Below are 71186 nucleotides of genomic sequence, written 5' to 3' on the forward strand. Positions count from 1 at the left end.
CCACGTGGGCCCGTGCAGACCACTCCTTAAGCATCGACCCCTGGGGATAACATCTAGGCCTCAGCTGTGTGTCCGCTCCAGGCCCCGAGAAGCAGCAAAACCAGGCAAATGCTGCCATGGCCGACCTCGGGACCAGCTGCAATGACTAATGACCCCCAGGCCTGGCGCCGACCCATCAGTGGAGACCACGATCCTGGAAGGACACACCTGGAAAGCTGATGCATATTCTATTAAGGTCCTCCCCTGGGCCCGCCCCGAAAGCCCCCACCCTTAAAAGCCCTGAGGACAGAGCCCCAGCACACTCTCCCTCCCAGGAGCACACGCAAGCCTTTCCCATCCTCCTCTCCCCCTCTAGGCGTTACCTTTATCCTTCTCCCTCCTGAGCTCTAGGGCCCCTTCTTTTGCCCCTGTAATTTGTTTCCTGAGCCCATGTCTGCTATGGCTCACTGTTTCTACCTCTAACTTTCCCTATAGTTTGAGTCTTGGGTCTGAATTCTTTTCTAGCCAGAACCCAAGCACCAAGGTTTCTGAACCCAGGTCCAGTCTGACCCCACCCATCTAACACCCGGTGCCACTTTGCTGCCAACACCGCTACAGAAAATAACTTCTTTTTGGTTGCTCTGGTCTCTCTGTTTTAGTCGATAACGAACATTGAGCACATGTGCAGTTTGTTTTGGGGACCAGGCACATCCTGTGCTATTCCCCTGAGTGTTCAGAGATATGCCAGGGGCCACAGTGGTAGGCTGTCATTTGCTTTGCCCACTGGTGGGAGATGTTTTGGGCCCGCCACCTTCACTAGCAATTTCCAACAGCACCCTCACCCTCAAGCTGCCTATGGTTGCCAATCACCATATTTCCTGGTGCATAAAACCCTACAGCAGTGATTCCCAAATGAGGGCAATTTGCCTCCCCTCCCCAGGGGACACCTGGCAATGTCTGGAGACATTTTGGGTTGTCACAGTTTTGGGGTGTGTGTGCAACTGGCATCTAGGGGGTGAAGGCCAGAAATGCTGCTAAATATCTGACACGCACGGGACAGCCCACGACAGAGAATTATCTGGCCCAAATGTCAGTTGGGCCAACACTGAGAAATCATAAATTCTACTCAGACATCCAGTTGCAAACTGTAAATCTGTCTCAATGTAGTAATATTATAGTAACTGAAAGAATGATCACAAGAATCACATGGCTAAAAATTAATAAATTGAGCTCAATGAAGATAGGTACCCAGCAGTGTTCTGGTCATAATAGAGTTAAATGTAAAGTAATGAGGAATAACTCACGTTAGCTTCTGTCAGCTCTGTTGGATTTGGCTAAATTGGATGTGAAACGATGTAATCTTTGCTGCAGTATTTTATTGTTCTGTTGTGTGGCCACACACCATCACTAGGAGGCAGTAGCATTACTTGCTCATTCACTCTGGCCACTTGGCCTTCGATGTCCATAAAGCAAAAACATTGGAAGGAGGAAAATTTTTGGATACATATTTCTTGGAGGGGGTGTAGAAATCCATATACACGTCTATATATAAAATACTTCTCGTTCCAGGTTTACTGCTAAAGGTAAAATGAAAATCCATGTGATTATGTACATAGGTCTGATCCCTTAAAAGGATGGCTTGCAAACTTTTGTGGTCAGCAAAATAACCTGAAAGGTTTATAAAATTTAGATTCTGGGTCATGACCTTAGAGATTTAGCAGGTCTAGAATCTGCATTTTCACAAGTATTCCATCTGTACCCTAAACGGTTTCACACACACACACACACACACACACACACACACACACCTTAGGAGTGTAATGTGTGGGACACACCCTCTTCTTCGTTGTGTTCACTGACAACCATACAGTAATCTGTAATAATTATGATTTTCTTGATTTATTCTTTCGTGTTAAACCAAATAATTAACATTTATAAATAAATTCATTTCTATTGTAAAATCATTGCTTAAATTCTGTAAATTAGTTAGTGTTTTCTTGTCTGGGAAGTTCTTTATCTGTCCCTCAGTTCTAAATGATAGCTTTGCTGGGTAGAGTAATCTTGGATGTAGGTCTTGCTTTTCATAACTTTGAATATTTCTTGCCAATCTCTTCAGGCCTGCAAAGTTTCTGTTAGAAATCAGTTGACAGTCCTATGGGAGGTCCCTTGTAGGTAACTAACCACTTTTGCTGCTTTTAAGATTCTCTCTTTGTCATTAACCTTTGGCATTTTAATTGTGTCTTGATGTGGACCTCTTTGGGTTCATCTTGTTTGGGACTCTGCACTTCCTGGACTTGTATGGTCTATTTCCTTCACCAGATTAGGGGAGGTTTTTGTCATTTTTTCATATAGGTTTTCAATTCCTTGTTTTCTCTCTTCTTTTTTTGGTACTCCCATGATGCAATTGTTGGTCTGCTTGAAATTGTCCCAGAAGGTCCTTATACTATCTTCACTTTTTTGGATTTCTTTTTTGCTGTTCTGATTGGATGTTTTCTGTTTCCTTGTCTTCCAAATCTCTGATTTGATCCTCTGTTTCATCTACTCTACTGTAATGTATTTTTCTTTTCAGTTAGTGTATTCTTCATTTCTGACTGGTTCTTTTTATGTTTTCTAGTTCTGTTTCTGTTTCTACCTCTATGTTTTAGTTTTTACAAGTTCATCTACTCTTCCCCTAAGTTCCTTGAGCATCCTTATAACCAGTGTTTTGAACTCTACATCTGGTAGATTCCTTGTCTCCATTTTGTTTAGTTCTTTTTCTGGAGTTTTGTTGTTCTTTTATTTGGGACACATTTCTTTGTCTCCTCATTTTGGCAGCCTTCTTGTGTTTGTTTCTATGTATTAGGTAGAGCTGCTATGTCTGCTGGGCTTGGTAAAGTGGTCTTATATAGTGGGTGTTCTGTAGGGTCCAGTGACATAGCTTCCCTGATCACCTGAGCTGGGCACTCCGTGTGTGCCGCTACCCCATGTGGGCCCTCCTGTTGTAGTTGAGCCTTGATTGCTGTTGGCACCTCAATGGGAGGGATTTATCAGGGGGCAGAACAGCCTCTGTCCCATCCCTCTTCAATGATGTTCTTTGAAAATAAAACTAACCAGTAAATAACTCCTGATACCTGTCTATGCACCTTTGGATGAGTCAGCATATTGAAGGTCACACCTGAAGAGCTAATGAATATTCTGCTAAGACCTCCTCTGAAACCTTCCCTAGGATTCCCACTGGCCAGAGAAAGATATAAAGCCTCAAGACAAAGGATCCATGGCATGCTCTTGCTAGAGCACCTCCACACCTTGTAGCTCTGCTTTCTTTTTCCTAAACTCTATGGGTCCTCACAAGACTTGCCACCAGGGGAGCAGCAGGCAGCGGCAGCTCATCCCAGGCTTATCTCTGAACCTGTCTCCAAGACCCCCATTTTCTCTGACTTTCCCAGTGAGCTCACTTCATTTACTGTGACCCATTTCTCAGGGAGCCAAAGCAGCCCCACCTCAGCTCTCTCCTTGCTCCTTCTACCCTAAGCCCTTCCTTTGTTCCACTGTCCCCAGCTTGAATAAACGTGCTCTCAAAATCACCTGGACTTGCCCTAACCAGTTTGGCTCAGTGGATAGAGCGTCGGCCTGCGGACTGAAGAGTCCCAGGTTCGATTCCAGTCAAGGGCATGTACCTTGGTTGCGGGCACATCCCCAGTAGGGGGTGTGCAGGAGGCAGCTGATTGATGTTTCTCTCTCATTGATGTTTCCAACTCTCTATCCCTCTTCCTTCCTCTCTGTAAAAAATCAGTAAAATATATTTTTAAAAACCTGGACTTGTGTTGCACAATCCTTCCTGCACAAAGTCAACAACCTACACACTACTGGTCAGGCCTAGACAGACCCCCTCTGGGCCCAGACCCCACCCAGTAACAAAACTAGTACAAAATAATACTGAATGTAAGCCGTACTGAAAAAAAGAAAAAGGAAGAGAAAGGATTGGCTACATATTTTGTGGAAACCATTGCAAAATGAGAATGTGGGGCTGTTTGCTGAAATATCATTACGAAGTATAAGATGGTGTTAGCAGATCGTTAACCCAGTATGAATCCTTCTGGAAGCCCAGGTCCTGGGCAGTTGCGGTTGGTTCATCCAGGCAAAGGTGGTGGGAGTCTGTCCTATGACGAACTGTCAGGCACCAACTGCTGGCTGTAAAAACCACACCTTCATCTCGATGAGAAATCTAATGATCCCCTGCCACTCGACATGGCAGCATTTTAACCTAGATGCTGGCACGCATGGGCACATTCGAGGCTGTGGCTCTGGGTGATTTGGTTTTAAACTTTATTTTTCATGTACAGTTTCAGATTATACAAAACATAGAAAATGTACTATTTCAAAGGCACATTAAGGAGAAAGTATCTAACTACCCTAAAATCACATTTGTCCACAAACCAAGGTTCAGACTTAACCTCTAGGCCTTTCCCTGCATTTCCTCATCACCACCGCGCCCCCAATATACAAAACTGCCCAATGCACTGTATTGTAAGTAGCCTTTCAACGATTAGCAAGTTTAGTCATTCCCCACCCAGGCAGATTTTAAATGATGCTACAGCTTCTATCTAAGCTACTATGTTTAGTGTGTTTACATACAGGCTTGGGGGTCCAGGTGTCCTCGGCATCAGTTAATACAGAGCATCCCAGGACCTCAGCCTGTCAATTAGGGATGCACACAGGCCACCAACCTGCCGCAGAGGATGGAGGATTGGGGGGAGGTCTCCAATTCTCCCGCGTTCAGGTATAAATATATACATTCACTCAGAGCTACACATCAGTTTTCCAAACTCACTTGACAGAGACCCAAAGTAATTTTAATGCAAATAACAAAATGAGTTAGTCTGTCTCCATCCATAGCCCCCCCCCCATTGAGAGAATTACAGTACTGTATAAAAATGTCCTAACATGCGCAAACTACAGTTCCTTCAAATACAGTTGTTACCAGTAATATATTTGGTCCTAATTTTTGCTTCCTGGATGTCTGTTAGTTTCCTTTGTTGTTGATGTAACTGATCATAAGCACCGAGTGAGGGCTGATTCTGCCTACAGGTGAGAAATGTGGGTATTTTCTCCCCGACACCATCACCTCGTTCCCACCTCCGCAATGCAGGGCAGGCAGCTCTCATGAGTCACAAAACCTTGGCATCGCGATGGATGTGGATGCTAATGCTGTACAGTAGCGGCGACCAGCCAGGAAAATCCATGGGGTCATTTCAGATTCTCACGCACCCCTCAAGTTTTGGAGAAGGAAATTCGTGCATTGCCCGGGGATGAGGCTTACCAGATTCCTGGTTCTGAGGGCTGCTGGTTTGTTTCCACATGGCCACCAGGAAACTAGAGAAGAGCCACCTGGCTGGGAAGCTGGGGGCACTGTAGACCCACCTTCCTCCACAGGCTCCTGTAGCATCCTCCAAACCCCAAGCATGTGGCTGCTCTGATCCACCCCACGCCTGAGTTTTCCAGGAGTGGCACCCTGTCCTGTCCATGGCCCGATGTCACCCTGCACTGTGCTGGTGGCCTCTCTGTGGGGCGGGTGTCCTGCCTCGGGGAGGATGCCTGGATTTGCTCGCCCCTGTGTTTTCAAAGCCTCACAACCTGCCCGGAACATAGCAGGCACGGAGTACTCGGTGGAAAATGAACAATGATTGAATGAACAGATGGACAGAAAAACCCAATCCTGCACTGAAAAGGAGTCCACGGTGGCCCCAAAGCTACTCAACACAGAACTGGGCTGATGGCAGATCGCTGAAGCATTTAAGCAGCACCAGTGCCGAGACGCGGCCAACAGGTCGCACTGGCCCAGGCATGCTTCCCCAGAAGCACGCTCAGCACCAGAGGAAAAGGACTGAGGCGCGCCAAGAGCTCATTCAACGGGGGCACGCCCCAGGGTCAGGCGCATTGCCGCACACCTCATGGTGCATTTACACCGAAGGACAGACTCCCCAAAGCCGCATTTCTCAGTATAGTCTTGGAATTGTCTGGAACACCCACCCCCCTAGACCCTGACAAGGCAGATTCCCCCGAGTGGCACTTGCGCCCTCTCAAGTCTGAGAACCACCGCAGACTGGGTTCCTGTCACTGCTTCATTGGCTCTCAGGGCCCTGGGGTGCTCCACAGAACTAAACGTCCTCTTGATGGAATCGACAATGCTGCCCAATAAATGCCAGCTGCACAAGTAAGAGAACGATGTTGAGGGTGATCTCCATGCCTCCAGGGGCATTTAAAGACAGGCAGGCACGAAGCAGGTTCCCTCCCACCCACCGGCCTCGCTTTTCAATCCTTGGTTGCCGTCCTCGCAGCCTTCATCACAGTTTTTAATTAGTTTTCCTAATTGGTTTTTAATTCATCTTCTCCTTGGACGATGAGCCCCAGAAGGAGAAATGATCACCCAGCCTTATGCTGATGAATGAATGGATGAATGAATGGGTAAATGAATGGATGGTGGATGGGTCCTCTGAGGCTCCAGAAATGTAATAGAGGCCAACCAGCTTAGAAGGCAGGTCAGGACGAGAAGGGGGAGGCCTTCTGACTTAGGGCTATAAGGAGGCTGTGGCCCCCCGCCTGCAGGGTGGCTGGGGTGTGGGGCCTGGGCCTGGAGGTTGGGTGGTCCAGATGAAAGCAGCTGTGGCAGGGACAGGGAAGAATCAAGAGCTGACGGAGGCCAGGGCTTTGGTCTGCAGTGGGGTCTAGACCCACCTCCCAGCTTGATATGATGAGAGCTTTAACGTTTGTGAGGAGGCAGTTATGCTCCCCGGGTTCTGGGAGGTGGCCCTCAACTTTAAGGCACATAAGCATCACGGAGGAGCTTGATAGCAATGCAGGCTTCTGGGCCCCACTTCTGAAGACAGATTTTGTAGGTCTGGGGGTGGGTACCTGATAGTGTGCATTTTACAGGTGTACTAGGGATCACAAGATGAAAGTCTTTGCCTCAGGGTGAGCCCACATTTGAATTCCCCTCCCCCAGGCAAGCAGGTGACATCGTCTGCAAGTTTAGGTGGCACCTTCGGGACCTAGCCCGTTATAGGCAGTTAGGGCCGTGGTCTGGTACAGGCAGAACACCAGGGTCCATACCTGTTTCTCACATGGAACTTGGCGGAATACCTGAGGAGGTTTCATCCCTCACCTGGCCGCCCCTCACCTCACCTTCCACCACTAAACACCCAGAGACTCGGGAAAGGGAAGCTGAGATGAGGATGACATGGTATGGCCCAAACCTAGGGGGAGATGTCCCCCGAGACCTGGCTTTCTCGGCCTCTTGTCCTCACATCACACCCCCGTGGTAAGGAAACATCCTGCTGGACATTTGAGGATTGGAGCGTGGCTGGATTTTTGGCTTTGTCTTGTTGGGACTTTCCGACGGCGGGAGTTCTGAATTCCAGCCTTCACAGTCCGTTCTCTGATCTCAAGAATGCAAAAACTCTTCTCTTTTTTTTGGCTTTTAAAGGAAACAATATGTTTGCTAGAAAAACCACAAAAAAAACAAAACAAAAAAACGGATTATATACAAAACGGTTATCTGGATGTAGACTCTGCACTGCGCGAGAGCGACCGAGCGCCGGCGTCTATTTGCGCTTCCTCAGGATCAGGTACATGAGGCCGCTGATGAAGGTGAAGGCGAAGGCCACCCACGCCAGGATGAAGGAGTAGCCGTACGTGCCTTCTGCGGTCAGAGTATAGAACTCCCGGTTGTGGTTGTGAATGTCTTGGCGTCGGTCTGTGTAAATGGAAGCTGCAATCATGACACACAGGCCTGGGAGAAGAAAAGTGAAGATACCAGTAAGTCATGGGCCGCAGCGTGTCCCAGGCCCCTGCGGGGACTATTAGAGACCAACTTAAGCTTTTATTGTTACAGGTGTTTGTTTTAGTCTATTGGAACGATGATAACGAATATTTTACTTGACTATCACTGCCTCCCCTGTCACCATTTTGCTGCCCATTCTTGCTAGCTGAACCCAATTTTTATTTTTTTAAATATGTGTTTATTGATTTCAGAGAGGAAGGGAGAGGGAGAGAGAGATAGAAACATCAATGATGAGAGAGAAGCATTGATCAGCTGCCTCCTGCATGACCCCCACTGGGGATCGAGCACACAACCTGGGCTTGTGCCTTGAATGGGAATCAAATTGTGACCTCCTGGTTCATGGGTCGACGCTCAACCACTGAGCCATGGTGGCCAGGCTGAAGACAATTTTATTTGGGCAGCCGTGTGCCCAGCCCAGAAGACAAGACATCATGTATCTAAGCCAGAGTTGAGCTGGACAGTTAATAGTTCAAGCTTTGCAGGCTCTGTACAATGTCTGTCCCCCACTACTCAACTCTGTACTTCCCCTTGCATACTACTTTAGCGGGTTAGGTTGGGAGGGAATGGCCGGAGCTGTGGCAGCCTTTTGGGGGCCATGAGAGGGTTGTCACTGACACTCTGAGGGTGATGGCATAGAAGGAGGAGAGGTGTGGGGGTTGGGGACACTGCTGCTGAGCTGCCGGACCAACTCTGGCACCTTCCACCTCCTATTTGTTATATTAAAAAAGTAAAGGTCTTTGTGGCTGAAGTCATTGTTAATTGGAATTTTCTCTTACTTGCAGCCAAAGGCAACTTGACTGAATCACAGACATGAATGCTAGGATGAGGTTAAGCACCCTGGTTTTCCTGGCGGGACCTATCGCCTCCCCTGGCCAGCTAGGACTGTCCATCAGGGTGCCAGCCCTTCTCTAACTGGGGGTTGAGTGTATGACCATCTCTGCCGATCAGATTGTTGTTCCTGGAGGCTTGAATCGAGGGAAAAGCCACACTGTCTTCTGATTCACACGGATTCTGCCAGCATCTCGCTGAAGTGACTGCCCATCAGTTCCTGCTGCCTGGATCCTCTATCCGAGACCTGGTGTCCAGCTTCTCCTTCGAATCGTGTGAGCTGCCCCGGCATCCGGCTCTTACGTAAGTTATCAGAGCGTCTGCTGCTCACACCTGAACATCACTGACTGATATGGAGTCCAAACCTTGCAGGCTTGGGGCAGAAGAGGGAGGGGCAGGTCCTCGGCCAAAAAATGGTCAAAGGAGTTGTTGTGGACGGCAAAGGGGTGTGTGTGGCTTTTGTATCAAGGTAACCAGTTTTGACTAAATGGCCTTCAGAGACAAACAGACACATGGAGACAATAACAGAAAGGAAACTTGAATGGGAATCTCCCCAACTCCCTCTCTGCGTGTTACGTGTCGAGATTCGATGGCCATTAATGGTGCGAGTAGTGGAGTGTCCATGCCTCTCACTGCGAGATACAAAGAAAGTAAAGGAAGAGGCAGAGCAGACACCCCCTCACGGGTGCCCTTAGGCAAGTTGTATTGCTTCTCTCGGCCTTACTGGGTCTGGGTCTGCGTCTCTGCTCCCAAGTGCTGGGCTCATGGATGAGAACACTCATCCCCAGGTTCTAACCAACAGGTCAAGATGGGCCTTTGGGGTCTGCACTTTAGACAGGTCCCCAGAGGGATCCCGGTGGACTTGGGGCTCAGGGACCAAGGGACCCTCCAGGGTCTTTTATGATCGAAATGCTCTCATCTCTGCCTGCACCCTGGCTTGTCAGGTAAGGTGCCCTGAGGGAAGGATGCTGTCTGTGACCAGCCATCCTGCTATGCCCAGGACTGAGGGGTTTCCTGGGATGCAGGACTCAGTTTTAAAACTGAGACAGCCCAGCCGGAGTGGCTCAGTTGGCTGAGCAGTGTCCTGTGTACTGAAGGGTCGCCGGTTCAATTCCTGATCAGGGTACATGCCTGGGTTGTGGGTTTGATTCCCAGTCAGACAGCATATGGAAGGCAATCGATCAATGTTTCTCTTTCACATCGATGTTCCTCTCTCTCTCTCTCTCTCTCTCTCTCTCTCTCTCTCTCTCTCTCTTCTTCAGCATGTCTTCAGGTGAGAATTAAAAAAACAAAAAGTAAAACTGAAACAGGTGCAGGCACACAGATCACCCTGGTGTGTGGTAATGTGCCTTGGGACTATGTTGAGGGCATGGCAGGCCTGGACTTCACTCTGGGCTGCAGAGAATGAAGTCTGGGAGACAGACAGGTGGCTGGAAGGGGGTGGGAGTTAGCACCAGGCAGCAGGCGGTCTCTGAAGTACAGAGTTCTCATCCTCCGCAAGCCACCCGTTGTCTCCCGACTGGAAAGTACAGTGGAAGGTGTGTGTGTGTGTGGCGGGGGGGAGGGCTTCCAGTTTTTGTCATCAGAAAGCTTTAACTCTCTACTGAGGAACAGTAACGCACCATCATGTGGTGGCAGAGGCTCCTAAAACTCACAAGTAGGGCAAAGTGCTCTGGGACACCTTTTTTCTCTAAGTCCCTTCAGGATTGAGGCCGTGTCTTGTTCATCTCTGTATCTCCAGCAGCCCCCAAGGGCCCAAAGCAGGCACATCTAACGCCAACCAGCCAAAAAAAATGACGAAAAGCCAGTTGGTGGCTTCCCACCAGCTTGGGAAAAAGACCCCCAAATCCTAGCAGGCTTACAACACCTATGAGTCTGGCTCAGCTCACACCAGGCCTCCCACCCCAGTCTCTACACTCCAGCCCCACTGGCCAGCTAAGTCTCTTCTATCACAGGGCTTTGGTCATGCTGTTCCCTCTGCCTGACACACTGTTCCTTCCCCTCTGTACCAACAGAGCACATTCTGCAGCAACTCCTACTCACCCTACAGATTCCAGCTCAGGAAGGATGCCCCCCCCGCCCCCGACTCCCTAACTAAATCCAAACTCCAAAATATGAAATGTCCCACGGAGGCACCGGGGCACAGCTGCCAACCTCTCCTTTCCAAGTCCTCACCTGCCACCCTCCTGGCTGGGAAGTGAGGGGGTGGGGGTGGGGGTGCCGATTCCAGGAAGCCTGTCGTTTCACTTACATGACATGAGCTGGATGATGGAGGTTAAAACAAACCTCTCTCCCTGCTTGAGGCGGAAGAGCTGGAGCAAGAAGATCAGGAAGGCGATGCAGCAGAGAATGGTGGAGAGGATCATGCTGGCCTGGACCGCCTGCATCGTGGAGTAATCTGTGGGAAAGGACAACAGCGCGGGACTGAGGACCGCAGGCGGCCTGGGCCCCGGGCGCAGGGACAGTGCCAGCTCCGGAGTGGGGGGATGAGACCAAAGTGCAGGGAGCATAGTGTGAGCACAGGGCAGTCAAAGAGTCTTTCCTCCCCATCCCCCCGCCTCTAGTGTCCACTTGTGCACTTGACCCGAGTCCCGTGTCCTTGTCTGGAAAACGGAGAACCACCACCTGCTGGGCATTCTTCCTGGCCTGGGTCGCTGCTCCCACATCCGTGGCTCTCGCATGGGGGAGTATTTAAAAGCACAAGTCGCCAGGTTCCAAGCTGGCAGATTCTGATGCAAGAGCTCAGAGGGGACAGGTCAGTCTGCGTGTCCGGACTTTAGCGAGACCTCTGGAGGCATTCTCGGGGACGTGGGGCCCTCAGGACTGAGTGTACATTTAAGAGAGTGAACCTTGCGCTCGCTTCTTAGGAAAAGGAAAGCGAAGTTGTTTCAGATGGGCCTGAGAGTGTGGCTGTGAGCAATCGGGGTACGGGGGAGCTGGAGCGAGACAGGAGCCAGTCTGCGTGAGGGCGCCGCACGGGGAAGGACACAGCTGGAGCCCTGCACCGAAGGTGTACAGAGGGGTCGAGTGCAGGGCCTGGAGCCGCCTGCGTGGACCTCAGTTTCCTCACCTGTGAAATGGGGATAATAATAGCTCCCGCCTCAGCAGGCTGGGGGAGTGGGGTGAGCTCATCCATGGAAGGATTTTAGGGGGTGCCCCCTCAAAGGGAATGCTATGTAAGGGCTGATGTTATCACCAGGACGCAGGTAAGATGGTTGAGGGGACAGTGCCCAGAGCTGCAGAGGAAAATCTAAGGAAAACCTTCCTTTTTTCTTTTTCTTCTTGCAATCTTGCCTAATAAATGACTAGAGGGAGGCACAACGTTAAGCTCTTAACGACATGTTAAGCAACGGCTCTGAGCGTGGTCTGGCTGCGCGTGAAGAGCCGCCGGACAGCATGGAGCCCCTCCCCCACTGCTTACAGTGAGGAACGAACCCTCTTCCCCTCCCCCAACCCCACATGATCGCATCCTAGGGAGTCCAAGAACAGGCAGAGGGAAGGACAGTGGCAGAAGAGGTTGCCCTCGGAGCAGGGGGTGGTGGGAACTGAGCTAAGAGGGGCCCGAGGGAGCCCTCTGGGGGACGGAATGTTCTCCTTCTTGCCTCGGCTGGTGGTTACAAGGGTGCACACATAATTGTCAAAGCTCTTTGAACTGAGACCTTAAGGAGTCTACGTGTTATAGCTCCGTTCTGTTCCAAAAACATCTGGGAGGCTACACCGAGAAGAACTCCATCAGAATCTCTGGTGGTGTTGGGACCCGGCCTGGAGGGGGCGCCACCTTCAACGTGACCCTCTCTTTCTGCTCTCTGCCACGTGGGGACATGAGAACCAGGCTGTCTGCAAGCCAGCACGAGTGTCTGTTCTCACCAGACACCTGATCTGCCCGCGCCTGGGAGATATAAATGTCTGTTGTCCAAGCCACGCACCGGCCTATGGTTACACGCTGCCTGGACGTAGGCAGACCGTGGCTGTAGGAGAGGACAGAGGGTTTCTCAGCGTTGGGGGGTGGGTGCAGAAGGCAGCGCTGGTGGCCGATGAGCTCAGTGTAGGTGGAGGCCAAACAGTGCACTGACCAACGACACTCACCGATGAGAGGGGTGCTCACTGAGCTCTTGTTTAAATGTGTCTACGGAGCTCCGGGAGCTCTCCACCTGGCCCGTTAGCACGCGTGTAGCACCGCTAATATCTGGGTTTACTGGTGGTTTTGTTTTTAACAAGGAAAGAACCGGACGCAGTCTCGGGACCTTCAAGAGGCAGATGCATCTGGTGAGGGTTTAATTACATTTGATTTTCAATGTAGCATTTTAAACAGAATTCCCTTCCTTTATGGCAAGTGATTCCAGGTGAGCATTTATGTAGGGACATAAAGTCCCCTTCAAAAGAAATTGATGTAGGAAACCGTGAGCAGGTTTAAAGTAGGGTCGGCAGGCTTTTCTGTGAATACTCTGGGCTTGGTGGCCATATAGTGCCTTGTTACATTTTTGTCTTTGTTTTTTGTCTTAACAACTCTTTAAAAATGTAAAAACCGTTCTTAGCTCATTGGACTGAATGTGGCTGGTAGTTTGCCAACCCCTGTTATTTTAAGGAAAAGTAACAGGGAATTAAATAATTCCACGTAGAGGATGTGGAACGCAAATAATAGAGACTTGGAAACATTGCCATGGAGCACAGCCAGCTCGCCCAGCTGGCCACGCACACGGACAGCCGGGGCTGCAGAGCGCAGGGGAGAATGGCTGTTTCCCGGGTCAGGGGTTAGGGTGGCAGATAAAGGCACCGAGGGGGAGGGGTGTGGCAGGGACCACGTGATGCGGTTTAGAGCTTCAGCGGCGATCACTTCAAGACTGGAATGCTGGCTCCATCATTTAGTCCTGGATGTGTAACCTTGGGTTTCCGCCCTGTGCCTCAGTTTCCCTACCTTAAAACGGGGCCAATGGTCCCTGACGGACAGGGCTATGAAATTGCTGAGGTAAAGGACTTAGCCCTGTGCCTCGCAGTAAGCCTTCAGCAAATGATGCCTTCTACTGGGATTTCTGCTGCTTGTGTTATGAATGTTGATATTGTCACTGACGGAATGGTGAGACTTTAGGAGTCAGTGAGCAGGGTCCCTTGCTCCCTAAATAGGATGGCCAGGTTTGGTAAACAAACACACAAAAACACACACAGGATGCCCATTAAATATGAATGTCAGATAAACAACACATAATTTTTTAGTGTAAGCATGTCCCATGTTAATATTTGGGGCATACTTAAATTATTTATGGTTCCCTGAGATGCCAAATTTAACGGGGCATCCGGTATTTTATCAGGATGCCCTCCTGCATCAGTTCTAGAACAGAACACAGAGCCATCCTCTCCAGAGTGGAGGAGAGTAGCAGCCGGCATGTGTTTAAGTGGGATGCTCTGCATTTGCAAAGCCCTGTGGTACTTCGGCTCATGCACAGAGGCAGGCGGGGCAGGTGCAGCGCTTCTACCTCCATTTACAGCTGAGGATACTGCTGTTCTGAGCACTCAGATGACCTGTCCCAAGGCAAGGTGACACAGCTCACACAGGAGCCAGCTGTTGAGATGCTGGGAAGTGGCACTGATGTCAGATATAATCTCTGAGCCTACGGAGAGGGGAGGCTTGGATAAGTGAGAAGGGGGAAAGATTCTAGATAAGGGCTGAAGCTGAGAAAGTGCGAGGAAGGGAAGCTCTGCTTGGCCAAGACACAGGGATGGGTGGGCCCAATGTAGCGGGGGTTGGTGCGCCCTCCAGCTTCCGGCTTCTCCACCCCCTCCTGTCTCCAGCTGCCATCGTCCCTGCTGAACCCCTGGCCGGACCCCTCCCATCATGCTGGGTGGCGGAGAGGGTGAAGAGTCAGAGGGCGGGGAGGCGGCCTCTTTCTCATCAATGCTTCCCCATCAGCTGCAACTCACAGGCAAAGCTGTCGTCGATGTCTGTACAATTGGTGCTGTTGACTGTGAAGCAGACTTTCCAGACATCTGCAAAAAATCCGTCTCCTACCCACCAGGCCTGTAACACAAAAGGGAAACACAGGGAAAGGCTGATGGGTAATGATGAAAACACGGACTCCTGGTGGGTGGGAGGCACGGGGTGAATGGGCGCAGTGTGCGGTGTGCGTGCGGGTCACCGGGGGAGCTGGTTAACGTGCAGATTCTGATTCAAGAGGCTGGCAGTGGGGCCTGAGATCCAGGCTCAGGTGATGCGCCCAGGTGATGTCCACCTGGTCTGAGTAAAGGACAGGATGGTCCAGGCCCTCCTGAGGTGGAGGAGAGGAGGCCAGGCTCAGTTGGTGGAATAAACAGTGGTAAATTCCACCAGGGCCACAGGGGTGAAGGCAGAAGGGAGTGAGATAATGAAGAAACTGGTCGGGGAAGGGGGAGCCTGTTATGAATGAAATGATCAGGCGAGACTCTCCTGTCTTCAGTCCAAATGCTTTCATTTCTCTCCTGCTTCTGCTGTCTCCACCCCCCAGAAGACAGGACTCTCCCCCACCCGTCCACCCAGTCACAGACATTCACTGAGCACCCACTGCGTGCCCTGCTACAGCGCCAAGCACAATTCCTAACCCATGAGCAACCGGTGACTCACTGACTGGCAAGAATGCCCATCTGTGTCTGCCCCGTGAGCGCCACAGTCGTGTGCATACGCAGGAGCGTTCCATGGGACTGAGCGGCGCTGTGGCCGATGGCTTTTCTGCCCCTCGTGTCTGTCTATTCTGTTCACTAAGTCTGCGACCATTTCAGAACCCCAGAGGACCAGGTGCAAGACACAGAAAAAGGAGATTCTAAAAGAACATTCACTACCATTTATTTCACCAAGTGCGGGCCCTCAGGCTAACGGCAAGTGAAATACTTTTAACTCCCGGCATCACTGTGATCCCTGCCCTACCCACTCACGGCTGTTCTTCAGGAACCTGCAAGAAGCCAAACCCGATCACTGCATTTATCTGCCCTTACAGGATCCAAGGCCAGATCTGTAATGGTTCCAATCCCAGCTCTGCCACTTACTGCAGTGTAAACTCCAGCAGGGACCTTAACTGCCCTGAGTCCCAGTTCCCTCACCATAAAACAGGGCTAGGAGAGGGCCTATCTTGTAAACTTGAGGTCAGGATCAACTGAGATGATGCACATAAAAGGGACTAGCCCAGGACCTGGCCAGTGTGAGCGCACGCTAAGTGACAGGAGGTGTGATGGTCTATGATACTACTGCTATGACGATTAGGCATCAGGCAGAGCTGATGGCCACTTGTAAGGCGCATTTTTTTTAGCTGTGTGAGCAGTGTTTCTGACTTGAAATGTCTCTGCAGTCTGAAATGATCAGGATTGAAGCCAGACCTTTGGATCGAGGTCTGGGCCACAGGGGACCTTTGGCAAAAAGCTTCATTTCCAGCTGGCAGGGATATTAATCTATGCCAATAGATTATTTACCTAATGCATTCCTGCCATATGGCTGAGAGCTGGACACTACAGGACAGGAGTTCAATTTTTCACGGAAGCACGGGCAGAGTCAGAGAGTCCCAACCCTGGGCTCTGCTGGGGAGGGCAAGGCCAGGGGGGCCAGCAACAAGGGCTTCTGTCAGTCAGGAGATGTCAGAAGCGAGAGGGACAGAGATCCCCTGGGATGGGTCACCTGGGAGCTAGGGCAGTGGTCCTCCACCGAGGATGATTTTGGCCCCCTTCAGATATTTGGCAACGTCCGAAGACATTTCTGGTTGTCACAAGTAGGGGTGGGAGTGCTGCTGGCATCTAGTGGGTAGAGACCAGGGACGTGGCTAACCCTCCTACAGCAACAAAGAATGATCCAGCCCAAAATGACTGGCCAACCTAGTGCCAAGGTTGAGTCATTGACCTCAGGAGGGCTGAATTGAAGCCGAGTGCCCAAAGGGCTTCCTACAACCAAAGCTTTTGGGGGAATCAGAGATGAGAGGACCAAGGTCCCGGCCCCACCTAAATGTGGATGCTTCAGACCCCAACACTTAGGCCAGAGCCCTCAGGCCCCAGGCTCAGGAGGTGGGCATGCCCTGGTGGGCAGGACAACCCCAATTGCAATCACCTTGGGGAGTTCTTTAATCCTACTGTTGACGGCAGGACCCAGGGGCTCTGGGATGGTCATAAGGAAAAGGAACTTACATTGTCGATGGTGGCGATGAAAAGCAAGGCCGCGGAGGTGATGTGGAAGATGATGATGAAAGCCAGGAGCACCAACATTTTCACAGGGCACGGTAGGGCAAGGGGTTGCGTTGAAAGCCCAGAGAGAGCAGGAGATGTGCTAAAGAGGGTGTGAGAAATTGGAATTTGTCAACGACAAAATTAAAATGAAAAACAAGCAACTTTTAATGGGGTTTAAGAAAATAAAAAACAGCTCTTCCTGTCTTTCCTTGCCTGCATATTTTATCAGACAAAGTCTAGAGCTTTCTTTTCAAAGCTGTTCTTCGTTGCATCCAGACACTGAATATTCCTTGTGGAGGATTTGGGGTGAGGACCAAATAGAATCCCTACTTAAGAAAAGCATCCCACCTCCTCAGTGGCCTGCCAGGGGCACTGAGGGGGGCAGGAGGGGCTGTGTGGGGGCTTAAATGCTGTCTGAATCTCCCTCCCACCGGGCAATGCTCTGGGGATATCACAGCACCGGAGGAAGCTCACCCTCTGAGTTGAGTATTCATTATCACAGTCTCTGCTGTGTAACAAAGCAAAGGTGGTCATGATACACAAATATTTCCTAGTGATCTGACCGTTTATAAAATTAACCCTCACTCCAACACCCTTCCTCTTTTTTTTTTTTTTTTTTTTTACAGAGAGGAAGGGAGAGGGTAGAGAGTTAGAAACATGGATGAGAGAGAAACATCGACCAGCTGCCTCCTGCACACGCCCTACTGGGGATGTGCCCGCAACCAAGGTACATGCCCTTGACCAGAATCGAACCTGGGACCTTTCAGTCCGCAGGCCGACGCTCTATCCACTGAGCCAAACCAGTTAGGGCCAACACCCTTCCTCTTAATACCTATTCTCATTTGAACAACATCCGACCACTAAATGCAAATACAACATGTAGCAGACAGCTGCCATTCATTTTTTTCTCCCTCGGGGCACTGGAAGACTGAATTTCCCAGACTCCCTTGCAGTTAGGTTGGACCTCGTGACTAATTCTGGCCAATGGGCTGTAAGCAACACTGGTAGGTGTCATTTCCGGTCTGAAGCATTTCCGCATTCAGAAGCAGGTGTGAGTTCTCCATGCTCCCTCCCCCTGATGACATAGCTGGGATGGTGCAGCCACAACACACTGAAATAGAATCGTTAAAAGAGCCTTTTCCTGATACCAACTCTCCCACCCAGAGAGTTGCACTGTGCCAAACCCTCCACCCTTTCTCTGTCAGCTCTCCCCTCGGCGCGTGCTCACTCTCACTCCCTTAGTCCCTGACCAAGGCCGCCCTCTGAGACCCAGGACCTTTAACAATGAGCCAGGAGCTGTGTGGCTGCAGGGCTCAGCCTGGGTGGCCCCAGCTGTGACTCTGCATCATCATTTGGAAGAACCTAGTGAACCAGCTCAGAGATTCTTCCAATTCTTTTAAAAAGGACAAACCCCCTCTTTGTTTAGGCCTGCGTCACTCTTAGTCACTCTTAGCTGCCATCATACGCTGCCTGGAAAGAGATGCATTTCTGATCCTCGCAATAAAGGAAAAGACAAAAAAGGCTCCTGCACCACAGATATTACATCAATGCCAGCTGGAATGCAAAATGCCAGCCTCATCAGGCAGGGCCACAAACTTCAGGGTGATAATGGCTTTACACATTGTCCAGCTCAGATGACACAAATGCCTAAGACTTTCTGGAAAAGGAAAAGAAAGGCTTTAACTCAGTCTTCCCCAAAGTGTGGAATTCATGTTACAAGGCATGATTTTGGATGGTGCATTGATATGGTATCAAATAACAATGAACCATGTAGGGAGAAAGCCCTCATGGGAATGGTCTGAGTCCACCAAGGAGAAAAGACCCAGTTTGGTCCTAGCCTGTCTCTAACATGGGCCATTTTTTTTTAAAGCAACAATAAGCAGAACTTTTGGCAAGCCATAGTGTGTAGCTAGAATTAACAATGTTGCTTTGATATTATAATGTTTATTTTAAGGTTCTCTCTTTTTAATTTTTTTTTCATGTATTGATTGATTTTAAAGAAAGAGGACAGGAGGGAGGGAAGGAGAAAGGGAGGAAGAGAGATTGAGAGTGATGTATTGTTCCACTTATTTATGCATTCGTGTGATGCTTCTTGTATGTGCCCTGACCGGGGATCAAACCCACAAAATTGGTGTATCTGGACGATGCTTTAACCAACTGAGCTACTGGGTCAGGGCTAAAGTTCTCTCTTTTTATAGAAATATCATATATAGTAGAGACATAAAATCTCATTAAAACAACTTTATTGAAATTTTAAAAGAGTGAGTCATTTAAAAAATATATTATGTACATAAAAGGACAGGTGGTCTTCAGTGTTAGCAAAAATCCTGGGGGTGGTTCTCAGAGCCCAGTGTCTGGACGCGTTGCTTTAACACCTGAGAGTGGTTTCAGTTGGAGTCCCAGACATTAGGAATAATCTCCTGCACAGAAAAGGGTAAGTGTATACAAGGGGTTAAGTCAGGTCTTGAGTCCAGTGTAAGGCGAAGGCCTTGGGGAATACAAGGGTGGCTAGAGATTGGTTTGAATTGTTTGACATCCGGGAAAATTGGAAATAGAGAAGTACTCTCCCATGATGACACCTGGAATTCAGATCTAGTGACTCACCAGAGCTTTGGAGGAAATTATTCATAAGTAGAGGAGATCCCTTGAATCTTTAAAAGGGACTAGAAATGACTCTTTACTCCTACATCTTTTTTCTTTTTTAAAAACATATTTTTCCCTGACTGGTTTGGCTCAGTGGATAGAGCGTCGGCCTGCGGACTCAAGGGTCCCGGGTTCGATTCCGGTCAAGGGCATGTACCTTGGTTGCGGGCACATACCCAGTGGGGAGTGTGCAGGAGGCAGCTGATCAATGTTTCTCTCTCATTGATGTTTCTAACTCTCTAGCTCTCTCCCTTCCTCTCTGTAAAAAAATCAATAAAATATATTTTTTAAAATATATTTTCATATCCTTTGACCCAACATCTCTACATTTTTTAAAAAAAATATATATATTTTTTATTGGTTTTTTACAGAGAAGAAGGGAGAGGGATAGAGAGTTAGAAACATCGATGATAGAGAGAAACATGGATCAGCTGGCTCCTGCACACTCCCTACTGGGGATGTGCCCGCAACCAAGGTACATGCCCTTGACCGGAATCAAACCCGGGACCCTTGAGTCCGCAGGCCAACGCTCTATCCACTGAGCCAAACCAGTTAGGGCTACTCCTACATCTTTAAATCAAAATAAGTCTCCCTATTCTATTCCTACTGGCAGCCACTCACCCCAGTTTCCTATGACCCCTTCCGGAGATAGTATCTGTTATGTGGGAACGCTTACTTTCCACTCCTCTTGCTTCCCTGTAGAGCAGCGGTTCTCAACCTGTGGGTCGCGACCCATTTGGGAGTCGAACGACCCTTTCACAGGGGTCACCCAAGACCATCGGAAAATACATATATAATTACATATTGTTTTTGTGATTAATCGCTATGTTTTAATTATGTTCAATTTGTAACAATGAAAATACATCCTGCCTATCAGATATTTACATTACGATTCATAACAGTAGCAAAATTACAGTTATGAAGTAGCAACGAAAATGATTTTATGGTTTGGGGTCACCACAACATGAGGAACTGTATGAAAGGGCCGCGGCATTAGGAAGGTTGAGAACCACTGCGAGGGAGATGCACCAGAGTAACACTTCTGGCCTCATGCCCCACCCCTCACTCACTCCTTCGCTTCTGATTGGAGGAGCCATCCCGTGTTCACTTCCGGGGTTGGTGGCGCTCAGCCATCAAGGGGCCACTGTGTATGGCGATGCTCTTCCCTCCTCTCGCCACTAGGCGTGTCTGAGCTTCCAGAGTCCCAATGCCCCTTGGCTGGAGGGGCTCCGGGGCCAGTGGAGGACAGGGGTGTGGAGCTGAGAGCTACAGCAAGCGCATTTGGCCACCGTCTGAGCGAAGTCAACCCAGCCTTTCTCACCTGCTCATATCCCCCAGAGATCATTCTTTTCCATATGAGTGCACCTGCTTCTTGGATAGACTGCCTGGTGTTCTGTTGTAGGCTATGCCACAATGGACTCCACTAGCTCCCTATCCAGGCCCATTTCATTCATTTCCAGGCTTTTGCTGCTCCAGGCTGCACCGCCAGTGAACATTTCTGAACTTACTTCTTGGGCAGATTCCTAAACCTAGAGATGCTGGGCCAAAGGATATAAACGTTTAATTTATTGCATTTTAATTTTTATTCATTAAAATCTGATTTACTGCAAAGCATACTAGGAACTGTTAGTGCTGTGTCAGCCTTGATCTTCAGAGGGTCTTCAGGAGGTAGAACGTATTGGACCAACTCCTATGCATGGCCTGGGTGGGTGGACAAGCCTTGGTTTCCTACCTTTGACTTATTAACACCCCTATTTCCCCTGGAAGTATAATTCCGCCGCTACAGTCCAGCCTCTGCATGCCCACGGCTCTTCACAGCGGCGCTCAATCCTTCCCACAACACACACCCATGTTTCACTCCTGGGCAGGGACTCGGTGGGCCCTCTCGGGAGATACTGAAGGGCAGACAGCTCCCTGGCCTGGGTATTGGATGAAGGCTGGCCCAGCAAACCCAGGGTGGCATCACATTTATGCTTCCCATGCACAGAAACTTATTTTCCCTTAAAAAAAAGTCATATTGACCCCTTGTCTCCCCCACCTCCCCCATCCTTGCAGGACACAGTGCTCTGCTGAAGCAGAGTTCCCAGAGGGAACTGCCACCCCCACTGGGTTTCCCTCACATTGTCTAGGTCTCAACTCAAGCAGCCCCTCCTCAGAGCAGTGTCCGTGATCATCCACGCCCTCCAGCAATGTCTATCCCCCATCATTATCTATCCCAGTGGTTCTCAACCTTCTGGCCCTTTAAATACAGTTCCTCATGTTGTGACCCAACCATAAAATTATTTTCGTTGCTACTTCATAACTGTAATGTTGCTACCGTTATGAATCATAATGTAAATATCTGATATGCAGGATGGTCTTAGGCGACCCCTGTGAAAGGGTTGTTCGACCGCCAAAGGGGTCGCGACCCACAGGTTGAGAACCGCTGCTCTATCCCATCCCAGCATCACCGATACCATCCCTTGGTTTATTTTCTTCGGAAAACTTTCAGTCTCAACGAATCTTATTTGTTCACTTGTCTATTACCTCTCTCTCCCTCTGTCCCCTGCTGTGCCCGGGCACAGAAGCTGTCATTTTCCCTCTGGGGAAATGGAGAATTGAAAAGGCCCTTGGAAAACCCAGCGCTCTGATTGTCCAGAGACAGGAACTGGGAGGCCATGACTGGCTCCAGTCCCACAGTGAAATGGGAGCAAGGCCAGGACTTAGGGTCTCCTGGCCCCTCTCCAGTTTCCCTTGGGAGACCCCTCGAGGGCGCATGACGATCTTTCAACAGCCAATGACCATTTCCCCAAAGTCTCTGTCACTCTCCAGCACAGCATTCGCCAGGCAGTTCAAACCAGGGCTGTTTTCTTTTGGTGCCGAGCAGGGTGTGGTAAGAGGCCACCTGGGTTTGGGCGTTCACCTATCCAAAGGTGGGAGGCCGCACCAGATGAGCTTCTCCAGTTCCCATCTAGAAATCAGAGTCTTACGATTGGCAGAACTTCTCTTTTTAAAAAAATATGCTTTGATCTACATAGTCCATGGGCTGATTAAGACTAAAAAGGATAATGGAACCAAAAGGCATATGATGAAAAACCACAGCCCTCTGCCCTACCCCAGTCCTGATCCTTTTTGGCTTGAACTTTTTGGCTGTCTTTCCCTCCACAGTTCCATATTTCCAAACAATACTCATGCATTTCTATTTCTAGATTCATCTACTGTAAACATCACTGACTTCCTGCCTCGAGGAGAGTTTCCTCACCCGTCATCCCAATACAGCCTTGCTGGAAGCTAATTCCAGCGGGGCACAATAAGATGCAAGAAGTCCTCAAAAGGTTGATGGGCTTCTCTGTTCAGCAGGGCTGAATCATAGTACCTGCTGCTGGAATAGCCGAAAGCATTTCCCCAAACCTAAAGATGTGTATATATTATTGTCTGCTGCCTGACAGCTGAGGGCAGTTCCCCCAACCTGACAATGCCTACTATATACCAGGCCTTACCTCTGATATGTTTATCTGCTTTGCTTTTGGGCAATTTGTGTTAATAGAGTGAGGGGTCCAGAGATTCAGAGAACTTGGTTACTGAAGCTAGGTCTCCTCTGGCTCCCCAAAATGCCGTCCAAATTTATATGTCTAGTCTCTGTTAATTCACATGCAGCCCCTTCTCCAGATTCCTAAACCCTTCTAGATGCTCAGAAACATGCCGGCACAGTCTTGTCATCCTCACATCAGTAAGTGTCATTTGCATTATGACCATGTCGGCTGTTCGCTGCAGAGCCAAATAGTGTACCATGATTGCATTCTTCTTAAAAAACTTGTCTTTTCTCTAGCTAGTTCCCTGTTCTCTCGCTCTGTGGCTCCATCTATTATCCTCATTTCTTCCTTATTTTTTTATCATCCCAAGTCTCCTATGGCAGAACCCCAGATGCTGGGCAAATGCACGGTTTCACTTGCAAGCCTAGACTCATCTTTCCCAGGGCACTTGACCCCGCCAGGCCCTCTCTAACTCCGTCCTCCGCTGCTCTCCGCCATGTGCAACCTCAGCAGCTGCTGCTGCCACAGAACAAGTAGGACAAGCACTCTCCAGAGAAGACTAGCAGATTCGCCCATAAGTGTGGCTAGGGCACAGGATGCTGGCATAGCCCCAAGAGATAAAGGAGATAAAGCAGGTCCCTGGGGAGGGGATGCCCAAGAGGACTCATCCCACACGAAACGAGGCTGCTTCTGATGAAAGGTCGAGCTACAGTTTACACAGCCTGTCTTGTGCTGGATCTTCACGCCAACTCTGTGAAGCTGGCAGAGTGAGGTATCATTATCCCCATTTTACAGATGACAGACTGAGGCTGACAAAGGCTTCAGGTGACTTGCCAACGTTTGCAAAGCCGGGATGTCAATCTATGGTTTTCCAACTCCAAATCCAGGACACCAGGACACTTTTCTTTCTTTTTAAATATATATTTTATTGATTTTTTTACAGAGAGGAAGGGAGAGGGATAAAGAGTTAGAAACATCAATGAGAGAGAAGCATCGATCAGCTGCTTCCTGCACATCCCCTACTGGGGATGTGCCTGAAACCAACGTACATGCCCTTGATCAGAATCGAACCTGGGACCCTTTAGTCTGCAGGCTGACACTCTATCCACTGGGCCAAACCGGTTAGGGCCAGGACACTTTTCTATGACCCTCTTCCCTGCCCACATGCTTAGGGCCTAATGAAAGTCACATGGTGGCCTAATTAAAATCAGGTGAGAGGACAGGCAGCCTCATTTTTGTTTCTGTTCCTTTGGCTGGATTTACCTCAAGCTTTGCACCAGGCAGGAGAGATCTGGGAGGGCCCATTAGCTAAAATTGGGATATGCCTGGGCTAATTAAGAAAGGGCTTGACGAAGAAGGATGTTTTAGTCTTCATTTGGACTAAAAATAGAGCTTCCTGCCTTTTTAAATCTATTGGTTCACTGGCTAAACTGAAGCATGTGTTGTCTTTATTAATCTACTCTGAGATTGGTTTGAATTTTGGCCCTTTAATCACCGAAAAGATTCACTGTGACATGGGAGAATGGACTACATTCTGCTTTCTAATTACAACACACCTTCTCTCCACCCAGAAACTCAGGTGGATCTGGCGGAGCACTGTACCTGGACTCTCCAACCTTGGTTTAGGTGCATTGTAGGAACCATGGAAAAGGGTCTTCAGATTGAATGCCTACCATTGTATACCCATAAAATATCACAGAAAATAGTACAGAACACAGGGTATTAGAAATTATTATTTAATTTTTTTCTTAAAATGAGAATAGTAATCAGAACAGGAGCAGCAAATGGGCTTCCACCTCCTTTGGGCATGGGACTGAGATGAGCAGGGGTGAGGAGGAGGAGGAGGAGGAGGAGGAGGAGGAGGAGGAGGAAGAGGAGAGGCATTGGGAGATGTAGGTGGGGCCATGGAAATTCTGCACACAGAATGGAGTATTTGTGGCTCCGTGAATGTCAAGTTCTAAAGCGATGGTTGACAGTACTCCCCAGAAATGTCCATCTAGATCTCAGATAGCAAACAGGATACACCAAGAATTGCTACTTCCTTGCTGCCTCCTAAGTAGAGGTGCTGTCCTACTATGCCGTGGTCCAATGTTTGCTTGAAGTGTGTGTGTGTGTGTGTGTGTGTGTGTGTGTGTGTGTGTGTTGCACATCTAGCCTTGGGTGTGGAGAAAATTCTGCTGGTGACTCAATGGCCCTCCATCCGAATTGATTTACTGCTGATGGTCTTACAGGGAGAGAGAAGACCACGGGCCTGCCACTGGCAGTGTAGGGGTCCCCTCCTCTCGTCCCTTCATAGAAACACAAATCTCCGCAGCAGGAGGCTCAGCCCTGCCTGCTGGTGCTAACAGGAAGCTGCTCTGGCACCCGCTCTCTTTCGTGCAAGGGAACAAGAGTGAGCCAGCTGCCTTCCCCAGGGGAGAGAACACGCTATTAAGGCGACCTCTCGGCCCCCCCGATTCTATTCCCACCCTTGGGAGTTCTTCCCACAATTCACACTACGGCCCATTCTCAGCCTGAGTGGAGCCTTTTCCCGGAACTGTAGGCAAAAGGACAACCCTGGAGCCTTTCAAACAGACCTGAGAAGTTGGGCATCTGGAGGTCAGGGCCATTGCCCCCAACGGAGAAGTGCTCCGTCCGCAGCTCCCCGGTTCAAAAGGCCAGGAAGCTCTGGGCCCGTCCTGGGGAAGGTCGGCTGGTCAGCGGCTGCCCAGGCCACACAGCCAAGGAGACTCCCAGGCCCACTCTGGAGCTGGCAGTTCAACCCCCCGCTGGCTGGAACCTCGGCCCCTCCCACCGCCCACAGCACTCGGAGGGGACAGTGGCTTTGGCCTCTGTTTCAGGAAGGCAGAGGTCAGCTCAGCCTCCTGCCCTGCTATCTAGACAGCAGCCAGCCCGAAATATCCAGACGCCCGAGATGCCCTGGGGATGGCGGAAGCCCCTTTGCCCTGGGTTGGCCGGCGTTGTGCTCACTGTGGCTGGGGTTTCTGGGCACCAAGACAACTCTTGGCTCCGTCCAGAAATGACAAGAGGCAGGACACTGGGATTTGGCAGTGCTTCAGGGCAGAAGCCACAGAGAATGGTTCTGCCTGCTCAGCCCTGGCCCTCTCAGCCACTGAAATAATAATAACACAACATCAACAACAGTGGTGGTCAACAGTTACTGCCTCGTGTGTGCCAGGCACTATTCTAAGCTCTCCACATGGATTAACTTATTCTCCTCAGGAAAACACTAGGATGTAGCTGTTATAATTAGCCTCATTATTTATTTATTATTTATTTATTTATTGTTAATTCTCACCCGAGGATATTTTTCCCATTGATTTTTAAAGAGAGTGAAAGGGAAGGGGGAAAGACACAGAGAGAGAAACCTCAATGTGAGAGAGACACATCAGTTGGTTGCCCCCCGCACATGCTCCGACTAGGGCCAGGCATGGAGCCTGCAACCGAGGTACATGCCCTTGACTGGAATCAAACCCAGGATCCTTCAATCCACAGGCCGGCGCTTTAGCTACTGAGCCAAACCGGCAAGGGCTATCATTAGCCTCATTTTACAGGTCAAGAAAATAAGGTTCAGAGAGGTTAAGCAACTTCCCCAAGGCCACAGAGCTAGGAAAGGCTAGAGCTGGGATTTGAACCTAGGCAATCAGGCACCAGAGAAACCACCATATTGTCTACATCTCAGTTTCTCTTCCCTTGTAGGGTGCTGTTACTTTCAGGCTTGATGAGGAGATCAGTGCAAAGTCCTGGGGCCACCTGTGGCTTTGGATGCTGGTCATCCCTACGTGTCACTGCTCCGGGCTCCACGAAGTGGGACACACGTGAGGAGGCTGGGGACAGGGACGCAGAGAACAGCGTCACCCGTGAGTCCTGAAAGCGCCTCCCTTCGCCGAGCGCAGGAGGAACACTTGTCAGCGAGTTGGCCCGTCCTGAGGATGGGCAAGGACTATGATGCACTTTGCAGGTGACGCATTAAAACGAAGGGATTTAGCCACATCATCCCGTTAGCAGGTGGAGAACCAGAGCTCAGACTCCAGCCTTCTGATTATCAGCCTGTCACTCACTGTCTTTAAATGGAGCAAGTATTCACCCAATGAGCATTCACTGAGTGCTGGCCACGCCCGGGCCCTGGTGATACACGGATGAGCAAGGCAGGCTCCGTGTCCCTGGGGAGCGCTCAGGCGCAAGAAGAACAAGCAGGTGCCAATAAGTGAACACGCTGTGATGACGTGTGTGTGAGCACACAGAGGGAGGTGTGACTAGCCCTGTGCTGGAGGGGGGCAGAGTCATCAGGGCGTCCCAGAGGAGGTGACCTCAGAGCTGGGTGTCAGAGGATGGACAGGCAGGGCTGTGGGGACGGGGTGTTGTGGGCAAATGGAGCCAAACGCTCCGCTCTGAGGCACAGGAGCATGACCAGTGTGAGTAGAGTATGTGTTGGGCAGGGCCCCGGGCTGAGCCAGAACTTAACGGGCCTTGGGAGTCTGCGTGCTACCCTGGACACAGTGGGAGACGGGAGGGTTTTTAGGCAGGAAAGTAACAAGATCTGCCTCTACAAGCAAAACACTGCACAGTCCGGCAGCGGGTTAGAAGGAAGTGAACTGGGGAGCTGCTGGAGCAGCCCTGGTGAGAAATGAGGAGGGTCTGGACTAAGGCAGGACAGGGATGTGGGCAGAAGGGAGAGACGGAGAGCTCCTCAGCAGGCGGAATCGCCAGGGCCTGCGCTGGGCGGAGGGACGGGCAGAGGACCCTGGGGGCCGTCTGCTTGTGCCAGAGTGGACGCTGGTTCCACTGATGCACTTGGACTGGGGCAGGAGGAGCACGGGAAGGACGAGGGTTTTCGAAATGCCTGGTTAACAATGGTGGAAAAGGGCTGGGCAGTTGGAAATATGGGTGGGGCTGCCACTCAGGAGAAAACGGAAGCTGGGAACAGAAATCCAGTGTCATGGGTATTGATGGGAGACAAAACCACGGGGAGATATAAAATATTCCCCGGGGAGAAAGTGCTGGCAGAGAGGAGAGGCGGGGAGGAAAGGCCCACGAAGGAGACAGTGATGAGGGCACAGTGGGGGGAGGGAAGAGGAGTGGGGGGGGGACGGGACCAAAAGGCAAGAGAGGAGAGACGAGGAAAAAACACATCATGATGGAAAATGAGCTCATAGGCAAACTTGGTAATAATTTTGGTGAAGTGAACGAAGGCCCTTCTTTGTTCTCCTCCCTGCGACCTGATGGTATCCTGTGGCTGTGAACTTGGGTATTACTGCCTCTCCCGCTGGGGTCAGGGACAGTGCCTGGTTTATAGATGGTGCTCAGCAAATGTGTGTTGAATGAAGGACTAAAGGAACCAGCTTTCAAGGAGGTACAGAGGTAAGAAGAAGTCAAGAAAGGACCTAGACTTTTCTTCCAAGTCTGACAGTAAAAGAAGAAATGTTTATCAGGTGCCTGGAGGCCCTTCCCAAAGAGAAAACGCAGCCCCGATGGCTTCACCGGTGATTCCGCCACACACTGAAGGAAGAATAATACCAGCTCCGCATGAACTCTCCCAGAAAATGGAAAAGGGGATACCTCCCAACTCATTCTATGAGGCCTGCAATACCCTGATCTCAAAAGCAGACAAGATGTTGTAAGAAAAATGCAGATCAGCATCTCTCCTGTTCATAAGCACCAAGGATTTTAGTAACATTTTAACAAACCGAATCCTCCTGACTAGAGGTAAAATGCATTCCCCACCCACTGAGTCCTGGCTGCCCCTGGAAGGGCAGGGGTCTCCTCTGCCTGTCCCTGTGCCCTAACCCAGCCAGCTCCCAGCTGACCCAAGCCCACTCCGCCCACCTGCAGAATCAGGAGCTAAATAAATGCTTTCTGTTTTAAGCCATTGCATTCCGGGATGGTTTGTTACACAGCAAGTGCGAACAGATACAGGGGAAACACTGCTTTATGAGACTCAGAGTTCCTCAAGGATGGAAACCACATCTTACTCATCTTCGTACCCCCAGTGCCCAAGGTTACTCAGCACATACTTGTTGAATGTCTGCTAGGTTGGGCAGCTCTTAAAAGGGCTAATAACCACCATCCTGCCAATGACTGCTACCTGAACCCCTCAATTAAAGAGCTCCCGCTGCCTGCTGTCATCCCCGGAGCTCTCTGTAATTATGCTGCCCGGCAAACACACAGCCCAGCCCAGATACTGTATCTGCAGGCGCACGTGTCAGTGTGGGGTGAGGTGGATTCGGATTAGGTGGCTAGGGGTGAGGCAGGTGTCAGACTCAGGGGGCTCTCATCCTCACAGCCACTGGGTTAGGAATATCCCTCCCGCCACAGAGCGCCTTGTATTAGTGGCATTCCCTTTAACAGCCTAAGTGACAAGAGCCGTCCTTTTTATAGATGGATTTTGCCAGCAAGTTAGGGACCAGGAATCACTGCCTACAACTCAGCCTCAAGACCAGGAAGCCAGGCCTCCACCGCCGTGTAAATTCACACAGGAAGGGGACGAAGGGGATAAGACCGACAGGAAGTAATGTGTACAAAACTCGGTGAGAGCGCAGATGGAGCCAGACTGGACTGTGGCCCAGCAGCTTGGCCACTCACTGCCTCAGTTTCCTCATCTGTAACATGGGGATGACAATGGCACACCTCTCTCCTAGGACTGTTGGGTGATAACAGAGTGGACATGCTTAGAACAGCATCTGTATATAACAAGTACATGCACCAGTCGCGACCAGAAACTCAGTGAAGTTTCTCAGAATTGCCACGCCGGTCCCTTCTGCTCCCCAAGAGCCAGCATTCTCCTTCCTGTCCCCCGCCACCACTCTCAGGTGGCAGCCACCAAGTGGAAATGACCACCAGAGCTGTCTCCCGGAGGGAAAGAAGTGCAAACAGACAACAGGACGCTCGAGATGTGCGGACAATTAGGGGATATTTCAGGCACCGTCCCCGCTATGCTTACGTCAATGTTTTCCAAATCAGTCATCCCTGCACCACCTTCAGAAGGTCAGGCCTAACTGTGTCCCACCTGTGTTACTAGTAACTGACTTTTAAGACTCACATCGTTATGAAAGGAAACCTTATATCAAGACTGGAAATGGAAAGTCAGCCGTTGCTGCCCTAAGTAGGTGGTGCTGGGGAAGAGAAATACAATGAAAACAAAACAGTGTTATTAGATTCCAGCTAGAAACTGCTGCTGCTGCTGCGAGCTGTGCGACCCAGCCAGCTTTTCTCTCTCTCTGCTGAAACAGGAATGTCACACGTGTTTCAGAAGTTTGAAAGACACTTTTGCACAAAACGGACAGTTTCTCCTTGGAGGGTTAGAAGGAAATTTGAAAGGGAATATCTGAAAGATTCTATTTTACTTAATGCTGTGTGTCTGGCCTACCTGAAGTACCTGTGATCATTAATTTTATGGGTCAACTTGGCTGGGCCACCGTGTTTCTGTGGGGGTGTTTCTTGGGTGAGATTAGCATTTAAATTGGAGAGCACTGAGAAAAGCAGACTGCCCTCCATACTGCGGGGGGCCTCATTCAATCAGCTGAAGGCCTGAAAATAATGAAAAAGCCGACCTTCCCTAGGTCCTGCCGGCCTACCTGGCAGATTTTGGTCTTGCCGGCCTCCATACTTGGGTGAACCAATTCCTTACAGTAAATCTCTCTTTATAGCACACATCAATTGGTTCTGTTTCTTAGAGAACCCTGCCTAACACAGCACCTCTCTGTAACCTGAGAGTAGGTAGGTCCTGCCCTTTACCTGGGGGCTTGGAGGGACTGACAGGAAGGGATTCCTGCCAGGAAACACTCAAGACCAGGGCAGATACTGAGCCAGCTGGGGAGCGATGCCCGTGAACCTGAAATCACACTGGAACATTTCCCCGTTGGCATGTCTGGAGGCCTGCGAGGTCACCCTGCTAGAAAGAAAGGCAGTCCCAACACCTCCCCTTTCCAACTGGGGCACCTCTGATGACATTGTGTCTGCAGCTGTGGCCCTGTGCAGCCATGGCATTGGGAACCTGACCCCACACAATGAGAACGGTGAACTCATGCAGGCTCAGCTGAAAGGCACGGTGTGGTCATGCAGAGCCGCCCTGACTCATAGCCCCTGCCTGGGTTATTTTTATAGCTTCCAGTTTCCATATGAATGTGCCCCCGGATTGGGGGCCTCGCCACTTCCCAACATCCCATCTGGTTTGGGGGCCCTAAACTTTAGAACACGGCTTTCCAAACCTCAGTCATTTGCCAACCACCCTCTCAAGGTATCACTGCAGGATTTCACTTCATCTTTGTCTTAAAATAAACCCACTCTTTAACAGAAATACATGTGTTTTAAAAAGAAATCTGGCCCTGCCGGTGTGGCTCAGCGGTTGAGCATTGACCATGAACCAGGAGGTCACGGTTTGATTCCCAGTCAGGGCACATGTCAGGGTTTCAAGCTTGATCCCCAGTAGGGGGCATGCAGGAGGCAGCCGATTGATGATTCTCTCTTATTATTGACTAGAGGCCCGGTGCACAAAATTCGTGCAAGGGGCTTGACCCTCACAGCCCCGGCCGGCCCTCGCAGCCCCAGCCGGCCCTTGCAGACCCTTGCAGCCCCAGCCAGCCCTCGCAGTCCCGGCTTCGTCTGGAAGGTCGTTTGGCTGTTCGATCTAATTAGCATATTAGCTCTTTATTATATAGGATGTTTCTATCCCTCTCTTCCTCTCTCTGAGATCAATAAAAACATATTTTAAAAAAAGAAATCTGGCTCCCTGGAAATGGAAACTCGGCACCACTTGCCACAAATAGAGATTGACTGTAAAATAAATGGCCCCTCTGCTAACCCCTTCACAAGTTCTGGTTCAATGCTGCTGTCTGCAGAAGAGCTGAGCTGAAGACCTGCCCTGTCTGGTGATAGAAAAAAACCAACAGCAAGAGTCAAAGAGGCATCAAGAGTTTAGCAGCAACGAAGGGTTTCCCTCTGATGGAAACAAAACGTTTAAAGACAAAAAGGAAACCACTTTCTCCCCGAGTGATTTAACATTGTTTAATGACGTTCCAGCACCACCTAAAATCGCTCCAGCATCGCGACCCCCACCCTGCAGTAATCCATTGATTTCCAGTTCTGTCTCGGGTGGTCCCCACCCAGGGAACCACAGCGCACATGCCTTCCCTTCCTTCCACCCCCTGTCTGTCCCAAGACCTTCAGTGGGGCCTCACTTCGATCCAGGAGCCCGGAACTCAGTAGCCGCTCTAGACCTCCACCAATGGAAGCTTCTTAGGGAAGCAGGACAGGACGGGGCACTGAATTAAAACGAAGACAGTAGAATGCTCTTACACTGCTGGTAGGACTGTGAGATGGTGCGGCCACTATGGAAAGCAGTCTGGCTGCTCCTCAAACAATTACACAGAGCGACCACATGACCCAGCAATGCTACTCCTAGGTATGTGCCCAAGAGAAATGAAAACACATGTCCAACAAAAACTTGCACAGTGCATATAACAGCATTATTTACCACGGCCAAAAGGTAGAAACAACCCATACGTCCACCCACGCATGAATGGATAAACAAAATGTGCTACGTCCATACAACAGAATAGGATTAGGTCATAAAAAGTCTAACAGATATGCTACAACATAGATGAACCTCGAAGATATTACACCAAGTGAACTAAGCTAGACTCAAAAGGCCACACAGTGTATGATTCTATTTATATCGAATGTTCAGAAGAGGCAAATCCATACAGGCAGAAAGATCAGTGACTGACCAGGGCTGAGGGGGATGGGGAAATAGGGGGGGATATCTAAAGGGCGTCGGGTTTCTTTATGAAGCGATGAAAATGTTCCCAAATGGACTCTGGTGATGGCCACACCTACCTGCGGCGCCACTAAAACACTCCGAATTGTACGCTTGAAAAAACTCATTTAAAAAGAGAGTTCAGAGAATAAAATGGGGGAGCTCTGAGTTTCCTGGGGGCTGGTATTTCAACACCTCCATGCCCTGGGGGCTGGCACACAAGGGCACCTGCGAGCCCTTGGCAGCCCCTGGTGTGAAAGGGAAGGTAGAACCGCACGGCCCAGAGGCCAGACATCCTCATCCCACACCCTCAACCGACCACCCACATCCAAGGCCTGGTTCTGAGCCAGCCCCTCACTTCCCAGGATGCCCACCTGTCCTGAGTACAGAGCGTATACAGTAGGCACTATCGAGGACATGAGGACTTGGACCACCCAGTCCCGGCCCTCACAGAATGCCCAAAAGAAATCGGGGGTGGGCTTAGCACCCCAAACCTTAGTTAGTGCCCCTTCCTTCTCCCCAACGGACCCAGCTTGCTTCCCACTCAGGGCGGCAGGATGTTTGCCGAGCAATTCCCCCTTTCGGGGCAGTTCTTAGATCTTGGGGTGTCTAGCTGCTACTCTGTGTTCAGCCTCAACTTCAAAGTCCCCTCCTTAGAGAAGCCTTCCCAGACCAGCCAATCGAAGCGACTCCTGTTTTATTTTCTTCAAATCTGCTATTTCCCTATTGCTCTCTATTCACTTTTTTGGTCTCGCCCCTCTAGACTGGAAGTGCCCCGCGGGCAGGGATTTACGTCTGTTTGGTCACTGCTGTGTCCCTGATGCCCAGCACGGTGCCTGGCACCCAGGCAGCCCCAGAGCAGGGAGGAGGTGAAGACTGAAGAACCTCCAGGGAGCAAGGCTCGGCGTCCTCCTCTCACTCCCGGGGGAGCGGGAGCATAACCTCCCAGACATCTCTGGGTCGGGGGCTTCTCGGAATTCTCAGGAGAAGGGGAAGCTGAGTGCATCACATGGGGGTGGGGGTGGGGGGTGGCCCCTCATCCAGCCAAGGGGACCAGGTGGGACACCAACAGTGTCAACACGGCCACCATTATCATTTCTGCCCGTCTGTGTACCAACTGTACTGTTCATTGCCCAGGATTATCATTAAAGCACATCAGTTTAATTGGATTCTTTTTAAACCGTGTCTTATGTCATAAATGGAAAATCAGTATCGCTTGCCAAGTGATGGACGTTTCAGTAATATACTTTAAAATAAATATGAGCGGACTGCAGTTTTCAGCACTGCCTGCATAGAATTCATCTCCAAATGCCTGTGTGCAGACCATGCTCTGGGCGTGGCGAGGATGAAGCCTCTTCTGGTCTTAGAAGAATGTGACCCCATGTCATGTTGATATAAATGGACACTGACCATACCACTTGGGCCTGTCTCGGCTCCAGGCAGAGCCAAAGGCAGGAGGGAGAGGGAGCAGCTGCCGATCCTAATTCTCGCTCACGGTCCCCAACCTTTCCCCAACCCTTCTCTCCCCATCGCCTGCAGCCTCGGCTGGCTCCTCACTGGGGTTGGCTGGAAAGCAGGAAGTTGCCTAAGACCCAGGGTGACTCCTTCTATCAGTTAGTCACATGAACAGAGACCTACTACGCGCTTACTGCATGCTTAGCTCTGTGCTGGGTGCTGGAAACATCCTGTGAGCTCCACAGGTGCCAGCAGCTCTGGCCTCCCTTATGCAGAGACCACCAGAAACAATGGAACCGAATGCCATTTGGACCGGGGGTTCCGTGTGAAGCAGGATTCCTCCTGGGTGTGGGCGCCTGCTCTCGGTGATCAGGCTGCTGCGGGACCTTCGGGGCCGAGACAGCCGACTCTGGGTGAGAAATGCTCGTCTCCCGGACACTCACCAGAGCATCTGCTGCAAAGGAACTTTCCTGGCCCAAAGGACTGGGATTGCTTCAAGAGGAGAGCGCACACGTCTGCTTTTAAAGAGAGGGACGTGGCCGGAATACGCCCGATGGAACAGAGTCTGTGGGGTCCACGGACTTGGATTCAAATCCCGACACAGTCACTGTGCGTGTTTAAGCCACATTTTTAGGACTCGTTTTTTTCATCTACAGAACAGGGATAAGAGTCCCTACCTCAGGGGGTTATTACTCATTTTAAATGAGATAAAGGTTGTGAAGCACGTGGCCAGTAAACGGCTTTACATCCTATAAATGCTGTAATAACAGCATGATGATTATTTCATTGCTGCTGATAACACTGGCAAAATCTAAGTCATCCTTCCCTGCTCTCAAACACCAACGAGACCCGGGCCTGTCTCTGAATTCTCTTCCACGCCCAGACTCCCGATGGTCTCCAGGACCCCCTGCCAAGGACCTCATGATGGCGTTCTTAACACACCCCAAGGGGACTCACTGTTGGCCCCCGCCCCCCGCTTTTCTATTAGCAGCACCCAGACCCCAGATGGGAAACCCATCACACCCACGAGGCGTCCACAATGAGGGCAATGTTCCACGGGGACTGGATGGCACCCCCGGATTTAAACCCCCCTACGTGTCCCTGGACTACTGCACAGCCCTACCCAGACTTTCTGTCCAGAGGCTCCACCATGCAGCCCATCTTCTAAAGCTCCCCACCCCCACCCCTGCAAAACGCCCTATATCATTATTGAGCTTCAGGTACACACGTAACCCATGAATATATTCTCTGTTGTAGGTAAGAGTGCCCGCTGCTTCCACACCTCTCACCAGAGGCAGCCACTCCAATCTATTTTGATAAATCCTTCCAGACGTTTTCCTTTGTATACACGTAATACGGATGAATTACAGGAATACAGATGAAATACAGCTAGTCCTTGTTAGTTGCTATACAAATAGCCTATTTGCCCACATATTGCTTTGCTACTTGCTCTTTTTTAAAAATATTCAACCGTGTCTTGCAGATCTTACTACATTGGTACAGGGATGAACCTGCAGCCAAGTGCTAAGTGACTGTAGGCAAGTCACTCCACCTCTCGGAGTGGCCCTGCTGCTGTCACAGTGGGATGGTCTAAGGCTGTCGTGCCCCTGAAATTCTCCGATCTCAGTCCCTGGCTGCCCCGAATGCTGAGAGCTCTTACCCTTCCCGGGAGTCCACCTGAGGCTCTGCTGCCTGGGAGAGCCCAAGTGACTGGGACAGAACGAGTCTACAGCGTCGTCACAGTCACCACCAGCGCCCCCACCGTGGGGATCAGGTTACCAGCCGGGCGCTCACGCTGGGTGGCAGCTCTGCCTCTGATATTTTTAGCCTCCCCCTTCGGCCTGTCCCTAACAAGAGCCAGATGCATCTGCCGATTCCCGCCAAAGCTGGCCCTGCCGAAACTGCAGTCTTTAAGGAACTCCTGCAGGAAACCAGGGTGGACCACCCCTCAGGGGGAGCATGGGGCCTCCTCTTCCAGCAACCCCCCCAGACCCCCATTCCTTCCCTGGACAAGCTGAAGCCAACAACCAAGAGTCAGGCCTCTAGTCCTGGCTACGGTGCCAGCTGTCCTCTTTCCCCATTCCAGCTGCTGCTGCCAATCGCCCGCTTTTCCAAACCCAGGAAGACATCCCCGAGGGGCTCCCACACAGGAGTCTGGTCGCCGACCTGACCTTTAACTGCTTCTTCTGGAAGGGTTCTGCTCCCCAGTCCCAATGCCGGGGACCCCACTGCACCTTTGGGTGATGCGGCCACCACCCCCACCCTGCGTTCGCCCCAGAGCCTATGTCAGAGGCCCCGCTTGTCCACAGAGCCGGGCAGCAATCACATGTTGCAACACACACAATTCCCACCCCCCCGCCCCCCGCCCCCGAAGGTGGCTGGACTCCTGCCTCCCAAACAAACCCCGCCAACCAGCCAGCCAGCAGTCCACTGCCGTCCCATCTGGCCGGGAAAGGCATTCCTATGTTTTTGTCTCGACAGACTTCCCTTCCTGGCCATGTCTGGCGGGGTTGACTGTGACAAAGAGAGGCCTTCACTCTGCCCCGGTCAGCCAGGAAGGCCCCAGAGGGCAGGGCGGCATGTGCCTGGGATGCAACACTGACCAGTTGAGCCTCCCTCTGAATCAATCACCCATAGCTGGGAAATTGAGTGTGCCACATGCACGCGGCTTTAGCTCCTGTGAAAAAGATATCGTGTGAGAGACAGAGAAAGGATATGTAGGTGAAACACGCTTAAATCCCAGGAAGAAAGGGCCTTACAAATTACTTGTGCGTGTCGTGTGAAGGGGGTGGCAGGGAGGACTGAATGGATGTGCCCTGTATTTACAATTAGATGCCAGGGAGTCCTGCTTGACCCTCAAGAGTTGTGCCCTGATCTGGGGCCCTGCCAGCCAGAGAGGGCACGGCCCCTCCCCTCTGGGTGGGGCAGTGCAGTGTCAGCTCCCAAGCTGCCTGCCTGGCCCTGGCCTCACCCACCCCGCTGGCCACCTCTGAGGCACAAACACCTGTCCCAGGATTTCAGGAGAATTAAAATTTCCTCATGGGACAGACAGAGGCAGCTCCAGGCTGTGTGGCCTGCTCTCTGCCTCCCACCCCCACTCCCCAAGTCCAGGCGGGGGTAGAGGTGGCAGATCCAAAACCCTCAGTAGGAAAACAGGTTCTGCACCTTCCCGCCACCCCCACACCCCTCCCTAGGCCGTGGGCTTGGCATCTGGGCCCTGATTTCTCCAGGAGGGTCTCCCCCATTCGCCACACCCCACCTGGACATCTCCAGGTGGAAAAAAGGGGAGGTCTCGCAGGGGAGGGGGTGCAGGTGGAGGTTCCAAGTCTGGCTCTGGGCATTACTAACTCGGGGACCTGCAGTACTGACTGGCAGTCTCAGCTAGGCCCTGCATCTAGGAGTGAGAGGCTCTGGAGAACAGGAGCGTGTGGGCGCCCCAGAGCTGCAAAGGCTCCGCCAGCTTTGGTTTCCATCTCTGTCCCTTGGGGACTCCTGGGGAAACCAGGCTCCAGCCCCTTCCTCATCCTCCGTCCACTTCCTCATCCCAAGGCCAAGTTCCAGGGGGAAGTGGCCAGCAACAGTGAGCGCCTCTGGGATTTCTAACTGATTCAGCGTAGAAGTGGCTGAAGACTTTTCAAAAACATTATGGTAAAATATACCTAATATTTTAACCACCTACAAGTGTGCAATTCGTGGCATTAAATACATTCACAATATCGTATAACCATCACCAGGATCTAGACCCCAAATGTTTTCACCCTTCCCAACAAAAACTCTGCACCCATTAAGCCATAATCCCCACTCCCCTTTCCCAGCTCTATTCTACCTTCTGCGCCTAGGAACTTGCCTATGGCTAGGGCACCTCGTGTGAGTGGACTCACCCAGTATTTGGGCTGCCCGTTTCTTAAGGCCCTCTCCAAGGCCATTGGTTGTCACTTTTCAGGCTGGTCTCTGCATTCCCCACGCAGATAAGCTACAAAATCACACCACTACCGCCACCGCCAATCCCACATACACATCTTTGGAGCTTGGGAGGGGGCAGTGCCCCTAACCCCAAACCTGAAACTAAGCTGTCAGCCTTGTTCCAAAGTAAGGAGTAGGTTCTGGGGCCTGGAGGGAGGGCTTTCCTCTGTGGGGCCTCCCTCAGGTCCAGGTGCCCAAGACTAGTCTCCATCTATGAGTCCCCATGACGGCCCCAAATGAGGACCTCACGGGAGCGTGTTCAGCACCCTGTCTAACCCACACCTGAACTCTCGTTCCCTCTTTCTCTGGAACCCATGGGCGGGCCCTAAAAGCCCCGAAAGCCCCAGGAGGGCTAAGGTGGGGAGGGGCAGAGGCGTCCTCCAAGCAGGGCCTTGAGGCTCCTCCACCGCCCCAGACCGAAGAAAGTAGCTCCACGCCGTAGGGCGGCGCAACGGAGCCGCTGCCCGGGCCGAAAAGATTGCGCTGCCCCGCACGACCCACCGACCCGGCCCGGGCGCAGCCAGTCCCGCGCGCGCTGGGAGGCGGGGGGCCGTGCTGCCAGGCGCTGTGGACCCTCCCGCGACAGGAGGGCAGCCTTGGACTCCTCCCCAAACTTTTCCCGCCCGCTCCGGCGCTCACGGAGAGGGAAGCAGTCCGGGGGTGGGGAGGTGGAACTCCGGGTCCCCAGCGAGTGGGGCACCGGCGGGAAGCCTGCGTCCCCGTAATCTGGCGGAGGAAGGGAGGCTTTTCGGCAGGGAGGGGCCTCGACCCCACCCTGCTCCCTACCAACTGCAGGGACAACCCCCCCCCCCCCCCCCGCCCCGGGTCCAGTACGTGCCGGGCCCGCGCGCGCGCTTCCCGGGCGCACACCGCCCCGAAGCCCTACGAGGGGCGCGCGGCCCCCGGGCGCCATCCCCACTCACCGGGCGCTGGCGGCGGGACCGACCGACGGGCTGGGGCGCGAGGCGAAGGAGCCGGACTGTTTTGAAGCTCTGAGCTGGGACTGCGCGCCCTCCCTCCTCCCTCTCGGTGGCGCGGAACCTCCTCCCCACGGCCCCCTCTTTCTCCGATCCCGCCTCCCGGGGCGTGATGTCAGGAGCCGGGAGAGCGGAGTGGGAGGGGCCGCAGGAGGTGGGTGGGGGACCCCGCAGAGAAAGGCCGGAGCCCTGGGAGGGCACCCCCAGCCCTGCCTGCTTCCTGCGCAGCGCTGCCAAGTTCAGGGCGGATTCCGTAGCGTAGCCGCGGGAAGCGGGAGACTGGGAAGGAAGCGCCTTGGAGCCCGGTCTCCCTCGTTGAGCTCTCCCGCCCAGGTTCCCAGCTCCCTCGCTCTCCCCTCTTCTCTTTTCTCCCCTTTTCCCCCTTCTCTTCCCTTCGGGGAAGGGTTAAGAACGGGGTTCTGGAATTGGACTCCGTGCCTCAGGAGTCCCTCTCTGACACTTTTCTTAGCTTGGTGGTCTTGCCTGTAATCTTTCCTGCCTCGGTCTCTCTTCTTTCCACACAGGACCGCTTTCCTTGGGTGGTTGTAAGGCCTGAAAGTGAGAACGCACGCACAGTGCCTGGCCCAGAGTCAGTGCTCAATAAATGTGAGCTGCTGGTATTTTTATTATCTGACATAGTCCCGACCTTGCTGGGGCCACCGGGGACCTAGTCCTGGGGTTCCTCCAGAGTCCCCCATTCACTGGCCCCCTACTCACACAAACCACTACCCATAGCCTCTGAACCCACAGTCCTGGAATGTATTGTCCCTGGAAATGACAATTAGAAGGAACTGGCTTTCTTTCCAGCCTCAGTTTCCCCCACCTGGTGGGAGTAGGGAGGCGGGGGGGGGGGGGGGAATTTTCTGTATTAAAAAATTGAAGAAATTGTAAAACAGGGCCACAACGTATTACAGAATATTTTTAAGCTTCTAGTTGCACAGGTTAATGCTATTTTGCACACACCCCAAATACAAGGCAATAGATTTGCCACTAACATGAGACTTAGAAGCCCTTTTCAGAAAGGCTCGCTTATCGCTCAGATGCTGGACCAGCTGGGAGGCCGTGCTTAAATTTTCTGATGCCCCTTTTCAATCCTGTTGGGGAGCTCTCCAAGGGGACAGCCTCCCGGGTCTCAATGAGAGATCCCTGGAAAGTTGGAGGCCCCCCCCCCCCCCCGCCCCAGGTCCTGAGGCTTCCCAGTCGCTCCAGTGTCTGACCTGCAACCTGTCTTTTACTTCTGAAATTCTATGGCTAATCAAGACTCATCTCCCAAGTAAGAGACTCTCCTTAGGGCTGCAGAGGAGGCAGGAAGGTGCTCATTTGAACAGAGGTCCCATGTAAAAGGGAACAAGAATGGAGTCTGGCTACTGCAGAGGAGGGTCAGGAGGGGCACCCCCCCCCCCCAGCAGGGACCTAGAGGCCAGAGAAAATCCCAGGCTCTCCCAGAATGCACAATCTGGGTGGGGCTGGAGCAGTCCTGCCATTTGCTGAGCACTCACTCTGCACCAGTGGCTTTACAAACATTACCGTCAGTGCACACAGCAGTCCATGAAAAACAGGCTCTGAGAAGCTGCCTGAGAAACTTGCCCAAAGGCCCTATGTGAGGGATTGAGTGGGGATTGGAACTTGGACCCACTGCAGCACACCCCACTCTCCTCTTCCTATATAGCTCTTTACCAAATGCTAACCGTGGTCAAGCCATTCTGCCATTTCCGCATGCCACCTGAACTAGTACTCACTTAACATTGTCATTTAAAACTACTCTGTTTATTTATATTTACATGGTGTGGGTTTTTGTTGTTTTTTATTGATTTGAGAGAGAGAGGAAGGGAGGGAGAGAGAAACATGAATCAGTCACCTACCTTATACACCCCACCAGGGACTATACACCCCACAACCTGGTCATGTGCCCTGACCGGGAACTGAACCGTGACCTCTTGGTGCACGGGACGACGCTCATCCAACTGAGCCGCACCGGCCAGGGCTAACTATATTTATTTTAAAAGGAAGTTCTATGTCATGACGGTAAACAGGAAACTGGTGCCATCTGCCAGAAATAGAAGACAAACTTACTAATCTAAATACTACCCAACGAAAACAGTGTTAGTGCATCTAGCCAGATACTGTTGCTGGAAGGAGCCCCCGAGCCTGAGGTTTCGGAGCTGTGACAAAGGGAGAGCAGCAGGTATAAGAGGCGTGAGACTCCTGCTGCTCCAGAAGGAGACTTTCTCCTTTTCGTAATCAGAGTAATCAGAACGGTGGGGAGATGATTGGAAAGGGAACTGCGTTCCCAGTGGGTGATTCAAAGCTAGACGGCGCCTCCTCCCTCTGTCACCTAAAAGCACCTCCCCTGCGCCTGCCGGTGGGTGTGCCCCACACTGGGAAGAACCTGGCCAGACACCAAGTTGCCTCTCCAGGACCCAGAGAAAGGAATGGATGGATTGCTCCTCTCTCTGGTTTCAAAACACTCTCCAGAACCCCACCTCCCTGCCCCATTCACCTGCTAGGTGTGTCTCTTAACATTTTCATTTAAAACTATTCTGTTTATTTATATTTACATGTTGTGGGGTTTTAAAAAATTATTGATTTAAGAGAGAGAGAGGAAGGGAGAGAGAAACATGAATCCGTCACCTACCATATACACCCCACCAGGGACTAAACCAGCCGTGGGCAAACTACGGCCCGCGGGCCGGATCCGGCCCGTTTGAAATGAATAAAACTAAAAAAAAAAAGACCGTACCCTTTTATGTAATGATGTTTACTTTGAATCTATATTAGTTCACACAAACACTCCACCCATGCTTTTGTTCCGGCCCTCCGGTCCAGTTTAAGAACCCATTGTGGCCCTTGAGTCAAAAAGTTTGCCTACCCCTGGACTAAACCCAAACCTGGTCATGTGCCCTGACCAGGAACTGAACCGTGACCTCTTGGTGCACGGGATGACGCTCAACCAACTGAGTGTTGGTTTACTCTCTTTGAATATCTACATGTCTCTCCGAGAAGATTGGAAGCAGAAATCTGCCTCTTAACCACTTGTATTTCCCACTCCAAGTGTTTCAGTACTAAGTTTGAAACCTCAACATGGTGTGAAGGAAAAGAAAGAGTGTGTTCCATTAAATTTTGGGTCCCAACATTCATCCCTCTATAGCAGCGGTTCTCAACCTGTGGGTCGCGACCCCTTTGGGGGTCGAACGACCCTTTCACAGGGGTCGCCTAAAGCCATCCTGCATATCAGATATTTACATTATGATTCATAACAGTAGCAACATTACAGTTATGAAGTAGCAACGAAAATAATTTTATGGTTGGGGGTCACAACATGAGGAACTGTATTTAAAGGGCCAGAAGGCTGAGAACCACTGCTCTATAGTAATGAACACATTTACACTCCAGATGTGGCCTCCTGGCAACTGGAGCCCCTTCCCTCCTTGACCTTGAGCTAGGCCAGGTAACTAACTGGCTTTAGCCAATGAGATATTAGCAGGCAGCACACATGAAAGCTGGGAATGTGCTTCGGGGGGAGGGGCTTGCCCTCTTGTTCTTTTGCCATTTCCATCAGCTGAATACACTTCTGGTAACCCACTGGCCTCAGGGAAATAAAAGGGATGAGGAGCAGGGCTACCCTAGGTGATCGGCAGGACTTCCATCTGGGACACACAGCTGCTCCGACCAAGCTGTAGCCCAGGGGTGGGCAAACTTTTTGACTCGAGGGCCACAATGGGTTCTTAAACTGGACCGGAGGGCCGGAACAAAAGCATGGATGGAGTGTTTGTGTGAACTAATATAAATTCAAAGTAAACATCATTACATAAAAGGGTACGGTCTTTTATTTCAATAGTTTTATTCATTTCAAACGGGCCGTAGTTTGCCCACGGCTGCTGTAGACACATGGCTGAGAAAGGATGTCTATGGCTGCATGTCACTGAGGCATCATGGTTGTTTGTTTCACAGCAGTAGCTGGTTGTTAAAAGGACCAACTTATATGGGGAAAGAGAGAGAAAACGAAAAGAAGGCATCTGAAGGCATGGAAGGCCATGGAGAAGGCTGGGGAGTTGTTTTGGGGTTGGGGAGAGGCAGTGATTGAGAGCTCAGTGATCTCTTGTGTGTCTTTCCTGGCTAAGATGTTTTAAGATTCTGCCAGTCTCTTATAACCTGCTCCTGTTGGCTCTTTTCTGTCCTCAAAAGGAATAACCAGGGGTGTCCATGCCTGGGGTAAATCTGATCCCAACCTTAAGAGAGCCTAACAGAATTTGTAGCAGAACACACAATGGAAGGGACGATGTGGACTGTTGTCAAGAAGGGCCAGGATCTAACAGAAAACAGAATCTAAACCCATAGTCATAGTGGAAATGGATCAAGTAGGAACATGTTTCAGTCACTGAAACTGGCATTTGGTTGGTGGGTCAGTTTAATCCTGACAGATGTCAGAGGTTTTACTCACTTCCATTCAAGTACCATTTCCTTTGAAAACAAATTGGTGGATAGGCTGCTAGGATGGCCCCCTGTGATCCTGCCTCCTGGTTTTCACCCCATTGCGTGCCCCCCTTGAGAGTGGACTGGACATAACGATCTGCTTTTAATGAATAGAGTAAGGGAAAAATGATGGATATCACTGCCATGACTAGGTTATAAAAACCGTGGCTTCCGCCTCGTTCGCAGGCTCTGTTGCCTTCTAGGTTTGCTCGCTTTAGTGAAGTCAGCTGCCAGGCTACAGAGGCCCATGTGGCAAAGAACAAAGGGAAGCTCTGGCCCAAAGCAGCCAGGATCTGAGGCCCGCAGTCCAGCAGCCTCTGAGAACCAGAATGCAGCCAACAATCATGTGGGCTTAGAAGTGGTTCCTTCCTCAGTGGAGCCTCAGATGAGACCTCAGCCCTGGCTGACACCCTCCCTGGAAGCCCTGAGAGGCCCTGAGGCAGAGGACCCAGTTAATCTATGCCCAGATTCCTGCCCCACAAAAATTGTGTTTACAAATGTGTGTTGCTTTAAGCTGATAAATTTTGGAATAATTTGTTATGTGGTAATAGATAACTAATACACAAACAAAAAATAGTAATTTAATTACCATTGACTGAGATTAAGAAGGCCAGGTTCTAGTGGTAGCCTTTGTATCAGTCATGATAGGCTAGGTTATGCCACAATAACAAAAGATCCCCAAATCTCTCTGGCTTACAACACGAATGTTGACATATCTTGCTCATATTACATGTCCATGATGGGTTGATTCTGACCATGTGTCCTTGTCATCCTTACTTCAGGACCCAGGCTGGTGGAGCATCCTCTATATGGACCATGCTGGTCTCAGGGGCAGGGGAAGTTAAGAGGATGAACCACACATTGACTACAGAAAGCTTCTTCATGCTCACATTTCATTGGCAAAGCAAGTCATAAAGCCAAGCAGCAAAAACAATCTCCCACTGGCCATTTTGTCTTGGCCAGTCACTTCATTTCTATCTCTGAATTCGGCTTCCAGCTCTAACTGCTTCTGGATGTAGGAACATAGCAAGCACATTCGAAGGCCTCACAAGCAACATTTTCTCTTGGCTGCTCTTCCAGACAAGCAGGATCCTCCAAACCAAAGGCCTTGCCATCAGCACTTCTAGGCGTGGCTCTGCTGGCTGCCCATGACAGCTGGGAAAACCCCGTGTGCCTGCTGTTTGAAGAGTCAAGAAATTGGAATTCCTGGAGTGGGGTCTGAGAAATACGCTCTCTTGAGACCATTTCCTCCTCCTCGCCCACCTCACAGACCGACTGGGGGCAGGATGGAGACAACGGTTTCCAGCTGAGAAGGAAGCCCTGCTGTCTTCCCACTTAAACCGGGGAGCTCTGGGTCTCACCTCCACGCCCTGTCATAGGACTTCCCTGCAAGTGCAAGAAGCATTCCTTCACAACACTAATCACAGAAGTCAACGGCCACCGTATCCAAACCTCTGGAGACACAGCCCGTCCTGCTGCTGCATGGGGCTCTCGTGTCTTTTAAAGGTAACACACGTAACGCACGCAGGCTCGCTATGAGCCGAACCAACCAGCGGGGGGGTGTCTGGGCTGCTCCTGTTGTGGGAATGTTTGGCATCCAGCGGCTTGACTGTAGCGCCCAGCTTTCATGGGCGGCTTGGCGTCTTAGGCCAGGGCTTCAGGGCGCTCACAGATTTGAATTTCCCGAAACCCAGCTAGAAAGAGTGGCGGGAAGCAGAACGCTCCCACCAGCATCATCACCACCCAGGTGTCTGGAGCCCAGAAGGGCCCATGGGGTGTACTTGGCCAATCACAAAAGAAAGTCCCCAGGTGTCCCTCAGTGTGGCAAGGTGAGTGGAAGCCAGCCCTCTTGACCCGTCTTCTGAATAGAATGGAGTACAATTTAACACTGAAAAAGAAAAGAAGACAGAGAAGTCCCTTTTCCTAATAAATGTCCCTCTCATTTTCCTGGGATCTTAAGTACAATTATGACTACTATTCCATCAGTCTATGAAAACGTCCTTTCTACATATTTTTAACCCCCGCTCTTCCCCCAAATCTTTTCCTCCTTCCTTTCTGTCAAACAATTGCTCAGGGAAATAAAAATTTCCAATTATTTATTTAACAGATACTTAGTGTGACTCTCCCATGTGCCAGACACTGTTTAAGGCACTGGGGATGGGGCAGTGGACAAACTTGTCAAAAACACTTGACCTCATGGAACTTGCCAGCAACACTGTTATTCTGCTTGACACGGTTACAGTTTTGATTTGGTTTGGTTTTCCAAGATTCTTGGGTGTCTTGGTGCATGTGGGTTGTCTCTTAGGCTGTAAGACTATGGAAACATCCCCTAAACGGAGTGACCCTTGGCCCCGCCAGACGGACCCAGCCTCAGACCAGACTCACAAATCCTTATGGATCTCTGGGGAAGGAAGGATGTGTTCCCTTTCCACTGGAACACACACACACACACACACACACACACACACACACACACACCACTCAAGTCCAAACTCCAAAGAATGACCGGGCAAGTAGGAGGTGGGGAAACTTAGAACCTGTTGTCCATTCCTCTGCATCCAGGCAGGAAGGCATTCGAAGCATTCTGGGCAAATAAGACTCTTCATCTTAAAGTCCTTCCACCTGAACAGTCTGGCACTCCCTCAAACAGCTGGTTTCTGTTTGCTCTTGTTTATCCCTCTGCTGCCGGACATCTCCTGAGAGGTGGTGGCCCTGGGTATGGCAGCCTCGCCCTCTGGATTCTGGCCTCTGCCTCCAGCAACCACCACAGGGTTGAGGGGCTTTTCCCCCATAACGCTGTTTACGATCTGTGATTACATTTTAAAATGTTTCCTTTGTGCGCTTTCTTACTCATTGCCTTCTTTCTCCAATAGAAGACAGACGCCCTGAGGGCAGAGGCCACCTCCCTCCTGCCCGTGGCTTTGTCCTGATGTCTGACACATAGTGGGTGATCCTCCAGAGTTCCCGCCGGTCTTCACAGTGCCTTTATGAAAATTAGCAAAAGGTGCTCCTTCCAAACGGATCATTTAGAAACAGGTGTCCTCTCAGTGCACAGGGCTCGGCATACAGGTGGCATCTTCTTGAAAAAGAAGAACCTGTCCCTTTCTCCAGGCAAATGCAATTCCAAGCCAGGCATGTGACTCGGTGAACAGTCTGTAAGTAGCATCCCCTTAGCTCTCAGCTAGGAACTCGTGGGCCCTCCACTAACTATGCGACAAGAGACAGGAGCACCAGATCAAGAGCTATCTGATGAATGAATTATTTGAGGCATAGGCTCATTGATAGGGGTCCAGTAGACCAAGAGAATGTGCTGGAAGTGAGGCCATGTGACTTCCAAGGCTGGGCTGTAAGTATCCAGGCAGGATCTGCCTGGTTCTTGGGAGCCGGGTGCTCAGAAGACAGTGATAAGCAGACACAAACACTGCTGGTGTTCTCATGGAGTTTGCAGTCCGGTGGGTGGGCTATCATCGGGATGGCCAGAGTTTATCATCCAAAGTAGGACACTTTTGAGAGTGAGAGGGCTACTATTCATAATCGCAGTGGGACAGAAATACTAGGAACTGTCCCAGGGAAACAGATGCACAGTGACATCACCTTCATTAGAATGCATTAATGGATTAAGTAAGCGCTCATTCAATGTGAACGTGACCATAACAGCCGCGCTATGGAGGAAGGGGAAGCCGGCGCTCTGGCAACTTGCAGTAAAAGGGGATTTGACCCAGGCAGAAACATCAGGGAGGGCTTCCCGGAGGAAGTGGTGCTGGAGCTTAGGCCTTAGACCTGAAGGATAACTAGGAGTTGGCTTGGCAAGAGGGAAGGGAAAGGGCCCCGGGTGGAAGAAGCAGCACTAGGTTCAAGGACCTCTGGTGGGAATGTGGTGCGTAGGAGGGTCTGAAAGAAACCAATGTGGCTGGAAAGGGGAGAGCCAGGATGAGGTTGGGAAAGGCAGTCAGGCTAAGGTAGGGCTGGGGGCTTCATTCCAGGCGATGGAGCACTGTGGACGCACTGTTCCTCACTGCTCTAACATGCTGAGCACATCATCTGAGGGAAAGGGAAATGGGTGCTCCGTGGTCTCATCAAAGGAAGTAGCATTCGTCAGCAGCATCCATTCTTGTTTAAGCCTTGCATTGTGAGAGGTTTGAGGTTACATGACATATTTGATGCAGAAAACGTGATGTATTTTATGCATGTCAACGAAGGGATGACCAGTGCTTGTTCCACAGAGAATGGAAATTGGAAGTCAACCACCCTTTGCATTCCAAGATAGGGTTGCCAACATTTTGTAATTTTCATTTAAATTGTTAGGAGGCTTGGAGCTACACTGTTTAGCATAGCACTGAATAAATGATACACGTTGCCAATAGATGAGGGGTCCTATTAATAGCTCTGCTAGTAAGTGACTTATTTTTCTTCAATAAAGTTACATAAGCAAACAAATAAAAAAGTAGCAACATGGCCCGACTGACTGCTGTGTGGGAAGGTTAAGGAGGCCAGAGTTGGGCCCCAGCAGAGAAATGAGGAGGTGAGGAGGGGTAGTAACTTGGGATCCAAGATTCTACTCACACTGTAGAATGACACTGGGTCTTGGACAAGAATATCCCAAAGGTGGCTCAGAAGTCTCTTCAAGGAGATGTAGAAGGAAAATAACATTGCATAGAGGTCTGAAGAGTCTGGGACTCAGATGAAATGGTCCATTGGAGGGTCCAAAGGTGCAGATGTTTCCTGAAGCGTCTCGGGGACCCGTGGGCTCACTTCAGGTCATAAGGAAGGATTATTGGGCAGCTTCTCTGTGGGCTGCACTTTGATGATGGCATTGTTGGCAAAAAGAGCATCAAAGGGCCCGGGGTGGTCCCCTGGGGCACCTGGTCATGTATGAAGCCTCCTGGATCTACTCTACTATCTGGCTTCCAAAGGGATTTCAGGCAGCTGACGATCAAAGACAGGCCCACAATAGAGCTGACACAAAAGGAAATAAAAACTATATGCAGACTGAGAAGGAAGCAAATATATGAGCCCAGCGATTTTGAAAGGTGAAAGCATCTATGAATCATCTGGGGAACCCAAGAATCATGCACATGTCTTGGCCCCACTTCCAAAGGTGCTGGAACTATAGGTCTGGGCTGGAGCCTGGGAACTTGCATGTTTAATACGCTCTTTGCCCACCCTCAACTGAAAAGTGATTCTGATGCCTGTGGTGTGTGGACAGCCCTTTGAGAAACACTGCAGGGATCCTTGAACTAAACATGGTCATAGGCATTGAGCATCACATTTAACGTGGCATTTCCTGACACCCTCAGATGTGGTGCTTTGACACGCTGGATGATGGAGGGCCCCCTTGCTTCCCACAGAGATGGGCCCCTGGAGGCATCATCTGCTCAGCTGAACGACCTGGTGCTGTGTCTCTCTGCCGCTAGAAGGCTTTGTTAGGGACAGATGTTGTCACCGAGGCAACGTGGAGCACCCATCACTGGACCAGTCAGTCCAGGGATGTTAAACCGCTGGGATATGCATGGAGACAAGCTGGTGAGGCAGGGGTTAACTCTTCCTGAAAGAGCCCATCTCCTTGCCGGGAGAGATCCTGGGCAGGCAGGATGGGACCATCTTTGTTCAGGCCTCCCCCCCCCCCCCGCCTCCCCCCCCCCCCCCCGCCCCCGCTAGGTCTAGAGAAGCCAGGTCATAAAAAGCCCAGCATGCCCTGCGAAGCTAAACTTCTGGAGCTTTATTAGGTCTGTGTTCCTTGCAATTTGTCCTACTTCTTTATTGATCCTTTCTTTGGTTTTAATAGCCCCTTCCTCGCTTCTGAAAAGCTTGAAACCTCTCCTAGGTATTAAGCAATGAGAAAGGGGGCATTGGGTGGTGGAGTGGATGGCTGAATAGGATAGACGTTAGCTAGGTTACTGCTACTTAAGGTGTGGCCTGTGGACAAGCAGCATCAGCATTCCCTGGGAACCTGTGAAAAATGCAGACTCTCAGGCCAGATTTACTGAATCAGAATCTGCATTTTAACAAAATCTCCAGGTGAATCGCCTGCGTGTTCAAGTTTAGAAGAGCTGCTGTCCTTCTTCCAACAACTATTTATCAAGGGCCCCCAAGGGCCAGGCTCTATACCAGGTGTTGGGAGATGAATGAAATACAAATGAATGAAAATGACATGGTCTCCCACCCAGTGGAGGGTACCATTAGGCATGAAATAAATAAGCAAAGAAACAAACAAACATATAATTACAAGGTGTGGCAACTGCCATTAAGGGAGTGAAAACTATCAGTGATCATGAATTTAATTTTAAAAAGTGATAAGGCAAACAACAGACTTGGAGAGGAAGTTGTCACACCGAATGGTTATAGAGATTAAACGGGGAAGGTCTCTCTGAAGAGATGCCTTTTAAGCTTGAAAGATTGGGGATCCTTAAAGAAGAAGTTGGAAGATTCTAGAACGAATGGCCAACTCTTGTCCAGAATCGTGCGGTGAATTAGAACCTGGAGTATCAGAGCTGAGGTTGTAAGTTCCCTGAAAAGGAGGAGGCTGACCATGCGGCAGCATTCGTTCACATCCATAGGGTTCTCCTCAACTCACCCAATTCAGCATGGCACTGGAGAGCCTGTGCCGAGTTCCTTCCTTGCTCCAGGATTATAAAAATCTATTAGGCACTGGTCCAATGACTCACAAAGAGTTATTCCAGGGGCTCCTTCATCCCAGATCCCAGACTCAGGAGCCAGAAAAATGGCAAATGAGCCTTTGGCTAAAGACTAAATAAGGACATACTATTTTTTTTCTTGAAATGGCTTATAAATGTCCCCACTCCCTAGTGCAATACTCACCTCCCAACCACCGGATTCTGACGCATGGTGGGGACCACGGCATCTACTGACGTTTCCACATGACCCAGCTCCTCAGCCACCTTTCTTCCCTGCCCGCAGTATCAGCGTCACCCGCCGTTAAAAACGCATCTCAGGCCCCGCCCAGACCTCCTGAATCAGAATCTGCATTTTAACGGGACCCCCAGAAGGTGTGCATGCACACCAAGCTGCGAAGCCCCGCCCGACACCAGGAGGCCACCTAGGAACCGGCACATCTGTTGGGATCCCAGAAGATGGCTTAAGGTGGCGAAGACCAAGGAAATCAGTAGAGACAAGAGCTGGCCCAGGGAATCTGAGGGCGCTCATCTGTCACGCAAAGGTCTGGTAGGGCCAACTGCTGGGCACCACGGACCCATGGGTTATCATGGGCCCAGGCTGGTTCTAACGGGTCAGGTTTCTATTTCCCAAAGTGAGGGGCATACACCCTCACAGTCCTGGAGATTACTTTTGGTGACACATGGTGATGGAATTAATGATATTGAATTATAGAATAAGAATGCTATTCTCTGACGATCACAAGGAGAAAGTCTCTGTTGGCTGCTAGGATGCCTTCATCACCTGCAGGTGCCACTTGGTGGTTATGACAGGGACTCTGAGCTCTGTGCCACTGTGTTAGTCTTCTGCTCAGGTTGGGCACCCATAACAAAGGAACACAGTCTGAAACCTTAATCAACAGAAAGATATTTTCTCACAATTTGGGGCTAGAAGTTCAAGATCAAGGTGTTGGCAGGGTTGGTTTCTTCTGTGTCCTCTCTCCTTGGCTTGGAGATGGCTGTCTCCTTCCTGTGTCATCACATCACCTTCCCTCTGTGCATATCTGCGTCCTAATCTCCTCTTCTTATAAGGTCGCCAGTCATGTTGGTTTAGGGCCCACCCTCATGGTCTCATTTTAACTGTAATGACCTCTCTGAAGACCCCATCGCCAAATTCAGTCACATTCTGAGACACTGGGGGTTAAGACTTCAACATACGAATTTGGGGAGAGGAGTACACTTTAGCCCCTAACAACCTCCCTAGTTGTCCAAACGTTCACAAATGTCCCAACCCCTTGTGCCTCAGTTTGCCCATTTGGTAAAAGGGGGTGATGGTACCCACCTCACAGGGCTATAGAGCATGCTTAGCAAGCTAGCACACATGAACTGCTTAGAACAGTGTGTGACACCGAGTAGGCTCCATAGGGGCAACGGTCATTCTAATCACGGCACATAGGAGGCTCTCGATGATGGGTCGAATGAATGAAAAAATAACAGCCTTTGTAAAGAAAGAGCATTGTGCAGGCCTCACCTCAGAAGTTCGGTGAGGCAAGATCATGGAAGCAAAAATTTAAAAAAACACATTGTTTGGCTTTTGTGTGGAAGGAACAATGTTTCTCTTACCCTCAAGGTTGTTCTGGCTGGTCTAACGATCAAATAGATATGAGACAGATTAGCAAGAAAAAATAGCCAAATTTAATATATGCGTAAGTTTGGGAACCTCATCTACATGAGAGGGTCAGGGGCCCCACATGCAGGAGAGGTTCAGAGATAGAAAGGGGGGTGGAGGTGTGGAAGGCATCTTGAGCTGGCAATGAGGTGAAGCTCATTGGGGGCTTCAAAGGGTCCTCGCAGGTGATGCGAGCAGAGGTTTGCCCTGCCACATGGGTGGGTCTGAGAAGACGGTCCTGAGGTCTGCTGAAGGTGGTGCTGAGAAGACCAAACGCAGGAAGTCTTGTTCTAGAATAAACCCAGGTGATCAAGAACAACGGCACAGAGGAAGGGAGAGTAAATCTTAGGGCCTCTTCCCAAGCGTAGCCCCAGGCCTTTTCCTGGCACATCTGCTGAGCTTGTCCCTTTGCAGCCCCCGCAGAGGAAGCCACAGAAACCCAAGGAAACATGTAAGGCAGCTTTAAAGTTCCCATCGTTCCTCTGTCCAGCTGTGTCCAGCGCCCACCCATCTAATACCCTCAGGACTGGATACAAATGCCCCTAGGAAACAGGAGAAGCCAGGAAGCCCCCTTGAGCCAAAATACCCCTCTCTGACCTCCACCCCCACCCTGGGCTCTGCAGCGACTGTTCCTTTGTCTTCTCCAGTTGTCACTGATTAAAATGTAAATATTCTTAGCCCTAGCTGGTTTGGCTCAATGGATAGAGCATCGGCCTGTGGACTGAAGGGTCCCAGGTTCGATTCCGGCCAAGGGCACATGACTAGGTTGCAGGCTCGATCCCCAGTAGGGGGCGTGCAGGAGGCAGCCAATCAATGATTCTCTCTCATCATTGATGTTTCTATCTCCCTCTCCCTTCCTATCTAAAATCAAAAAAATAGATTTTTTAAAAAATGTAAATATTCTTAGATGGGGAAACCCACTAAACCATGATTACTCATCAGCTATAATCAACCATTAACCGTTTGGCTAGAGCCATTATCACCCAGCTTTACAAAGTAACAGGATAGATTATAAAAGGGGAAGGGTCTAGAGAGGTGGGTCCATTTCTGCATTTCCTAGGCTGGGAAAGTGAGACTTAAGACAGAAAGCAAGACTGTGCGTAGTATTTCCTCTCTAAGCTCCTCCTCCTTATGCTGATTTTACTGAGCATGTACTAAGTGCTAAGCACCTTACCAGCCCTAGCTCATTTAATACAACACGAGAATGTAGGCACTATGACCCCCACTTTACAGATGAAGAAACTGAGGCTCAGACAGATTAATTACTAATAAGTATGTGGTAGAGCCAAGGCTCAAAGGTCTTAGTGGCTCAAAACTTTGCCTAGCCACACTCAGCTCGCTTACTGCCTCCATTGAGGCTCCTCTCCTCACTGGCCTCTTTCTCTGTCCCTTATCTGTGCTCCCAGACATCCATTCCAGCCCCGGAATGCTCCCTCGCTGCCCTCCACAGGTGAGATGCTCTTGGGAAGCGCTGGAAGGAGGCCAGGGGCTCTCTGGGTCTCTTGAGCTGAGGGTCCCAAACCCCGAGTCAGTGCTGACCGGGCTGGAGAGACGTTGAGAGACCAGCTGTCTCCCTGGAGGGCCTCCCAGCCTCCGGGGTGGGGGTGCCACAGCTCACTGGCTGGCACCCTGGCCAGCCAACACCCTATACTCACCCAACCAGTTGGACCACACCACCCACATGCCAGCCAGATCCGTTTGGACAGGCACAGAACAGGACCCGGCTCATCTGCCTCCTGGCCTCCCACCCTCCCACCTGCCAGGTCCAGGTGCTCAAAGGCTCCTCCATCCCCAGATGAGAGTGCCTTGTATTCTGGCAAAGAGAGACACGCTCTCCTTCCTGGAAGCCTGGGGAGAGGAGAAAGGGGGGCCTGGGGATGGGGATCCTCTGGCACTGGGGTGACTGGGCTCACACTTGTGGGAAGTGACCCCAAAGCCCAAGTGTGCAGGTGGAGGGAGGTGGAGAAGTTCTGCGCCCACAGGGAGGGAAGACAGGCTGCGTGAGCGCTGATGTGGCCTCCTGTTCTCTCACTGGGCCTCAGTTTTCCCATTTGAAAACACAACAAAGAATCCCTTCACTTGAAGTCTTCCCTATGAGGATTCTTGGGCATTCGACGTAATCCATCAGGCCATTCACTCATTCATTTATTCAAATATTTCTTGAGCACCGGCCAAGTGCTGGGACTCTGCCAGGCCTGGGAGGCAAGACACTCAGAGACGGGCTCTCAGGGGGCTCCTGGCCAGCGAGGGGAGACAGGCAGAAGCAGGCTGACAAGTAAGTCAGTAAAACAACCCGAGCTGTTGATGTGTGCCGCGTGGAAAACACAGCGGAGGGTGTGATGGACCCTGACAGAGGGGTGGGCCTGGGGCTCGGCTCCGTGATAGGGCCTCTCTGAGGACACCTTGAAGGAAGGCTGGAATGATGAGAAGAGGCCAGTCGTGTGAAATAAGGACTGGGCTAGAGGTTGCAAGCCCGGGAACAGCAAGTTCAAATGCCCTGGGGTGAGGAGGAGTTGGGCTGGTGGGAGGAATAAAAAGGGGACCGTGTTTCAGGAGTGTGGTGAGTGAAGGGGAAAGCGGGAGGGAATGAGGTCAGAGGGTAGGCAGGGGTTACTGAGGAATGTGAGTGCAGCGGCCGCGGGAGCCACAGGGCATGGCATCGCCTGCCCCCTTCCTTCCTGCTTCCGGGAGCTGGGACTCGGTTTGGAGAGGGGATTGGATCAGTATGGGTTGGGTCCAGTGCCCACCTGGGGCCAGGGGGATGCTGAGCACCTTGTTGACTAGCCCTTCCGCCCACCCCCGGTTCCCATGAGATGACCTTGGGTGGTCTCCTTGCCGCCAGCCGAGGACGGGGCCTGGACTCTGCAAGCAGGAACTTCAGGGGTCTGCGCCCTCCACTCCACTTGTCTCCCATGCGCTGACTTAGATCCGCTCGCCTTTCTACCGTCTGAGCCCCGCTCACTGCCACCTCCCCTACCCCCCACCTTGGAATTCGTGTGGCATTTGTGGGGGCATTCATTTGTCACTTAAGTGAATCTTAAGATAGGGAGAGATACCCAAGACCATCCCATCCCCTTTGCACCTTGAAATTGGGGAAACTGAGTCTGGGGTGGCAGGCAGTAGTGGGGCTCCTAACTGACACCCCTGTGGGATGCTACTGTTTCTTTTGGGGTTTGTTAGGGAATACCTCACCTGCCCCCACCTCGCCCCCATCCTCTGCAGCCTTATCACACCCATAGGGGAATGCAATGAAACTGCAACCAATCAGCTAAGCAGTTTGCATCACGCTTCATGTTTCCCCATAGACAACATAGCATAGATCAGCGGTCGCCAAACTTTCAGACCTCAAGGACCACCGGTTGGCGACCGCTGGCATAGAGGGCCCACTATGCCTGAGTTGGACCCTCTGTGTGACCTTGGCCAGGTCACTTAAACTTCTCTGTGCCTGCATTTTCTCATCTATAAAATGTGAACAATATCACCACTACCTAGCTCAGAGTTCATCCACTTAAAGCACTTAGAACAATCCCTGGCGGGTATTCCATTTGAGGTGGTGATGTATGCATTCCCAACCCCCTACAGCGCCTCGCACATGCTACGTGCTTTGAAACACTTTGTCCATTTCTTTTGTTCATTTATTCAGCCAGTACTTATTGAGCACTTTTCAGGGCAAGAAACTCACAGAGAACAGGCCAGACAAGGCCCCTGCCCTTCAGGAGTTCACTTCTAGGGGTGGAGGTAGACCAGAAAGAAAAAACCCCAAATCAACAAGCAAAACACTTTTAAAAAGAAATAACAGGGGGATCTAGAAAGGTCTCTCTGAAGGGTGACATATAGAATCAAAGAATTATCAGCCAAGAGAAGAGTATTTCATGTAGGGGAATAAATAGCCAGTGCAAAGGCCCTGGGGTAGAAAGGAGCTCAGTATGTTTGATGAAAACGAGGAGCTGTGGTGACTGGGATGAGCAAGAGGGAGAGGAAACATCAGAGAGGCGGGCAGAGGCCACATTAAGCAGTCTCGAAGGCTGGGGTAGGATTTTGAGTTTGATCTTCAGGGCACCAGGACGCCTGTGAACAGTTTAAGCAGGGGAGTGATGGATTTAGCTCATGTTCTCCGAAAGTCGCCCACCGCTCTGAGGAAAACAAATGGAAGGGGACGAAGTTGGCAGGGGAGAGGCCAGTTGTGAGGTCCTTGAGAAATGGGGAGAATGGAGAGCCCATTACTTCGGTGCCTACAGAGTATGTAGGCAGGCACCTGGGCAACCCCGGTGGAACAGCATGGCTCACTGGCCAGCAGGCTGGTCCTTGTTTGCAAGGCTGCATTCTTCCAAGAGGGAAAGAGGTGAACTCCCTGCATCCAGATTCCCTGGGCTGACAGCTAGCCCTGCAGCACCCCCGCCTCGAACTCTGGTCCAAGACCAGCCTGAGGCCAGTCAGCCCCGCCAGGGCCCCATCCTCTGGTCCTTCTCCCCGCCTGGGAGTGCCCAGGGCAGAAATCCGGCCCTGCCTGCCCTGGTCTGCGCGCTGATAACCTCCCGCAGGGGAAGCCGCTTGTTTGGAAGGAAATGGCGCGGGAGGAAGCAGTGCCCACACTGAAAATAGGACCGGGACCCGTTTCCAGGGCTCCGGTCCCAGCGGCTGAGGAGCCAGGAGGCCTTCTCGGGGCTGTGGAAGCTTGAGTCAGTTTGCAAAGCCTCCACCTTGCCCCGGGAAGCTTCCAAGAATGTGGGCTTAACGCCATTTTTGGAGCCCTGTGCTAAACTGGCCTCGTCTAATGACACAGGCCACGAAATGGCTTTCAGCCCTCAGTCCTGAGAGGGGGGCTCTTGAGAAAAGCAGCGGTGGGGGCGACCCTGTCCCTGCTGCCTCCTTCAATCCAGCATTTTTTGTCCCCCTCCCACGCGGTGTCATGGGCAAGGACAGGATGTCAGGAATGGCAGTCACCTGACTGGACAGGCAGCCCCGGGTGAGCTTTAAAGGGATGCTGCTGCCAGGACCTCACCTCCACCCAGTTCAGGGGGGCTCTGGGGTGGGGCCAGGAACTGGCCTTTTAAAAAATCTCCCCAGGGGGTCCTGATGTCAGCCAGGCTGAGGACCTGGGCTTTAGGAATTTTCCAATTCTGTGTTTCTCAGCCCTGACTCATCGTCTGAATCTCCTGGGCAGGTTTTTAAATAAATCCACCTCTGGGCCCCAGCCTGGGACCCAGTAAGCCAGGGTCACTGAGGATGGGGTGCAGGCGCTATCGTTGTTAAAAGCTCTCTCAGGTGACTTCAAAAGGCAGGCACCTGGAGAAGCTCGGATAGTCCAGTCTCCCCGTGTACAGGTAGGGAGACTGCGGCCCAGAGAAAGGTGACTGGCCCAAGGTCACTCAGCCAGCTAGTGGCAAAAGCAGAGCTTAACAGCAAGACTCCCGATTCCCAGGCCGGCACAATGCGCCCTGATGGGGAGGTCGCAGGTGGAAACACGCAAGACCCCATCTGAGACCAGTCGTTTGTGAGGGGGGCAAAATGGAAAGAATGCCCATGGCGACCCTCACCCTTTATGGTCCCCCCTTCAGGTGTGGGGGAGCCTGTGAGTGCACGAGCTGTCACTCCTGGGTTCTGTCACCTTACGCAGCAAGAGGCATTTCTCGGTTGTCCTCGAGTCCCTCTAAAGGGCATTGTCCAGGGGGCCTAGTCTAATCACACAGGCCACTAAAGGCAGGCGTTTGCTCTGCGGGTGACGCGGAGGAGGACTCTGCGCCATTGCTGGCTTTGAACATGGACGAGCCACCTGAGAAGGGATGCAACGGCCTAGGGACAAAGAGCAGCTCCGCTGACAGCCAGCAGCAGCCTGGGACCTCGAACACCAGCCAAAAGGAACTGCGTTCTCACACCAAACCAGGTGAGCCTGGGAGTAGATTCTCCCCAGAGCCCCCAGTTATAAGGTGTCAGCCCGATTTCGGCCCAGAGCACAGAACCCAGCCCCGCCGCGTCCGGGACTATAGATGCATGTTGTTTTGTGGGAGTTAGTTTTGTGCCGTAGAAAACCAATACACTTGCTCTAGCTGAGGAAGGGGCTGTGGAGTCCTGACCCTCAGCACAGAACCAGGCTTTTCCCAAAGCCCCGGGAACGGAGGGACATCTCACAGGGAGAGATGCCAGAGGCTCCGGAGGGAGGGGGAGGGACTATGGGTGAAGAGGGGGTGCCATCCTGGAGTCCTCTCTGTATGGCATCCTAGGCCCCAGGGCTCAGCTAACAGGCTCCCCCAGAGTTCAGCGAAGCCATGCCCACTCCCTGCCCTGGGAAGCTCTGGAGGGTCCCCTGAAGCTCCCGGGGATCTGAGCGCAGGGAAGGAGAGGGGGGCCAGCGACCCTGACAGCATCCGGGGGCAATTCGCAGAGCTCGGTGCTCACCAAACCATATGCGTAAAGGTCCGGTTTGTTTGCCTGTTCATCAGGATCCCATATTTCTTCTTCTTCTTCTTCTTTTTTTTTACAGATTAAATACATACAATTTTTATGTGTCAATTATACCTCAATAAGTCTTGGAAAATAAGTAAAAACAAAGAAATAAAAAATTGCTCAGGGAAAAGCCTTTCTGAAGAGGTAACAACTGAGCAGAAATATGAAAGAAAAGAGCAACAAGCTATGCAACGGTCTGAGAAGACAGCATTCACAACATACAGGAATGCTGGGGTCCAACCCCAGAAGGTCCAGGGGTCCCCAAAGGTGTGGACGGAGTCGGCGAAGAAGGAATGACACTGAGACAGTGTTCAGTTGATCAGCAGCCTAACCAGGATCTCTAGCCAAGTTCTGGTCAGGATCTCCAGCGAAGTTCTGGTTAGGATCTCCAGCCAGGTTCTGTGTCCATGTTCTCTTGCTAGGTTCTCCAGCCAGGTTCTCCAGGTTCTCCAGCCAGGTTCTGTAGCCATGTTCCCTCGCTAGGTTCTCCAGCCAGGTTCAGTCACCAGGTTCTAGTCAGGTTCTCTTGCCATGCTCTATCCAGGTTCTGTCCAGGTTCTCCAGCCAGGTTCAGTCACCAGGTTCTAGTCAGGTTCTCTTGCCATGTTCTATCCAGGTTCTGTAGCCAGGTTCTGTCTCTAGGTTCTCCAGCCAGGTTCTCTCGCTAGGTTCTGTCTCTAGGTTCTGTTGCCAGTTTCTGTCCAGGATCTTTTGCCATGTTCAGTCTCTAGGTTCTGTCTCTAGGTTCTGTGTAGGTTCTGTGTCTAGGTTCTGTGTCTAGGTTCTGTGTCTAGGTTCTGTCAGGATCCCATATTTCTATAACATAGAAGCCACCCTGTGCCTGCACGTCGCAGCAGTGGCAAACTGCTACAGAGATTTCCAAACCCTGACTCCCAGACTCTGCTCGGCTCTCCGGGGCTGGTGGTAGCTGGCACACAGTTTGTGGACTGTACCTTGAGTGATACACCTGATGGGAGGGTGGGTACTGGCTGCTACCAGGCCCCAGATACCCTCTCAGAGGCTGGCTGTCAGATGGAGGGGGTAAGACCCTGAGGTGTCCCAGCAGATAGGCCAGACCAGAGCCAGGGGTGGGAAGAGGGAGAAAACAGCAAGAGCCAGGCCGGCTGGGCCGGGGTGGGGCTGGACTCCCCTAGCCCAGAATCCATCTCCTGGACCCTCCCACCGTTCAGAGGAACCTTTTTCAGGGGAGGGAGCAGTTTTGTCCTACTCTGTGCTTGTCACCACCCCCGCCCCTCTGGCTTGGAGTTCCTTCTCTCAAGATGTTTGTCATATCTTCTGGCTCAGATTCCAGCCCAAGAGGAATTTTTGTACTAATGATATGAAAGCAGAGCCGCAGGACCTCGGGGCTCTGGGCCCAGCCTGGGGGCGGTTCTCTGGGTGGCAGCCCTGCTGATACTGTCCCTGCCCAGTGTTCACGGAGATGGCAGCTCAGATGGCCCCACCCTGCCCCGCCCTGAGCTCTCAAGGAGCCTGAGATGCAGAAGAGAGGTGAGATCGAAACTCTCCCACTCCTTCCAGAGGATGCTGACCCTGCACCCCATGGGCTGGCTGCCACAGTTTCTGGGCAGGGAGCTCAGGAATGCCTCTCCCTCCACGTCTTGCACACAGTAGGCACCTGGAGTATTTGCTGAGGCCAGGCCTGGTCTGCAGCTGGGCCTGGCTGGAACCCTGCCCGCCATCACCTCCCAGCCCTCAGCCCGCGGTGGCCGCATTGTTCCAATTCCTGCAGGTTTGGAATGTCCCTGTTTCCCGTCAATGTCAACCTGACCAGAGAGCCTCCAGCTCCCAGAGGCCTGCTGGGGTCTGCCAGGGGACACAGGGCTGAGCGATGGGAGCAGGCCACCCATGGAGCCCCCAACCCCCTTCACGATCCGCTATATTGGGGACCCCAACCCAGGCACATGGCATACTGGGCACTGGAACTGAGTAACCAGGTAGGTGTCATGCAGTGAGTTCCATGGGCCCTTGAACCTCTCTCTGCCCAGGCTCCCAGCCCTCTCTCCCTGCCCTCTGCTGTAATAGGCTATGAGGAACATGGCTCCTCCTCCCAGAGGCCACCCCTCCTTCTGGGCCTTTGATCATAGGTCTCTCCACCTGCCATGACCTCTCCCCACTCCCATCCCTGCCTCCCAAACCCTCCTTGTCCATATGTCTCAGCTCTATAGCTAGACAGCCTGGATTTAAATCTAACCGCCACCACTTCTAGCGGTGTTTCCTTGGACAAGTCACTCAGCATCTCTGTGCCTCTGTTTTCTCATCTGTAAAGTGGAGTGTTGGGGGGGGGGGGTTGCCCTATTTTGGTGAATAAAATAGGCAAATAGGGAGAAGCAGCATCATGGGCACAGCCCTGAACAGGGCTCGTGCCAGTTCTCTCACTGACCAATCCTGGAGTGCCCAGCTGTGCTGGGGTAGCTCCCCATGAATGGAAACTTGGGAGACTAAATGCAGACATTAGGCTGGGACGACAAGGCAGTGGCATCTAAGACGTGCCCCCAGGCCCCTATGGCTTGACCATGGATGTGGGAACCTCATGCAGGGCTGGCTGAGTCATTGACTAGCTGGGACTCGGGATCCTGATTACTCTAGTGCCACTAGTCACACCAAACTCCCCATGGGGACAGGGGCTGCTTCGAGCTGCAGCAAACAGGCCTTCTTTCAATGCCAGGCTCGGAGAATGGGGCTCCTGGGCACATGGGGCAGCCATCCCGGTTTTACCCCTGGGGGGTGGGTATAACCTTATTTGGAAACAGGGTCTTTGCAGGTGTAATTAGTTAGTAATTAAGCTGAGGTCTCACTGGATTAAGGTGACCCCCAATCCAATGACTGGTGGACTTGTAAGGGAAATTTGGACACGCACACAGCGGGGAAGGCCAGGTGATGACAAAAGCAGAGACGGAAGTGAGGCAGCTGCAAGCCAAGGTTACACCAGGAATCGCTGGCCACCTCCAAAAACGAGGAGCGCGCTCTCCCTCAGAGCCTCCGGAAGGAGCCAGCCCTGCCCACACCTTGATTGTGGGCTCGTAGCCTCCAGAGCTGTGGAGAGTCAATCGCTGTTGTTTTAAGCCACCAGATTGTGGCAACTTGTTACAGCAACCCTAAGAGACTCATACATGCTATTGTTTTAAAATTCATCTGGGCATGCACCACAAAGAGAAACTCAAGGAAAGGAGAAAGTGATAATGATTTATTTCTAACTTGGGCTCTGTAGGCAAATGAAGTTCTCCATCTCTTCCTCCCTGTGATGTCTGTGATTGAAAGATGGCTGGGATACGTTGGGAAATTTTGTATGAGGAGCTCAGGACCTTCTGGGAAGGAAGTGATTGAAATGCTGTCCAAGAGAAATAAAATGGGAATCACCTAGAATGTCATGTTTTCTAGTAGCTACGTTTATAAAATGGAGAAACAGCCCGGCTGGCATGGCTCAGTGATTGAGTGTCGAGCTATGAACCAGGAGGTCATGGCTCAATTCCAGGTCAGGGCACATCCCCAGGTGGTGGGCTTGCTCCCCAGTGTAGGGCTGCTGGGGGGACCATGCAGGAGGCAGCTGATCAATTGATGATTCTCTCTCATCACTGATGTTTCTATCTCTCTCCCTCTCCCTTCCTCTCTGAAATCAATAAAAATATTTTTAAAATAAATAAATAAATAATGGAGAAGCAGGTGAAATTGAGTTTTAATAATATAGTTTATTTAACCTAATATATCCCAAATATTATTTTAGCATGCAATCAAGATACAAATATCAATAAGGTATTTTACACCCTTTTTTTTGTATTAAGTCTTCAAAACCGGGAGTGTATTTTACACTTAGAGCAAGTCTCCGTTGGCACCAGCCACATTTCGGGTGCTCAGTGGCCACCTGTGGCTTGTGGCCCCCAATTGGGCAGCACAACTATCACCTTGGACAGGTAAGTCTTTCTTTCTAAGGTTTAAGGCTATCCCAGACCTGCTGGGACATAGAAGATGGTTTAAGGCTAGGAATCAGAGGAGGAGCATGAGTCTTATAACACACACACGCACACACACACACACACTCACACACACACACACACACACACTCACACACACACACACCTCACTGAGAACCCTCTGCAAGGCCTGCCCTGAGCTCTGAGCCTCCGCTTCCTCATCTATGAGACGGGGCTCGTGGTACCACTCTCAGGATGCTTTTGGGAGGATTAGGATTAGCCGTGACTTGGATAGGGGAGCCCTGAAGAGCAGAACGAAATGTAACTTGTTTGTAGTGGGATTTGCCTGAGCGTAGAGAACAGCCAGAACAAGAGAAGGGTTAGAGAGAGGTGGCCCTATGCTAACTCCCCAGCTGTGGCCAAGTCCTGCCCCCAGGCGAGCTGTCCTCAGCAACAGAGGCGTTCTGCGGGTGACAGTGGTAACCACGTGTGGGAATGCTGGTGTCGAGGGCTGATTGGGACCTTCAGGGGCACAGCGGGTCCAAGAGTCCTGCCCCACCTCTCAGGGAGCTTGCAGTGTGATTCCTCGTTGTAAATGCAGTATGAATGGGACCGTTCCCTTCCCATGCTTGTCTACACGGTCACACTCCAGCTGCCAGTGGAGCAGGCTGTAAATCTGACCACTTATGTGAAAGCCTTTATACGAGATCATCAGCCAGCCCTCTGTGTCGTAAGGGGTTGGAGTAGGCAGGACCCAGGTTCCTTCCTCTAAAACCCATCCCACCTCAAAGTCTGTTTCATCCAAACCTGTACAACGAGCAGGGAAACAGGTTCCACCCAGACCTGGCACCTTCGGCTCTAGGTGGGAGGTGGGGCAGGTAGAGAGGGTGAGGATGGGCGGGGACTGACGAGTTCTTCAAGCTTCAAGGCCCCAACATGCAGCTGTGTGAGCCTTGACTGGATGCTCTGGGAAGGAAAGCCTCATGTACGATCTTGGTGTTGGAAGGCACTAACCCTGAGTAAGCTGAATATGGATTTAGCGTGGCCATTCAGAATCAAGGATAACACCTGGGCCTTCGGACTCTGGTCCAAGGCTGTTTTTAGTGTGCCGCCCAGGTATCGAGTGCCCAGGGTCTAAAGCAGCCGTGGGCAAACTACGGCCCGTGGGCCGGATCCGGCCCGTTTGAAATGAATAAACTAAAAAAAAAAAAAAAAAAAAAAGACCGTACCCTTTTATGTAATGATGTTTACTTTGAATTTATATTAGTTCACACAAACACTCCATCCATGCTTTTGTCCCGGCCCTCCGGTCCAGTTTAAGAACCCATTGTGGCCCTCGAGTCAAAAAGTTTGCCCACCCCTGGAAATCGACGTTTCTCTATGTATAATCCAAGGACCACCAGCAAGGGAACTCCCTGGGGGCAGGAAGGAGCATGCCCCTTCCAACATAGTTTCTGGACCTCAGGGAAGACTTACTGAATCAGAACATGTGGGGCCAGGGCCAGGGAATCTGTACTTTAATGACTTCCCCCAACTGATTTTTAGAGACAATGACATGTCACCTACGAAAATGCATAGATTTTGTGTAATCTGCAGTTGCCTTTCTGGGATTCAGTTTCCATGTATGTAAAGGAAAGGGGTCAAAGTCAATTTCTTTCTTTCTTTGTTCTTTAAAATATATTTTTATTGATTTCAGAGAGGAAGGGAGAGGAAGAGAGAGATAGAAACATCAATGATGACAGAGAATCATTGATCGGCTGCCTCCTGCACACCCCACACTGGGGATTGAGCCCAAAACCCAGGCAGGTGCCCTGAGCAGGAATCGAACCCTGACCTCCTGGTTCATAGGTCGACACTAAACCACTGAGCCATGCCGGCTGGGCTCACAGTCAATTTCTAAAGGACTTTCTAACACTAGTTTCTATGGCTACAATCATTCAGCAGGAGACAAACTCAGTGCCTCCACCCCCTAGGGCAGGCAGCCACCACGGGTGCAGGACCCAGGGAGTGCACCAGGAGGAGAGATGTTCTCTGCCAGCAGATCTGCCCCGAACAACTGCTGGGAATGTGGGCCCAGGGCGCCAACACCTCAAATTTTCCAACAGGGGGCAGGAGCCAGACTTTTCTATACTATATCTCTCCATTTAAATATGGCGTCTCATTTCTAAATGTTTCCACTTTGTGTGGAAAAACTGGAGAAGCCAGCTTGCGTCCTCTAATTTTTGTGAAGCATTTGGCCCAAAACAGACAGTGTAACTATCTCCAAGCCATAGGTAGCCTTCCTCATCTATACTCAGCAAAAAGTTGCCTTTCTTTACTTGAGCAGTTGAACCAATGAACTTGGGCAAGTGACTTAGCCACTTCGTGCCTCAGTTTCCTCATCTGTAAAGTAGACAAAAATCATTTCTACCTCATAGGGCAGCCGTGAAGATTAACAATTAATTTTGTAAAGTGTGCATGGAGTAAGGGCCTGCTAAATATTCGCTGTTTTTATTCTTGTTACTAACCAAAGCAGCTTGGGGGGGGGGGTGCTCTGTGAAACAGGATGTGCCCAATTTAGCCCACTCTGGGTCCTTGCGCTCTCCCCTCCCTCTGGAGGCTCAGCCGGCGACGCTGCCTCCTGAGCCAGTGGGTGGGAGCTCAGCGAGGCACATGCAGTCCTTGTAAAGATGAAGATCGCATCCTGCTCTCGGCGTGGCCAGGACGACTTTCCCAAACTGGGCCCAGAAGCTGAGTTTGCAAAGTGATTGTTTGAGACTAATGTTGGGAGGCAGAATGGTTCAGGGTCCTAGCTGGACCACAGATGAGAGGGGTCCCTGGCTCCCCAGGGGAAGGGGAAGAAAGGGCGCGGCAGGGACTGGGGAACTAGAGAGAGGGGTGTGGGAAGGAGCCAGCCTGGCCAGGAGCCCACTTGCCACTGCTTGAATGTGGGGAAATCGTCCCTGCACTTTCCTCCGGACGTCATTCAGGAACCCCGGGAGCTCTGGTTCGGTCCACCTTCCTCAGCACCAAGTCCTTCCTGGACTGCCCCTCCTGTCTCCTTGTCCCCAGCTGTGACCTTGTTGCTGCTGGAGCCCCCTTCACAGGACACGCTCTCTCTCCCGGCTTGCACTGCTGTTCCCTCTGCTCAGAAAGCTCTTCCTTCCCCTCTTACCTGCCTAGGACTCATCCTCTTTCCGGTGCCTCCTCCTGACCCTCCCCAATGGGGTCAGCACGCTTCTGTGATGAAAAGGCAATTTCTGTTCCCTGGGCCATTTCCCTTCTCTAGGGTGTCAGCCACACACGGGGGCAAAGAGAAGGCAGAGCCCCCAGCAACTCCCCCCCCACCCCCACCCCCCCCACACACAGGGTACTGTTAGGGTGGACCTAGAGAAGCCTGAGGGAATACTTCTCACCCTCATATCCCCTGATTTTTCCCCCTTCCCCATGCCCCCAATCTTGATTTTCAACAAAGATCATCTGAGGACTTCTGTTGTGGGCCAGGCCGGTGAGGGGTACAGGGGAGGAGTCCCTCCCTGCCTTTGAGGAGTGTTATGAACTGAATCACGTCCCCCCAAATCCCTATGCTGAAGTCCTAACCCCCAGTACTTCAGAATGTGACTGTATTTGGAGACAGGGTCTTTAAGGAGATAATGAAGTGAAAACGAGATCATTAGGGTGGATCCTAATCCAATATGACTGGGACTCTAGGAAGGAGAGGCGAGATTAGGACAGTCACACGCAGGGGGTAACCATGTGAAGGAAGACACAGGGAGAGGACAGCCATCTGCACGCCAAGGAGAGAGGCCTCAGAGGAGCCAACACTGCCGGCACCTTGCTTTTGGACTTGTAGCCTACAGACCTGTGGGAAAATCCATTTCCGTTAGGTTACCCGTCTGTGGCACCTTATTATGGCAGCCTGAGCAGACTGATACAAGGGCCTCACAGTTCTCGGGTTTCTGCCTTTGTAAAACGGACATGATACTGGCCCCGATTGCCAAAGGTGGTTGGGAGGATTGAATGAATAAGTTTAATGCAAGTAAAACAGAAACCAACAAATGCTACTGCGGTTTATTATGATTACCATCGTCATGGTCATCGAGTTGGGACAAGTAAGACTCAGCAATGAAAAATAAGAGGAGTCCGGCCGGCGGCTCAGTGGTTGAGTGTCGACCCATGAACTAGGAGGTCACGGTTCCGTTCCCAGTCAGGGCACATGCCCCGGTTGCCAGCTCGATCCCCAGTGTGGGGTATGCAGGAGGCAGCCAATCAATGATTCTCTCTCATCATTGGTGTTTCTTTCTTTCTCTCTCTCTCTCTCTCTCCCTTCCTCTCTCTAAAATATATGTATATGTGGATGCCACAGACAGGAGCTATGAGGAGCTGACATTGATCAATCAAATGATCCCTGAATTTAAGAACTGGAAAGACCATTTGACGCCCCCCTCTCTTGTTTGATGAATGAGGAAACTGAGGCCCAGAGAGAGGAAGAGACTTGCCTGAGGTCTCATGGTAACGGAGAAGACCAGGCTGGAACACAGACTTGGAGCCTCAGCCATGGCATCCTGCTACTTGTGGGTTTCAATTATTAAGCAAAATTCACGCTTGGGTCCTGGTTGCCTGGCTTGCATCAGGCCAGCCCACACGCGGTTACGGGGGATTGCTTCCTCAGTGAGACACAGGCTGTGGGGAGGAAGCCGTCTGGGTGGAAGAAACAGCTGCTCCGGCTTCACATCTGCTAAACTACTTGCTCTAAGGGATTCTCCGCACATCCAGGCAGACAAGAACTTCCCTTGTGGAAGCTTTGCCCAGGGTCTGGGCTGAGCAGAGAGCAATGGGGTGGGGGGTGGGGGGGGGACGCGACGCCTTTCTCTCCCGTGGTTGGCAAACTGCGGCTCGTGAGCCACATGCAGCTCTCTCTTTGGCCCCTTGAGTGTGGCTCTTCCTAAGCCTTAGGAGTACCCTAATTAAGTTAATAACAATGTACCTACCTATATAGTTTAAGTTTAAAAAAATTGGCTCTCAAAAGAAATTTCTATCGTTGTACTGTTGATATTTGGCTCTGTTGACTAATGAGTTTGCCGACCACTGGTCTAGACACTGTCTGGGAGCAGGAGAGAATGGAGAACTCATGAAGCTGCCCATAGACACTAAGAGACAAGGACACAGAGGCATGCAGGGCCGGGTCTGCCCTCTGGCCAGTCACCCCCCTCCCCGCCCCATCCCCCCCTCCTCACCGGCCAATAGTGTATCATGCTGGAATCCTGTTTAGAAGTGCTGAGTCCTGCTGCCTGGGAGTGAGCACTGCTTTCTAGGCTACCTCCAGGCAGACAGTCAGCTGCCTTCCAGCCACACACTTCACTGCAAAGCCAGAGGCCTCTGCATGGCAAGAAAACCCAGACGGAAGAAACCCACGCATCCCCAACCCAGTCATCAGGTGCCACCCCTGCTTTGTGATCATCCATCCTCAGCTTGAAACATCTCAGGACGGGGGACTCACTACTCAGCAAAGCATGCTATCCCACTGTTGCCGAGTTCTCAATCAGTGCCATCCAACAGAACTATAATGCTAATGAATCCATGTTCTTTAAAATGAAACAAGCGAAATTGATTATCATATTTTCTTTAACCCAGTCCGTCTGAAATGTGATCATTTTAGCATGTCATCAACATTAAAAATTTTGGTGAGATGTTTTACGTTCCGTTTTTTTTGCGCTAAGTCTTGCAAGTCTGCCTTCTCACCTCGGCATTTCTCAATCAGATCAGCTACTCTGGTGCTCTGTGGCCACACGGGGCTGGAGGCCGCTGTTGTAGCTCTCAATTGGGGAGTTGTGTTTCTTATGCTGAATGAAATCTAATGTCCTGCCGTGTTTACATGTTGGTCTCTGTTGTCTGCTGGCAGCGGTTCTCAACCTGTGGGTCACGACCCCTTTGGCGGTCGAACGACCCTTTCACAGGGGTCGCCTAAGACCATCCTGCATATCAGATATTTACATTACGATTCATAACAGTAGCAACATTACAGTTATGAAGTAGCAACGAAAATAATTTTATGGTTGGGTCACAACATGAGGAACTGTATTTAAAGGGCCAGAAGGTTGAGAACCGCTGGCTTACAGGTTGATCGGCTATTTGGTACTTATTATAACTACAAATAAACAACTGTTATGCTCTTAATTCTGTGTCAGCCAGTGAGCTGGATGCATGTGTGGATTCCATGGCAAACCTACACAGCCCTTTGGTGCCAGTTTTCAAGTGCAGACATGGAGCATTAAAAAGGTCACACAGCTAGCAAACGGGAAAGCCCTTTAGCGATTGAGAAACGGGAAAGCCTGGACCTGGTCCCAGCTTGGAATCCATTCTCTTAGCCTTTCACAGTCAGGCTGCTCAAAATAGCCACGAACAATTGTCTGACTCTCCAGCCCCTGAGACGTGGCTGGGCTAAACTGAGATGTGCCTTCCATCTAAGCTCCACACCAGATTTCCAAGAGCTAGGACCCAAACCAAGAAATAATTTTCAGGTTAATTACATGTTGAAACGACACTATTTTAGCTAGATAAAAGATGTCATTAAAATTCATCTCACCGGTTTCTTTTTGCTTTTTCTCTAAGCGGCTATTACAAACGTTAAAGTTGCATGTGTGGCTGGCATTGTATTTTATTGGACAGTTGCTGCTCTGATCTATTTCCTTCTGGGCTAAATATTCTCCATTCCTTCAACAGTTCATACATGACCTCATTTCTAATCCTCCCCTCAAGCGCTGCTTTTGATGGGTGCTCCTGGGAGTGCACAATGGTCCGGCTGACTCTCCCCTCATTTGCTTGTTCATGTCCTTTGCCCAATTAGGGTTTAAGTGGTTTCCCTTTTGTCCTATTGATTGTCCGACCTCTTTGTAATTAGGGGTATTTACATCTGTCAGTTGCAATAATCGGCCTTTCAACTTTTCCTGCGGTGTCTTTGGCTACCCACGTTTCTGTTGTGTGCGGCCAATCTGTGAATAGATTCCTTTGTGGCTTCTGGATTTTGTGTCATGACAAGGAAGATTTTATTTTGCCCACTCCCAAACTTATGAAAAAGTATTATCCTGCATTTCCTTCCACCACATTCACTTTTTAAATCTTCTTTTTCTTTCAGCCAACTGGAATCTATTTCTGTTTGCGATAGGAGGAGGGGATCTGACTTAATTTTCCCCTACTTGTGTAGCCGATTGTCCCACTTGATAAATAATTCATTCTTTCCCCACTAATTTGAAATGCAATTTAAAAAATCGTCTTTAGGCTCAGTTTTCCTTCTGTTGGTAGGCAAGTCGGCTCCCAGCAGCTCTCAGTTTACATCTGACCAGCTCAACAAGCTCAGCAGATGGAGGTCTTCTCTTCAGCAGTCCCAGCAAAAGCCCCAGCGCTGACTTAGTGGACAGCGTGAACCAACATGGCCACGGGGACAGGCCAGGCTTGATTTACCAGAGGGGAGAGGTCACTTGAAAAAGGAAAGGGGGGGAAGGGTGGTTCCTCAAAGGGAAATCGAGATGCTGGAGACAGAAGGAAGAACAGGTGCTGGTCAGACAAAAAGATGCCTACCCTGGTGCGTACCTCCCAGCCTGTCACTGGGTGTGCCACAGCCCCAGCTGCGCAGGCATTTTGGGGGTGGGGGGTCCTCAGGTTTCCTCTGTTTTAGCCTGGCTTCCCCCTCAAAGATCCGCCAGGATTGTGTCTACCCCAGGAATTCAGATCTGACTCCAGATGCCCTTTCCGGAGGATCCCCTCTGGCCTGGAAAATCGGCCCAGCAAGCTTGGAGAGAACTGTCCTGCCCCCTCCTGCCCCAGGACCCTTGGCCAGGCTTCCTCTCCCTGCCAGCAGGGTGGAGCTCAGGGAGGGCGGGAGGCAGGAAGGATGCCAGCGGGGCGTGGTCACTGTTTACAAACAGAAAGTGGCTCCTTCCTGTCCACCCCAGAGAATGGTGCTGCCGCTGGCTCAGGAAGTGGGGCTCCTGCAGGGAAAGTCCCCAGAATGCCTCTCCTGTCCTCCCTCCAAGGGCCAAGGGGCTACCCCGGGGCCACCAGGGAACAGCCGGAGATGCCAGAGCTCAGGTTCTTCTGCAGAGAGGTTTTGCAACAGAGGCCAGGTGTTGACCTTGGGAGCAGACGCCTGTTTTATTAGAGGATGCCAGCCCCGAGTTCTTCGGGCCACAGGGCAGGCCCTGCCAGCTGCTCCCTCTCACTCTAAGTCTGTGGGGGGACCAGGGTGTGATTTGAGGAGGAGTCCACAGATGAGACTAGAACCCAAATTCTTTTGCCGGCTCCCATCTCCATTGGCCCTCCCAAAGCCCCCCATAATAATACATTGACCAAAACAACAGTAAATGAAAACACCCTATAAAATAAGAATAAAAGTCTTTTTTTTTTTGAAACTTTGCTCCATTGGATGACAGGGAATAGATCAACTAAACAGAAGCAGGCTGCCTGCCATGCTGTGAGGCTGCCTGGGTTCAAAGCTCAGCTCTGCCGCTTGCTGGCTGCGACCTAGGCAGCTTGTTAAACAGTTGCGCCTTTATAGACGCCCCTGTAAAATAAGGTGAGGACAGCCCCACCTCATAAGGTCTTTGTGAGGATTCAGGAAATGAATAACGCAATAATGACAGAGGACAGCAATAAGGTGTTCAAGAGAAGTGAATTGCAGCCATATTTGAAAGGGCGAGGGCTATGCCCTCCATCCTACCCTGGATCCTCCATGTTGGGGCAGAGGCCATGTGCTCAGAAGAGTGCCTTCTTCCCGGAAGCCCAGGCCCCTGCTGGCCACGCCCGGGATTTCTTTGAACTAGCCAATGACAAGCAAGGGATGTTCGCGCCATAGAGATGACCACATCCTGTGCAACAAGACCCGACTTGGCGCCTGGCCAATCCGCAGGGCCCACAGCTAGCCCCCTCCCCTCACTATTAAAGCCCTGATTTTCTCATGGATATCACTCGGTTTTCCGGTCG

At 51.1% G+C, this 71186-nt stretch overlaps 1 protein-coding gene across 1 annotated transcript; it reads right to left on the reverse strand.

Moving 5' to 3' along the window:
- Positions 1 to 4270: 4270 nt before the first annotated feature.
- On the reverse strand, positions 4271 to 39311 carry EMP2 (epithelial membrane protein 2). Its single transcript, XM_059693149.1, has 5 exons — positions 39049 to 39311; positions 16760 to 16898; positions 14543 to 14639; positions 10878 to 11024; positions 4271 to 7747 (listed from the first exon to the last, which is right to left on the reverse strand). Exons 2-5 carry the CDS (start codon positions 16835 to 16837, stop codon positions 7560 to 7562), a joined length of 510 nt encoding a protein of 169 aa, XP_059549132.1. The 5' UTR covers positions 16838 to 16898; positions 39049 to 39311; the 3' UTR covers positions 4271 to 7559.
- Between the last annotated feature and the right edge of the window lie 31875 nt (positions 39312 to 71186).

Source organism: Myotis daubentonii, chromosome 4 (genome assembly GCF_963259705.1).
Source record: "Myotis daubentonii chromosome 4, mMyoDau2.1, whole genome shotgun sequence".
NCBI lineage: Eukaryota > Metazoa > Chordata > Mammalia > Chiroptera > Vespertilionidae > Myotis > Myotis daubentonii.

Excerpts from the sequence above, each read along its gene's own strand:
- EMP2 (XM_059693149.1), bottom strand. The coding sequence starts at position 16,837 with ATGTTGGTGCTCCTGGCTTTCATCATCATCTTCCACATCACCTCCGCG. Across the intron at positions 14,640-16,759 it reads TCATCGCCACCATCGACAAT|GCCTGGTGGGTAGGAGACGG; the intron begins GTAAGTTCCTTT and ends TTTGTGTTACAG. Across the intron at positions 11,025-14,542 it reads CATCGACGACAGCTTTGCCT|ATTACTCCACGATGCAGGCG; the intron begins GTGAGTTGCAGC and ends CCTTTCCCACAG.